The following is a 72,089-nucleotide window of genomic DNA, read 5'->3' on the forward strand; positions in this document are numbered from 1 at the left end:
ACTTCTGGCTGCCAAAAACCTGTCAAAGCCCTTCTGCTGACACAAACAGGGAAGATGGTTCACGACTCCTGGAAGTTCCCACCATGAATAACTGTGGTTGTAGGACCTTGTTGTTCAGCCATTTTCAGTTGTGCTGTACTGATGGTATTATTATGACAGTTAAAAATGCTGGTTTTTAACTAAATATGTATTATTAAAACATTGTCCATGTGTGTGAAGAGATGATATACAGGTTAGTGAAAGGGATAGAATAGAATTTTTACTAGAGACAGATCAGTGCAATTTTCTTAGTAGTTGTTTTACCATCCTGTAGAATGTGGATATTTGTTCTCAGAAACATTATTTGTTGATGACAGCTAGCAGACCTGCTAACATTCTAGGTTTCAAAGCAAGCATTTACCTACAAGAACAGCTTCCTAATCAGATGAGTATTGCCATAAAGTATGAGTATTGCCAAAAAAACCACATTGCCATGAAATAAGCATGGCAATCTTGAACCCTAAAATCCTCATGTCAATTTCAAAGTTAAGCCAGAGAATATCTTGAAAATGTATATCCCAGCAGCTAGTTTACAGATTCACAGCTGACTAGAAAATATATTGTTTTTAAACTTGAGCAGAATGACTTCTTATCAGACAGGAATATAAGAGGATGTTTTTATTCTTACCAACTACTATATCATGTTATCAAGTACAACAGTTCATCTATTCCTTTAAAATTAGCTTACTTTAAAAGAAATAGTGCAGGATTATGTCTGGTTTCAATTTTGGTCCTGTGAGGGTTAGGGGCTGAACACACAGTTGAGAGCATTTAGTGTTCCAGAGACTGGAGCACAGAGAATGTAGACAACAGAAAAATTTTGCAATCTCATAATAAAAATTAGCACATTTATTATTTTAATTTGTTTTTCTTAGACATAAAAGCCATAATTCCTTGAGAGAGGAACATTTAGTTCAACATGTATGCCTATACATCATATTAGAGCTGCAAAAAATGTTACATTTTTCTTACAGAAAATTCTGAATATGGCAAAATGTATCCTGTGAGAGTGCAGCAAGGTTAAACACATGTATATACCAGTCAAGTTTAATAATGTTTTTTCTTCCAAAACATTTCGCTTTTGCTATATCCCTGAGGCAGTCCCTTCCTCTGAGTCTCTGTTGCTGGTATCTTCATCTTACCTTGATTTCTGGCTGTATTTTAAGAGTAAATTTTTTTCTTTGCAGTCTTCAGATCTGATGCAAGGTATTATGATGAAATATGTATTATAGCAGGTCAGACTAAGTGATCAGGTTGTGTCCTTTGATCTCACTCTCCAAAATGCTGTGAAGGACAGCAAGATGTCATGAATTCCACCCTTGGCTGGGCCATAGTTGCATATGGTTTGGGTGCATAGGTGGAAAGTTTGGGGAGGCAAGATGGTGTTAATTCAACTCTGAGTTGACCGAGTGGTCTACTGTACAAACAAAAGACTGTTCTGTCTGAAGATTTCTGTCTATTCACCCTACGTGCCTCCATCTTATGCTGAGCTGGATATTTAAATCTTCTGTGACAGCTTCACAGTTATGGAGATTTCAGTCTTGGTTAGAAGAACCAGCTGCCTCTCGAGAGCAGCTATCTTTCCAGTATAGAGTAAGTGTGTCTAGAACCACTATTTCAATCCTGTTTGAATTTGAATCCAGGTAGACAATCTCTTCATTTCATTTTTATTTGAGACTCTCTGCTATAGGTGACTTGTAAGCTGCACATTTGAAGTCTATCATACTAGGAAATAAAAAGGGGTAAGACAAACAGAAACATCACATTCTGTTAAGTCTCTCTCTAGTGAATGAGACAGTCCTAGAACTGTCAACTGAGAATATGACAAAATCAATGTCATCAGTTTATCTTTCTCTAAACATGTACAGTATTATTAGACTTCTATTATTAGCACCATTCTCCATTGCCATAATTTATTTGCTGTGCTTTGGCTACTTACTCTTAATCCTTGCTGCTGCAGGAGATTTTTTTTTTCAAATTTTATTCTTATTCCATTTTAAGAAGTTCCCAGTATTTTAGATGGAATGTAATTTCTAGATCAAAAGCATCTGTTATTTAACTCTGAACATACTGATACCTGTGATCTAAGATGTTGCCATTGGCTTCAACACAAATTTTTAATTTGTGGGAGGTTCTGAAAGTGGAAATACTTAAGCAGCATTATTGTGATGCCCCTTCAGTTTAGCAAAGAATAAGTTATTTCATTTTATTTGTTTGAATGGCTTGGTTTCAACTGTTACACAGTGGTTGAATCATGAAGCCAGTTCCTGAGAAACAGAAAATTAAACAGTTACTTCCATTATGTAACTGAGGACTTTACTAAGGTCATCTTAGTGGCTGGACCAATGATCACTGAATATTTTTATGAAAACCTGCTAATTTCTACTGAGTCCTATTGAAGCAGCCAAGATCAGCCACTCAGAGACTGAAAAATGCAGTTGTGTGCAGCATCTGATCTTAAGAAACTAGCAGAATGATAACAACAGCGGGATGTAAGGGTGTTAAAGGTGTCACTTTTGGAAATGTCCGTGCAAATCCGACCATGATCAGCATCCAGACTAGTCTCTGTTACTTAAGTATATAATTTCTCAGTATTGTAAATCCAAGCAGCTTAAAAACTGTTTTAACACTTGAAATTCTACTAATAAAGCAGCACAACACACAACACATGTGAAAATATACAGACCTGGGCCACACTTTCCTATGGTGGAACCTAATAACATAATAGATGTTGCAATAAACCCTTAAGTTTCCTGTAATAATTATTTTGAATTATTCCAGAAGGCTTAACAGCTCTAAGGCAGCAAAGTTAAGGTGAGAGCTTGCAGGGAAGAGAAAATCAGCTACACAGGGTGACAACTTGTCCTTCAGGGAGTTCAGGTTCTGCATTTTGTTGTGTCCCTCGCTCATAGATTTGAGGCACTCAGGTCTCAGTAGAAATCACACTGTGTGGGTCCAAAGTCTTCTCTAGGCCTTCTTGTCCACCTTTTAAAATTTTAAGAACTTTACTCCTATGTTTTTTTTTCTTGCTCATCATTATCTATTTTCACAGTTAGCTGATGTATTAGTGCTTATTTGTCAGACCATTGAGGCACTGTTTAATAGCAGTAGCATTATTTATTTTCAGAAAGTTAGCTGCTATCTTCTGAATCAGAATCTAACCCTAGGAAGCTAAGATACCATTCATTATCCTAGGAAGCAGCAGATTACCTCTTCAAGCCTCCATCTCATGATGCAAACTTGAGATTTTCACATAGCATTCCTTTTTTTCTCAAAAGGAATTTTGCCTGGACCCGAGATAACTATAACGTTACTTTCCCCTCTCTCCCTGTAAATATAACTATGTTAAATATGGGAACTATCCCAGCAAAAACCTATAGAAACCTTCCAAACCATAGAGAAATTAAACTGGATTTTTAAATATTCACACATTCTCTCTTCACAGCAAATTGTGTGATGAATATGACCTACATTCTCTGTTTATAGTTGTGATTGATCTCACTTTCACTTCAAGGGCATTTACTCCTTGAAATGTTGTGATATGAACACTGTTCTAGTTTGGGTTGGTTTTGCTCTTTGCTCTTTGAGACTTTCTTCTTTACAAAGGGCCACAATAAAGTCTAAGTGATGTGTATGTTTATATAATTTATGTTGATATACCAAAAACACCTATGCTGAATACTTTAGACTCACAAAAGTCTCCCAGGCTGATGCTGCTTATGTAAAGGATTGAAGTAAATAATTGTAAAGATTTTTTTTTTTTACTTTTGCCACTAGGACAGAAACAGGAAGAAGGGAAGAACTGTAATGCTCTTAACAATTGGGTACCAAGACCTTCCTGTAGTATCCTAAATTAGGATTAATATTGGCAATAAACTACTACTTTTACTTTGTCCACATGAGAACACAAGTTCATCCATGTGAAATTTCAACAGGAATTCTAAAATCACTTCTCCTCAATGGATGATATTTTATTTTCCAGTAATTTGTTAGGATATGTGCTGGTTATAACAGCAAGTTTTTATGTGCTCTGTACAGAAGGGGTTTGCTAAAGTTCTAAGATTCCAGCCCTTAGCAGAGAGGACAGATAGCAGTGTTCAAATAGATTGCAAATATATTCTAACACACACAACTCCATGAGTATCTTTCATAGCAATTTTGCTACCTGCTGGCAAGATTACCTTTTCTAAGTATTTTTCAGAGCATGGAGTAAAGAATATGGGAAAGCCATAGATTTTCGGTTTTGATATCAAAAATAGGGAAATTATCTTGGCTAACATGAAGTTTAAAATGCTATACCATGTCCACTCTAAATATATCTTAAGAGCTAAGGTCACTTTTACATAATTACTGAGGTATTTTGAGAGCTTCCTATAGCTCTCATTTATTCTATCCTGTGCAAAGAGATTGGGATGTCTGGCAGCATCTCTTTGCCATATCTATCTTTTCTTCATCTGTCTTCTAAGGTTAAAGGGCAATCGCTGAAAATCTCCTTCCTATTTGCATTATGCAGTGATTTGATAAAGAGGCAATTAAATGCTAAAAAACAATACCAGATCTTTTCAGCACCTTGTACTTTTTTAAAGTTGCCTTTAAAGGACTCTTCTTTCTTAGAAACCTGAAAGCCTCTTATTTTCTGTGGATTTTGGCACCAGACATTTGTTTAAACTCAGGCAGAGGTGGTCCTCTTTAGAAAAAAGGTATGAATGAGTAACAACATGAATAGCAGGCAGCTATTTCATGTACACATAATATTATTATGTCAAAACATTTGTATTTATTTGCTAGCATAACTAATGGTGACTACACAACACTTGGAAAGTATAAATGGGAAGACAGATAATGTAACATATCTTGATTAAGTTTTTCCCATCAAAGATATTTTTATTCATATGCTGACTTTTTATTCAGATATCTGATTCACTACTTGGACATCACAGTGAAAAAACCCTATACTGCAAGATTATAAAATGCAAACTAATACAATTCTGAAGGTCTGCATTCAAAACCTTTGAAGACTGGCCCACTTAAATGTCTTTTATAAATCATTAATCCTTCCTTGTTAATTGAGTTTCTTCGTAATATATATAATTGTCACAATTTTTTTATTATTTAACCCTCTTTCCATATATAATTTTACTTCATACCCTTTTAAGAACTCTATGTAAGAGGTTACTAGCTGCACTCGTCTTTCAAACTCTTCTTTTCAAAAGTGACCAGTTATCTCACTCTTCAGTTTGATATCTGCATATAAGATATGCTTGAAAAATTATTACTCTTTAATTATTACAATACAATGTGCCTGAAAAGCTGGTTTTTAGGTGCATTGACTTTCACTGCCTTTAATTATAGCTTTTCTGTTTCTGCTGCCTTCCTGTATTCCCCATAGCACTTTTAAAAATTGCTTGGAAATTTCAGGTCAAAGTCTAGAAAGAGAATAAAAAGACCAAAACTATGGAAATGTTGAGTTCAAACCAAAATAGACCATTGTGACACAGTAAGAGGAAATATTCTGATCCTTTTTGGGTCATTGTTACAGGAACAGTAGGAACTCTTGTACCCATTTAACATCCTACCCATTAGCCTAAAATGTCTAGAAAAATTTCTAAAGTAGTACCTGGATAAAATTCTAAGACTTACAGAAGAATGAACTTGCAGAGTCTCTTAATTTTAATGATGGGAAAATAAGCTAGAAGAATATCACAGTGAAGTTTTAGAGTTATTTAAATTAGTCAGCTGTTATGAAGTTGTTAGTTAGAAGTAAAGCTAATACATTTCCAATATTGACTACGTACTTTAAGTTTGCAAATGGATATATGTTTTCTCAGTATCTTGGCAGTGTTTCCTGCCTAGTATGAAACTTCAGACTCAGAGATATAGGGAAGATCAGCATAATATTTCTTCTGGCAGTAATGTCAGAGCACCTGCACAGACATCTGGGAGGAAAGCCTGCACTGCTGTGTAAGCAATGTAGTCTACATGACTCAGGCACTTGAATTTTTCTGATACCTCACTGTGAAAAGCTTCCCTAGTAGCTTCTGTGAGAAAACCTTGGATTTCTGGAAAGGCTCTCCTGTTTAAGAGAAACTCACCCACTGTTCTCTTTGCAGAGAGTTTTTTGCAAGGTGCTAGTTTTGACTCCAGTTGTAAATCTGCCCCACCAAATTTTAAATGTATAAGTCTGACTCATTCCTGTTTTCTGCATAAATTAACCAAGGAAGAAAACCCCTCAGTTCTAAACAGGTATGTCAGTTGACTGCAATATTTGAATACACCAAAGGATGCAAGTAATAGAGCTCTACAAGCAATCCTCTGTGGCAGAAATTCTAAATGGGTGAATTTATTCAAGTGACAAGGTTGCACATTTAGCCGGTTTAAACAGTAGCATAAATGTAAACCTTCAGGTAAGGAATAGAAGCCTGGATAATGAAAGGAGGTGGTAAATTGTTACAGTAATCCATCACAGGCTCTTTTAATTATGTTCCAAGAGTCTCATGAATTTTTAAATTTCTACAGTAATAAATTATCTTCTCCTAAACACTGTTTAAAACACATATTGCCTTTGCTCAAGCAGTGAAATGATTTTGCTGATCTCTACATGAGTTCATTTTTCTTCAGCAAACATGCCCCAGGAAGATGAAAAAGGACCAGAAATTGTCCGCTACCAGAAGTTAAATAGTTTCTGAAATTGTGCACTTCTGCATAGTATGTTGTGCTTTTTTTTGATTCATGGACTAAGACAATGTAATTGAGGAAAGATTAGCACACTAGCTCCACAAAAGGCCTTAACATGTTTTACAGTATGCTGGATGAGTTTGAGCTTGAGGAGAGCATATAAGCAGGCCACTGCAGTCTCTGCCTGCAGGTCCTGAGAATGCTCTGGGCTGAATACAGAGTCAGTCTCCTCCCAAAACCCTTCTCCCTTTAAGGAGCATCTCTAGGTAGTATAAGCTGAGTGCATCCTTCAAAATACGAGAATGGCAAGACCAACAGTCTTCTCATTCCATGAGCTTGACATATGCATTCTTGAGAACTTTAAATGATGAATGTCATTACAGAGTCAAACTGTCTTAAATTTTAATGATAAAATCATTTTAGATAGTACTGGTAAAGATTCTGTCATTCATGGTAGGAATACCCTTGTCTGGCTTCAGGCTCTAGTTTACTCATCACCCATCTTTTTTAAAGTAAAGAGGAACAAACAGGAAGAAATGCTCAGTTTTAAATAATGAGAGACAAACAGGAAGAAATGCTCAGTTCTGTGAATTGAAAGTGGGGTAGGCTATGAATCGCTGTTCAAGTCATTAGCATAAGGAGTGAAACCTATAAGCAGCATGTTTATATTCTGAGTAGGGATTAGGTATTTTGAGAATTCAGGACATGGTTTGAAAGGTTTGCAGAGTCAATATCCTTTTAAAACCATGAGAAAGAAAAATCAGTCACTTCATATGTTTTTTCCTTAGAATTATTAGAAAATATCATGGCACTCACCAAAGAGGTGTCTGAAGTTAACACCAAGTATACTTGATATAGTATTACAAGATTATGCTTTTTGAAGTCTTGCATGAAAATAAATTTTAATTTTTTTGGTTTCCAAACAGCTTGAAGTGGCTGTATTACATCCCTTTCTCCACTTCACCATCCCCATGCAAATCTCATTAGCAAAACCAAGCAACTGGTGGAAGTCCTGACCTTGAATTCTTGTAAAGCTTAGAAATTCACAAATTTAACTTTATTTCCTGGAGAAATCAAGTACAATTTATTTTCTTAGGTATAATATCTCTTTTCAAGTGCTCACAGAAACCAGAAATCTGAAAATTTCTCTGGGTGAATTAAGCTCCTGTATCACAAGTCAGAGTGTAGACTTGCTGAGGCAAAGTTTGCTGACGTCTTCCCCTCTCTCCAGCATTTGCTAGTCTGCTCTAGCTTGTGTGAGTTTTTATTAATTCACATGTAATGATGTTGTGAGAACCTCAGGTAGTTCCTGAGCACATCTGAATATCATCCTGAGAAAAATGTTTTAATGGTCATGTATGTGTTGTGTATGCTAAGCCAATAAATTCAGATGCTTCTTTTGTCTGTAAACAATTACAATTAGTAATGCCCAAATATTCTGCATTATGATGGCACTAGCAATATGTGGCAGCTTGGATTTAAGTTAATAATAAAGAAAACCCATCAGCTGTATTCATTTAGTCAAAGTAGGATTCCAAAACTTCGGGTTCTGACTTATGCTTGCTCAGTCCTGAGGGGAACACTTCTCACAGTCTTGTGTGTTCAGTGTCTTACAGTTGTCTTATAAACATGCACCTAAAGAGTATGCATGAGAAAAGAAGTGTTGCCCTGAATAAATGCACACTTACTAAATCACTCACAGTATTATTGGATCTGCTAGGACTTGGGAGACAGTGGCAAAAATAAAATTACTCATTGCTTTACTTTCCTATCATGGAAAACGGGTCAATTTCAGTATGTTCAGTAGAATAGGGTGTTTAGGACTTAGACAAGAGAGAACCTTTTCAAATGCTGGTCATTACAAAGCTTGAAATTGTACTTAGCTTTTAAATATTGCAAAGCATATTGCTGAAGTTGTTCTCAGCTTTTTTCATTGTCTTTTTCTTGACATCTTTGCTCCATCCATCTTTACAAAACTGCAGATGAAGCAGATTCTATTCTTCTTGTCTTCCCCACAAATGTCCAGGTGTTTATTTAGTTCCTTCCAAAATCCATTTCAAATACTCTTCTGCATGGTTCTACATTTGACATTAATTGTACAGGGGTAAAAAGCATCCAGTCTTTTTGGTTCCAAAAGTATTTTATGAGTTGTTCCATAGGTGATAGAAGTGACATTGGTTACTCTCATGGTAGATAATATAAAGCCCTGCAAATTTGGCGTGTATGGAGCATTGAGAAAGACATAGCAGAATTGTGGGTTATGCATTTTGTGGGGAAAGGGAGGTTTGGTAGCAGTGAGTATCAATGCTGGGACCCAGATTTTCCTTCCTTCTGATGCCATTCAGGCCATCTCTGCTGTCAGGGCAGCTGCAGTAGTACCATGAGTGGGTTTAGGTGCGTAGCTTAATGTGCATCTACGCAGCTTCTTTCTGCCATTGCTCTCCTTGAAGGGTTACTCCACAGGGCTGATTCTCTATTCTGCTAACTCATGGGCACCCAAAAACTGTCCTTGTCCATTTTTTGTCATTTGGCAAGCTTTGTTTTACTGGTCTTCTTTTTGTTTCATGATCCATCAGGTACAAAAATTCACTTCTGTGCACAGCAGTGGAGCTGTTTGCGGAAATAGCTTGACTTACGTAGATTCAATGCTCATTACAAAAACTTAAATCATACAGCAAAGAGAATCTGATAATTCTTATGCCCACTGAAAACAGAATTGCATTTAAGGGAAGGAAAAAATGAGTTTGTGGTACCATAAACATATATATGGTATGTCTCTGTATAAAGTATTCTAAGTGAAAGTAGAAAGATTAAATAAGTTTTCTCATGTAAGAGCCCTAATAAATTTAATTGTAGCATTAGAAATGAAAGACATTTCAAACTTATCTATTATTTACAAACAATCAGGAAGGAATAAGAAGGTGAGGTGGCGTTTGCTTGTTGTGGTCATTGAGTGGCTCTGCTCATCGAGTTCTTTTTACTTAGAAACATTCTACCCTTTAAAAATTATCTTATTGGCCACAGACTTCTAAGTCTCAGACAAAATGTCCATCAGATTGTATTTCAGAGGTAAATATTTGTATCTTATCTGGTTAGAAATGTAGTTAAGCAGTATCAAGAAAAATATTTTATAGCTGAAACTGAAGTGATCTAATGCTCTATTCATCTGCATGCACTGCTAGTGAAACTCTTTATAAATTAATTTTCTTCACTGCAGTTTTCTATTGATCAAAAGGAAATTTTGAAGCAGTGCTTTGATGGAGTGAAAAGTTTCCATGTCTTTTTTCTTTAGATTAAACAGCTGTGAAGTTTGAACAGATTAAACTATATGAAGTTTGTTTTCTTCTGGATAATATAGCTGGAATCAGGGATTTATTTTACTAAGGCTCTTGTTCCTTATATTAGCTTTAGGTGAATGAGAATATAAGTTAGCTGCAATGCAAAATTGTATTTTTATTCATATATTATTTGCTATACTAGCAAATTTACACAGTATTGTTCATTAAACACATAATTTCAATACACAGATTTTTTTCTAATTATATTAGAACAATGTGAACAGTAAATATATATTTAGATACTTGTCATTCTTTGTTGACTTAATTAATTTTTTAAAATATAAATTTTCCCTCATTTGTTTATCATTTTCCCCACTATATTTCCTACATTCTTCATAAATTAATCTCCTTATCTTCTAAATTTTCAAAGTAACCACCTGTCTCTGGACTGTCTGCCAATCATTTTTTCAGAACTAGTGGTTTTGGTTTACTTGTCAGGAAAGTAAATATGAAAGAGTGTCAGGTGTTCCTGGAGATAAGGTTATCAGATGTAAAATGTCCAAGACTGACAAAAATAATTATAGCTCTAAAAGGAAGTTTAGAATTGATTTTAGTATATCTTATTTTAGTTGCTTTCCACGATGTACTTATTTTCTTTCTTCTAAATTATTTTGTGAGTCATGCAGAGATTTTAATCACAGAGATGAGGGCTAGAGCAGCATTCACAAAAAACAGCCTTCTGCTGCGTTCCTCAGAAATGTCTTAGATGTTGAAAACATTCAATTTGAGATTTGTGGATGAGAGAAATTATCAACATAAAAGAGATTAATAAAGAATAATCTAAGCACTAAGTTTTTGTGGTGACTCTTTAGTGCTTTAAAGAGTGAATAATTCCACTGGAAAGGGATAAGATCAAATTTTGTATTGATATGATAAATAAATATTGTTTCTTAAAAAAAAATCAAAGCCAGAATCGGTGACATTGAATCAGTGGATTCAATCAATACATAGAATCAGTGGATTTCTATGCTGTGGGACCCCGAGTCTGCACTATGTTCTAATTTTTCTTGGTCCATATGCCTGCCTTCTTTCTATGCTGTAATTTTTCTATGCAGTATGCCTGCTTTCATTCACTAATTCAGATCTTCAGGAATATGGAAGGTATAAATACATTTACATTCAGATATTAGCAGGTGAGCTAGAATTCAAATAACTTTCATGTTGCTTTTTTCTTTTCATGCACTCTTTTGTTACATTTTTCTTTATTCTGTGTTCTCACTCAGTGAGTCCCAGCTCCAGATCTGTATTCTGCAAACACTCATATGTTTTATTGTCTGCTCTGTGAATACTCATGCCTTTATTGTCTACTATGAACTTAATGAGACCATTCATATTTGCTAAAATTGACATGGTATGTAGCCGTTTCTTATGCTTATTTCTCCTTTTGTTTTCTATTTCAAAATCACTGTAGTTCAGATTTAACCAGTACTGCTTTTTTAGTGTCACGGTGTAACGCCAACTGGCAACTAAGCCCCTCTCATCCACTTGTCACTCAACAACTGATGCCCAGCCAGTTCTGAAGCAGCAGCCCTGCCCAGCCTGCTCCCCAGTTTATATAATGAGCATTATGTCATACGATATGGAATGTCCCTCTGACCAGTCTGAGTCAGCTGTTTGGGCTGTGTCCCCTCCCAGCTTCTTGTGCCACTCCAGCTTTCTCGCTGGCGAGGCATGAGAGGCTGAAAGGTCCTTGACTTATGGCAAGCACTGCTTAGCAACAACTAAAACATCAGGGTGTTATCAACATTATTCTCATGCTAAATCCAGAACACAGGACTGTGCCAGCTACTAGGAAGTAAATTAACTCCGTCCCAGTTGAAACCAGGACAATACACATGTGATTCCTCCCCAGTTACAGACAGAATCTTCTTATGACTGTTTTTAGTGTACTTGCTTTTTAGTCAGGAACCCAGTGGCAGAAAATCTGGGCTCTGTGTGTCCTTATAGATAGACGAATTACCTACTCTGTGAAGCATGTAACCTCCTTATTTTACTGTGAAGTTTATCAGTGGTGGAGAACCCAATATTTGCTGCAGGAAGAAGGAGGCGTTATTCTCCAAAGCCTATTTTGATCTAAATTTGACAGGACCTCTGAAGATATTCTTACAGTTCAGGATTTGAAAACTGTGTATTATGGTACAGTCCTTTAGCCATGTTTGAATGAAGAATCAAAGAGTTAAGATAGATGATATTTGAAAAAGTGTTTCCATAGCACAATATAAGGGGGAAAAAAATTTGTATTTCAACTTTAAAACCTTTTATACCCTAGGTCTTCTGTGCTTTTTGGTTGGTTGTTTTTTTTTTTGGTTTTTTTTTGGTTGTTTTTTTTTTTTTCCAGTTTTAATGGGAGAATAGAAAATTGCTGTAAGTACTGCACACTGCTGTATATACATATTTTGGCTTTCTTGCCATAGTGGGGTGCACCTGATGGGGGAAAAACACTGTGACTGGCTTTGAAAGCAGTGTTTTATTACTATCAGATTGTTAAATGTTCTCAACACAGACAAGGAGAGAATACTTAATGGGTGGAGAATGCCTGACTACTGTGAGTTTTTGAGGCTTTTAAGAAAAAGAGGGGGTGTAGGATTTGATGCATTACCTTGGCAGAAAACTCCTTTTTCATATAAGCAGAAATATGGGAACCTGCAGGATGAAGGTATTTTGGTGATTTCCATTCTTAAATATCTGTGAGTATTTAATTTATTAGTACAGTTGAGTTCTTAGCATTGTATCAGTATGTTTTTGTCTATGTGCATTTTCCTCTGAACAGGAGTTCCTTTCATTGTGCTTCATGTAGAGTTATTCCATAAATTCTCTTATTATCTCTGTGTAATATTGCAATGATTGGCTCTCTAATCTGAAGCCCATCGATTTTGTTGATCATTGTTTCTCCTAGTGATTTTTATTAAGTTGTAATTTTACTAGTGTTTCTTGCTGCTTTTGGTTGTAATTTGAAACATTCAGGCTTGTTGTCTCATTGCATAGTTTGTCCAAGTCTGCTGGGAGGTAAACTATATATCTGCAAACGCTATTAAGAACAATAAAGACAAAAACCAAGAACATTCACAGAATCTTTCTTCAAATGTCATTAGTATACAAGTAACAATCTAATGCTTGATAATTTAATCATTCTTAGAGTTTGGGAAGGAAACTTGCATCTATTTTAGAAATAGAAGATTTAAAAAATCAAACATATCATGGAACCATTTGTAACAATGATTAGACTGAGTGGAGTTTCTAAATTCAAACAGCAGCTTTTCTCATTTTTCTACTCAATTTTTCCTACATCAGATGGAGATCTATTACACCTACTTAGCTGTTGTATAGTATTGTATCTTCCTCTCCTTTTTCCCATAGAAGGCAGAAAATCCTATGTGTCTCTGAGGCTTTAGGAAATAAATTATGCAGTTCTAACTAGCCCATTACAGAACATTCACAGTAATAAGAGACTAATTCCATGCAGTAAATAGAAAGAGAATATCATTCAACATAAAAGCATTAAACACAGGCTGTGCTCTTTTTCAACTGCTACACTTTCAAGAGTCTTCCTTTTATAAGATCATTAATTTGTTTCTTAATTCTGCTATCTTTAGTGAGGGGGATTTTACTTCTGTTTGAAGTCAATAATCTCTTTCTCATTGCTGTTACTTGATTGTATATATCTGTGAAAGCATGTTTTGTGTACAATCCCATTTATTTGACTGATTATGTTATGCAGTATGTGGAACTCAACATGTCTGTGTTGAAGCACAAGATAGCATGATTAATCACTACTCTACTTATTGATATAAGCTCCTGCTTATGAGCTTTTAAGGAGCTTTGTGGGAAATCAACTTCAACTGTTAAGACTGGAAGGGAAGGTAGCCATGTCTTTCTTTTCCATCTGTGTTTGCACCTTTCTGTGTCTTACGAGTTTAACTATTGCTTGATGTGTTACTGCTGTTTCATTTTGAGTGCAGTGCTGCTTGTTTGCTGCCCTTACTTAGGATTTATCCCAATTATAGAGTCTTCTGGATGGTATTGTTGTATGTATTCTACAGCTTTGTCTTTGCTAGAATATTTTAAGATGCTATTCTTTATGCACTTGCAAACATAAGTGAGGGTTAGATTCAGTAAAGTTCTGGTTACGCTGCCCCTGACTGAGTGAAGAAGTTAATGTTCTGAACTATTTTGCCTCAAGTCTCAGCAAAACCTGTATATGTGTGAATTTCTATGATGTTCAAGCATGGATTGATGAAGAGACAAGAGCTAAGAGGCCTTTTCTCCCTTGGACAGGCTTGTGCTTGCTAAGCAGTGGAAGGTAAGTGTGCTTGCTAAGCACATACTGGAAGGTAACTGCCCTGTCTTGAAGTAGCACTTTTGTGGCTCTGAGCAGTTTTATAAACAGCCCAGGCACTGGGGCAGGTTGTAACTGCACTGCTACCCTTGGACCAGACGCTGAGTATTATTCCTCTGCTTAGACACAGCTTTTGTTTTTCACAATGCTGATTTATATTCCAGCTAGTGTATTGTGGGGCAGGGAACACATGCACCAGCCTGCCCAATAATATACATGAAGTAATGTATTATGGTAGTTGATGTTAACCAGGTCTAACAGCTAAGCTGACTGCAATGCCCCAGTGTTGACATTCTTACAGAAACCGGCTTTGATAATTCTGGGGTGTAAATGGCAAATGATGTCAGGAAGTATTTCCACTCATTGTTTATCTATCTACCTATCTGTCTGTTCAGTTAGCTCGTTTTTTGTATCTTAAACTCTTTGCATTTCAAAACTCTTGACTTTTCTGTAAATAACAGTTTGAAATTGGTATAATAGAAGTGGGGCTGTTGAGCAGGGAGCTAAACAGAAAAGTAAGTGGACATTTTTTCATTTGATTTGGTTCTTGGCTGCATTCAAGTGGGGTTTTTTATAGTCTTATAATTACATGCATGTTACCTGTGAAGCTGCAATCTTGTAAGTGTGAGATGAAGTTCTGGAAGATATGGTAGTTTCACAGCAGATTTTGTTTTTCTATTTTGCAATCATTTGACAGTATTTGAGGAAGACCTGAATATTCCTTCCATCTTTTCCATCTTCCTGCCTATATACATTTTTATTAATGAACTATATGTCTAACTTATACAACTCCTACCTCTTTCCTTATATCTTTATGTATTAATGATAGTAACAGAGCTTATAGTAGAAAGATAATTATATTCCTGGAAATCACATGAACTGTAATCCCTTCATGCAAGAGGAAAATCTGTTCTTAATATCTTTGTTACATCCTCCACTTTCTGATTATAATACCAATCAGATATCTTGTAAGAGCTTAGGTAAATGTTAAAGCTTTAAGTCAGCAAGAAGCTTTTATAACAAATTACCTTGTGCTTTCTGACCTGTTCACACACATAAGTACTTGTTTTGGACTGTTATCTCCAGTAACTGTGGTCACAAGTAAGCTTTATATCAACACTGCCTGTCCTTATGAATTGTTATATATTTAATTTTTATAATACATCTTAAACTAACATGGTTTTTATTTGTTTTGAGGTTTCTTTAGCTTTATGAAGGAGCTGTCCACTACAGATCCTGCACAGATTAAAGTCAGGAAAAAAATGTGTAAATGCTCACATTTTTTCTTGGCTTTGGCTTCTTTGAAAGATTATGATTTTGACTTTTCTTCAGGTAGAAACCCGAGTTTTGTACTGTAGTGTACTCTAGAGCTTATTACAAAATGTGTGACAGGGATCTTATTAGAAAATGTGTGACAGGGCTTTTTCTTTCTGGTCAGAAATATGCAAATTAAATAGAGAAAGTTCTATTTCCAAACAGTTCTGATTATAAATATTGCTGCAATATCTTTTCTGTTTCCTTTTATTTGTTTCTTTATTATTTTTATTGCTCTTCATTCTGGTTACACTCCTTAAAATATGTTCCAATCAGCTCTGAAGTGTCCTTTCTTCCTTGTTTCATTCTCTTTCAGAATTTTCATATTTTCATTGCAGAGTTTTAAAGCTTTCATCTTCCTATCTGTGAGCTTTCCTCAGTACACACAAGAAAATAAACATAGATGCCACCTCCGTGGCATTCTTAAAATCCCCTGAAGACACTGTGCCTGCCAACTGAGTGCCAAACCACACAGAAGAAATACAAGTTATCTTTCAAGACTGAGGCACTGAAAAAACATTTGGAAAACAACTTGCCATTTTTTTCCCCTGATGTTTTACTTTTCCTCTATTTCCCAATTAAAGGTCTAGATGCACCTTTCCCTTAGCTTTCTTTAGAGATACACTTTTGACTAAAGGACTTTATGATTTCTTTTTTTGTCTTTGGGGTAAAATTCCAGGGTGATCCTTCTTGCATCTTGGCTAGAGATATTCCCTTTACTAACTGTGGTGTTTTGGGCCTGCTATGATTTAAAATGCAACAGAGTTTCTCTCCATGTGTCTAGACCTCAGAACATTTCTCTGTGGCAAGGCTAGATAAATTTTTGGCAGTTCCGATGTAGTCTTGTGTACACAATGAAATATAAACCACTCCTTGCACACCAGAAGTTTTGTCTGTTTGCAAAATAAGAATGGATCATAATGTGAATACAACAGCCCTGAAGAGCTTTAAAATACATATACCCATCTAGAGAACATGCTTCTTCAGCATAGGTTTGCTCTTCTCACAGGAAAAGCTTCTTGCTTGCTCAGGAAACCCTCAGTTTGTGTTCTGCTTCTGATCAGCTATTGCTTCCCCTTCACTTTTTATGTCTGCTCTAGACACAGGTAGAGGAAGTTGCAAATCTTGACAAAGAGAAGTGTTGATGTGTCAATGTGAACATTGTCAGTTAAGCACTAACAAGTGAAGCTTACCAATTACCACTGGTAGTTGTCCTGGGAATGCTGGAGAGCCAGAACCCATGGAAAAAGAACTGAATGAAAAGCACTGCCACAACAGTCATAGTAATAGTACAGGTATACCCGCAAAACTCCTGCAAAAGGCAAAAACTAAAGGAACGAGTGGTCTTGGTGTTATTGAGATACAGATTCAGAGGCATCACTTAGAAAAATTTAGAATATTAAAGGTTTCTTCTTGTTTCTAAAGCTTTGCTACTGAAATTTATTTCTCTTACAGTCTTTAAATTAAACTTACTTGTAGAAATAGCTTGAATAGGAAAACAAGTTTTATGTGCTGAATTTTTAAATTTAACTCATGTTTCTCAGTAAGAATTTACTTCTTAATGAATGAAAATCTCAAAGTTTTCAGGACATGTTACTTTAAATTTTGTTTGCACACTTCCTTTCCCAGAGAGATCAATAGAGTATATAGCACTCATTTGGCCTTTCCTTTTCTCCTTCTGTCCTTCTTGTTTAAAGAAATAAAAATTCATCAATGTCAGTCAGGACCCAACGCAGTAGTTGTAAAGAGTGTTGTATGTATAGGAGGTAAAGCAAGTGGTAAAAGCTGGATGTCCTGGGTTTTAAATAGATTGGACACTATTTTGCTAGGAACACTCATAAATTACCATCAAACTGCTTCTAATTTGTGCCACTCTTCTAGTCTTATTTTTGTTGCAAACAATGGCTCATCAGGTATGCTCCCTATTCACTTTTATTCACTGTAAAACTGATGGAAATCAATAGAGAGGGCATGGTATCTTTAGATTTCATACTTCCATTGCATGGACCAATGTCCTGGTCCATGAAATCCTTAAGACTTCACTTTAATCATGCAGTTGTGAAAGACTTCCATGCTTGAAGGAGAAAAAAAATCAGTGCAAACAGAGGACTAAAACCACAGGGAACTGAGGCTGACAAAGTGAAGTCAAGGAGCCTTTAAGCACTGCATTAATTTGTATTATGAAAGATGACTTACAGCTGCATAAAGACACCCTAGGGTAAGTCCCTCAAGGTCTGTCTTTATTAGTATTGTCCTTTAGTTTTACTGTTTTCTTATATTTCTTTGTCTTCAATGAGTGTAGTGAGAGTCCCATCTGTGTGTCAAAGGGCAGCATCTGTTCTTCTGTGTCAGTGGCTACATGGCTGTCTTCTAGAGTTGTGTGCATGATTTCATTTTCTGGAATTGTTCCTGAGAAATGTGTAAAAACATACTTAATGTTTTCCTGAAAGTCATAGTGACACAGTTGCACAGAAAGCAGAACATTTATCTCTCTTCCCTAATCCTTGGCTCCTTTGTGGGCAGGAGGAATCTCCTGAGGTGAATAACCTAAGACTAACATTTGCAGTGGCTATTGTTTAGCAAGATGTATATGTGATTAAATACAATAATAATTAAACAGATTAAAGAGGCCTCTTTTGGCTAGGGACAATGCAAAAAAATTAAAGAAAAAAAAGAACAAATTTACTTACTGTGTAGTTTCTCATTTGCTTTGACAGGAATAATGAGCAGAGCAGTTTAAACTGCATGTGCAATCTGAAGTGAAAAGACACTATATAAAGCAGACTTCAATGCTAATCTTCTAATATTTGTCATCAGGCTAACTGCAGTTTTTGTAAAAAGGGGAAATCATTATTAACTTAATACTTAAGTGCTCCTGCTGTTTGCATGAAGGGTAGGTTTCTTCAGGATGAGAGAGCTGCCTGCTGGTCCTGGTCCTGCCAGGATAGGGTTAATTTTTGCAGTAGCCAGGAGTGGCCATGGCTAGGATCCACCTCATACCATTTTCCGAGGATGGGGGAAAGGGTCTCTTTGGGGTTGGGTAGCATGGCAGCTTTTTGTGTATTACCAGCTCTGCAGGGTGAGCAATAACCTGTGAATAGTTCTTTCTCTGGTAGATTTTGTTATTAGTGTCATTGGTATTCTTATTGCCTTGATGTTTAAAATAAATTGTTCTTATCTCATTCCATAATCTTTACCTTTTGTTCCTCCAATTCTCCTCTCCAGCCACCAACAGGGATAGGAGGAGGGAGGAAGAGGAGAGTAAACAGCGCACGTGTTTCAGTGGGACCACTAAATTGGGGAATAACATTGCTAAACAATAATACTGCTTCAAGTTATTGTCCTTTCATTTTCTGTGAGATAAAGACATGGCTTCGAAATGATACATGGTAGAGATTACACACTGCTCCCAATACAGAGATAGGTGGGAATGTAGAAAAGATAATTTTTAGAGTTCCTCAGAAATAAAGCCAGAGATGTACAAATGCCTTGTAATTAGAAGAAACTAACTTTAAACAAGATTACTCATCTAGTTCTGGGTTGGAAATGTTTTCTGATCTGAAAAAACTTGAGTCACTTACAGTTCCTGCTCTGTTTTGAACGTAGAAGGAACAGGAGAACAAAGGGCTCAGCGTGATGTTTTCATTCAGTCCAGATTAACCAACAATTCAGGAAGAGACAGACTGAGTCCTCCTCTATCTGGGGAACCAACATGCTCCTTGGAGATTCCTGGGTGGATTCCCTTTGCTCTAGGCTGTGGTGCCTCTGTGATCCCACTCATGCTCCCCAGGTTTAATTAGAAATTAATCAGTCACACAGATGTTGCTTATTTCAGGACAGGGAATGTAACATACAGAATGTCCATCTACAAATCATTAGATTTGAAGAGAAATTCCTCTCTAATGCTTCATGTCACATTGATTGGTGACATGTTTTCCAGTCAGTGTCCCAGTTCTTAGCACCTTCTTTGAAAATGTAGCAAATTGCTGTGTAGTCTGTGCCAAAAGTCTTTTTGGTCTAGTTTGAGGTGAGAGTATTTTCCTATTTTGGACTACTCTTTCTGTCTTTTGTTTTGACTTCAGAGCAATGCCAGAGACATTAGCCTTCTGTTCTTTCAACTTAACATGTCTTTTGATGGATAAAGATTGAGTCAGCAATATTTTTATATATATATAAAATATGTATATATATATATATTTATATACATATATAAAATATTATATATATATAAAATATTATATATATAAATATATAATGTGTGCATATCAATCTATCTATAAAGATATAGATAGAATGCATATATAGAGATAAGTGTGTATATGTGTATGTGTATATACATACATATATGTATACACTTATGAACCAATTTTGCAGATAAACTCAGGAAGCTATAGGCCTTTTTTGACAGAAAAAGAACTTTAAAATTATTTGCATAATATTATTATACAAAATACAAGATAAATTACCAATACAAAACATCAGGATATCGTGAATGCAGCCTTTTAAAGGCAAACTTTATGAGCTGTGTACTTCTAACAAATAAAGAAGCTAATGCTGCTAATAATGATTGGTAATAATGACCTGTATCATATGAAAGGATTTTAACTTCAGCTAGTGATGGGTATTTTTCCCAACCGGATTACCAAACCATGTTGTGCTTTAGTTTCTTATCTTTTAAAGATGTTCTAAAAAATGATGAATTTACTATTAGATGAGAAAGAATGTAATAGATGAGAGAGGATGCAATGCATAATGATTAAGAAAAGCATTTATACTGAAAGTTATGCCTAATTAGAATTATTTCTTTTAAACTACAACTTCTGAATGATGAAAAAATATTATTATTAATAATAATTTCTAGCATTGAATCCAGTTACAATTTTCTCTTTCAGTAAAAAAAATCGAATGATGAAAAAAACCTCAAGCAATCCCTGACTAACAAAATTCACATTTTTTCTCAATTAAGATAAAAATTGAAATAGATTTCCCCTCCTTCTTGCATAAACTTCTCCACTATGTACTCTTCCTTTACTGTGGAGTAGGAATATGCATACCCAACAACATTTTTGCCCTTTTGGAATAAATAACTTTCTATTAACAACACTTTGCTAAACTTCAGCCATTTTCTTGATCTTGAGGAAATGACATACATAGATCTCCATAATGACTGTAACATTTCAGAAGTAATGGCAGCAGCTGTATTAAAATGCTTGCCTACTCTGTTATAATGATACTATTTCCTCACAAATCTGTATTGTGTAATTTTCAATTATTCTTAAAAGTGCAATTTGATACACCCTCAAGCAGGATTATGTGCAATGCATATTTAAACACCAACTGGCATAATGTGTTATTATGTTACTTCCCCTTGTACATAAGTGTTAAATAAGAGCAAAAATACAGCTTTCTTACTGCTAATGTCTTTTATCAAGCAATCTTAGTCTTTTACAAAAAGGAAATACAATCTCTCCCTGCCATCATAAAATGAGAAAAAACCTTTCCATTAAAAGAGTCAGATGATTTAGTAGTCCAGTCTCATGGGTTTTATTTAGTGTCCTCTTAATATGATTATCATCTTTTTAGTGGTTTGTGAAGTTTGGTAGGTTTGGAGTTATGTTTGTTTGTTTGTTTTTCAGTTCTGTCTTATAAAAATGGAAATATTTTGGAAACATTGTGTGTTTTTTCCTATAGTTTATCTTGAACATCTAAAGATTTCCATTTTCTGCCATCATGAAATTACAAACTAAATCCATTCTGACCATTGTGGGAAGAGAGGTGAAAAGTCCAGAAATTTAGATCAATTCTAATTTATGACAAGCATACAATATAAAATAGCTGGAGTAAGCCTTCTGTTTTGCTTTTTGCAATATACCTGGCAGGATAGTCTCTCCAAAGGGAATTATCAGCTTCTCAGCCTTGGTGGTAATGCCCAGGTGCCTCCCCTGTGGCAGGAAGTTTCACACTGAATGATGTAGTGCTGTGGATCAGGGGAGACTTTGGGAGTGGGAATGAATACCTTCAGGCCTGTGTGTGGATGTCTGGGTACTTCCCTAGAGGGGAGTTTCACAGGTCAACCACTGGCATAAGGATGACAGCATCATAAAAAGCTCTATCCCCCCTAGAAGGATTTCCCTCTTATCAGTCTCTTCCCTTATTTTGTTCAACACCCATCTGTAGCCTCTGGTGATGTGTGTGTACCTACTCTGCACCCCTGGGTGGCTACTGCAAATGGCCAATTTTTGTAGTCATTAACCACTAATATTCCATTCTCTCACTGTCATGAACAGACATGCCTGTCTTCTGATGAGTATAGGGTTGGTTAATCAGCAGCAATACACTCTTTTGTGCACTGGACATGGGAAGCATGGATTTGGAGCCAATTGTTACAGCCTGGTTATTGCCTACTACACTGACTTTTTGTCAAGAAATAAATCAATATTTTGGGTTGAAGTTCAATGCCATTATAATTCTCTTGATTACAAGATCTTGCAAGGACTCAAGGTTTTCAAGGTTTTAAACTTATTAAACTTAAATAAAAAGTTTTAAACTTTTTGAATACTTCCTGTGTGTGTTCACAAAGTACCAAGTGTATGGTAATTGGTTGTATAACATTGGCTGATGCTGCAGCTACCATTAAAGGTTTTTTTCAAGAACAAATTACCGTAACTGTACTTGGGTATATTTAATGATATAAATCAGACACTTTTAGGAGGAAGCAGTTAGGGTGCACACTGTAAAAGTTCAATTTATCTAGGGGTCCATTATGCATAGTAGGATGCTTTTAATACCAGTGGTTTGGAGTATCTAATCCTAATCTAAGATGTGGTTTTCTGGTTCTTACAGTGGCTATCCAATGCTACACAGACATAAACATTATGAATAGAAATCAACTTATACAACTGGTGATGCTGAATTTCTTGTGGAGTTTAACTTTTCTCAAAATATTTTGGTTTGATAATTGTTTTTCATGATTTTGTATCCATCCTCAGTTTTTCCCCTGATTTTGAAATATTTTGAAGTATTCAAGAGCTGTCCAGGTGCAATGTGCTCTAGGATGACCTGCTTGATCTGGGAAGTTGGACCACTGTGATCCCTTCTGACTTGACACATTCTGTGATTCTGTGATGCTGTGAGGAAATGTGCCTAAAGCAGTTTCTTGGGATTAATTTTTCAGAAAGCTGCTAGTGGTGTTGTATGGCTTGCAGATTTATCAGATTACAAATTTTGAATGGCATATGATAACAAACTCTGATTCTATCTAGGACTTCATCATACTCAAGATCAAATGCAGCAGAAATTGAAATTGGATTGAATATGGATCTTAAAGAGTTACAGATTAATATAACCGAAATTCTTACTGACTTCTCTCCTCCAACCTTTTGAGGTCTAATTGTATGAGTTGGAGGTAGCTGATCCTGTCAGACTCCAGACAGACTCAGTCACAACTTGGGTGTCACACCCAAGCCACAAAAATAAGCTTGACCATTTTGGCAGACAAAGGTGATGAGGAGAAATAGATGAAGAAATTGAAGATATTCCTTGATCCTAAGCCCTGGCTCCTTCTGGTAGCTGATGGAAGATCCATGGTGCTGAGAAAATTAGCAAGTTGGATACCTTGGCTGTATCACCTCCCAGTCACATTGTCACTGCCCAATGAAGGAGTGGATGGATGAAAACCTTTGCATGTTCAATCTCCATTACATTGTGTGGTCTTCCTGCTCTGTGTCTGCAGCTTTCTTCTCAAGATTAAAATTCTGACTCCCCACTTCTGACTTATGTTCCACTTGGCCTAGGCCTAGTGCCTAGTTCTGCAGCAAGATTTCTCCTACAAGTTAAAGCAAAATCTAAAAATGTTTGAAAATAGCTTTCTTTCCCTAAAAAGACTGTCTTTCAAGGTTTGTTAATTTGTTTTTATAAGGTGTCTTTGTAGGTATTTGACAATAAAGGAATTCTGAATTCAATAGTTTATTATAGTGAATGTTTGCAAGTGTGCACAAATTACATATGCTGTTGTGATTGGCACAATGGATATGTTGAGCAGTGTAAACAACTGACATATTTTAATAACCTGAAAGACAAAAAGACCTTGAAGCAGAAGGAAAGAAATTATGTCTACCTTTTGGAATGTTGCATTTTGAAAGTATTAATGAAAAGAATTTCAGAAAGAATTTTAATTTTTACATTAGAGAAACTAATTTTCCACTTTGTTTTTTTATGGCCTCAAAGCTGACTAATGTGGTGCAGATTACAAGACTGCATTAAGTATTTTCTTGAACATATTTCTGACATTTTTGCTGCAGGTGCCCAGCTGAAGACCCAGCCCTAATTTTGTTGTATCTGTGTTGTTCATGACCTGCTGAAAATTTTTAGAACTGGTAGAACTCCAAAAACCTTGCTATGGGTCTGCTTAAAGAAATTGAGTTGGTTACCAGAATGTTATAAGATAGCAGAAACACATACATAATTTGAAAGTTTGTTACAACCACTACTAAAAGCTGCATTTCTTTAAATTGATTTGAAATTATAGTGGAAGAATTCTTCATTTGTATACAGATTACTGAAGCAGAGAGGACTTGGAGGCTCAGATATTGCTCATTCCATTCATTATGTATTGTTCAGCCATAGCTACTGATAGTATGTTATCCTGCTGACATAAAACTTAAAGTAATTGCTGACTGAAAACACTGCTTTTGATAGGTTAGAACACATAACAATATCTTTGACACTAAATGAATTCTCTGAAGACAGACATCCAAATCAGAAAAAGTCTCTCTCAGTGAATGCCTCTCTGCCAAAGTCTTTTTATTAGCTGCTCTGTAAAGGCCACAAAATTTTCTGGACATGGCCTGTAAAGAAAATATTTGGACAGATACAAGGCTTCTCTTCTAATGATATTCTACACAGAGGAGATGTGTAGGCTGGAAAATCTCGGGGTTTCTCAGTGGTCAGAGTGACCCCGAGAAAAGTTAGAAAGTCTCTTTTCCCAGCCTGGCAGTCGAAGAAGGAGTCAGAGCTCTTCAGTTCTCGGTCTCAAGGTTGTTTATTGTATCTTATCTATAAAATATTTTCTCCTGTCCTGCCGAGGTCTGCTCAGCAAGACAGTCAGAGGCACTCTGCCAGCCCCCAGGGTGGTGTTATGTCTTTATACTAAAAACTACATGTACAATGTTTACAATCACTTCCCAATACTTATCACCTACGTTAGACAATGAGCTTCTACTCTAAACCAATCTAAAAGTGCCAACATCACAGCAGAAGATGGAGGCCAAGAAGAAGGAGAAAGGTTTGACACACCCAGATTGCTCCATCTTGCCCCCTGAACCCCCATTCTAAAAACCCCAAAAGTTACTTTTTCACCGTGTGATAAATTCACTGTCATTCTACTTAAACTGTCATGGCTTGCAGATCTTCATAAAAGGTTGGAAACTTGCTCCACGGGTCATAATCAAAACCACAGGCCTCTTGGGCTCTGTGACAGGGTCTCTGAGCCCCCTAGCAAGGGTCTTGGCCATTCAGGACAGTCAGAGGAATGTCCTGGGTTCTGACAGGAAAATATCCTAACATAGTTTATTGTAGATTACTAGGAAGACAGCTGCATTCTATTTGCATTTCCCCCTTTTAAGCTTTGTCTATTTACTTGCGGACCTATTCTAAGCTAAATTGAAAAGCATCATGCATAATACAGAGGGATATCAAATTTTCCATCACCCCTTAGGCAATGGTGAAACAATGAGTTGTTTAAAACTTGCTGGTCATAGGAGTAGAGGAGTGGGAATTAGACATTAATGATAGAGGGTTTGAAGGAGAGGCAGTGGAAGCCAACAGGGCATGTGATGTTCCCCATCATCACCTCCCGTGTTCATCTTCTGAGGATGGATGTTATGAAGCATTTCTCTGTGCAACAAGGAGTAACCAAAACAAGACAGAGGTTCTAATGTTTTAGTTCAACATGAGAGGTAAACATGTGTTTCCAGTGTAACTCTTTCTTAATCACAATGGCTTCTCAAGCTGTTTTCTCTAGGGGAAAAGGTCTGTACCTCTGTTGTTGTGGTAGAAACTTCTGCTTGAGCTCCTCATCTTGTTCTGACAAAATTTTCAAAGATCTAATTAATCAGAAATGGCTTTGGCTGGTGGCAAAAAGGCTGTCTTCTTGCTCTAAATATTTCCCTGACTGTCTGGTCAACTGACTACAACTTTGTTTTCCAACTGCTAGCATTTGGAATAAAATTTACAGAAACTTCTGAATTCTCTGTGTTGGCTACATGTTAATAAGCTGGGTGAGGTTAGCAATGGTCACTCTGATGCAACAGTTTCATTTAGGTTTCTGGTTTTTTAAGTGTAGTAAGTATCCCTAGCAGTTATAAAGAAGAATTTCATAGTTTTGAAATACGACAATATTTTTACAGGAAATTATTTTATGGATGAAATTATTCCTTGTTGTCTTGGTTTGAAAAGACAGGTGTCTCCTAAGGCAGGAGCCTCCCTTGAAATAGAAAATGTAAATTTTTTCCAAATTATTATAATTTTGAAATTACGGGGCTCTCAGGCAAAAATATAGGAATAGGAATGACACTTCTTTACTAGGAAAATAAAAATAAAAATAAAAATAAAAATAAAAATAAAAATAAAAATAAAAATAAAAATAAAAATAAAAAGGCAGTAATACAAAAAAACCACTGACAGAGTCAGAATATGACCTGACATGCTGTGGGTCAGGGTGTTGATAGCAGTCCAATTAGATGGTGGCTGCAGCCCTCCTGCAGGGACAGGTGTGGTTCTGTTGGAGCAGTGATCCTGTAGAAGGGTGGAGTTTTCCTTTGAAGGTCCAGTGGTGGTGTAGATGGGCCTGGTCATCCTCAGGGAATCCAGTGGAAAAAGGGTCCCCTGGTGTTCCAAATCTCAGATTATATCCAGGTAGGAATGCTTGGCTCCTTCCCTTGGGCAAAGCATCTCCCAATGGGATGATGTTATTTTATCAGTCATGCAGTGAGACTCAGTGGCCCATTGACAGAAGATATTTTCTGGGGTTATCAGGGATGAGTCATGGAAGAGATAAAGAACACTGCTCCACCTGGTTTTCAACAGGTGGTGATAGAATGCATACTTCTGGTTACATCTTGTATTGCAACCTAGGACACTTTTTCATGTGTTGCACTTTTACTTAACAGATTCTTTCTGTTTTGCTCAAGGTAAGAGTTTACCATAAACTTCTACTTTTCTTCTACAAGAGTGATGGCTAAAGACTGAATAAATGTGCAAAGGGCTAATTATCTCTATTATATTGTATTTTATAACCATAGGCGTTCTTAAATATATGTAATGGATGCTAAAAGTCAGTGTGAGAACCTGCAATTTTTACTACCATAAAGCCATGAATGAGTACTTGGGGACCAGCTGGCACTACTTCTAGATATGGTGAATAATAATTTACTCAGTAACAGAGCACTTTTATCATTTTGGCAGCTTGTTGAGTAGGAAGTCATTTGGCTAAGAAAGGTTATGTGACTTCAGTTCATAAGTCTGTGTGTTCCATACAAGTGTGTTTGTTTTGTTACATTTGCCTATGCATTAAATATAAATTCTAACAATTGATACATTGTCCTCGTTTTCCTGCAATTTAAAAGTGAATTTAGTTAATGGCAGCACTGAATAAATATTATTTATGCTACTACTCATAGAGTTCAGGCTTTAGCCTGGTTTTCATTAAGGGCACTATGCCAATTAGTACAGTCATCTCTGTGTTGTATCTTGCTCTTATGACTAATGAGAAAGAGTTTGTAAGGGGAAAGCTTATGTGCCAGTTTGCAGAAGAAATTGTAGAATTGCACTTAAATTGTACTCTGGGTCCTCTGGGAACTTTGATACATATGGAGCCTTCAATGGCTGTTATCAGATCCAGAGTCTCAATGCACTTGCTAAGTATATTTACCACAATATGCCCATTAGTAGTTTTCTACATGAATTGTGATCTATGAGGGAAGCATAAGAGGGGATTAAGAGTAAGGTTGTAGCTTAGCAATATATATGCTGTCACATATTTGCTCACTGGGACCATGTGGAAGGAAACGCGAAGGTAATTGCACACATTTCCTCAAAAATTAAAAATGTAGTGAACTACTGTTGTGAGCCAGTATATGGTTGGGATGGGTATTTCCTGAGGATGAATATAAATATCACTAATTTAAACTGCAGCATTACTGTGTGATATTTTGAACAAAGATTATGTCTGTCTTGTTCTGAGGTAAAACTGCAAAACTCTGTGTCATGTACAGGTTTTTTTCTATCTTTGCCAATGCCTCCCAGGCAACAATATTTTTGCAGGTGCTCCCTAACCTTAGCTTTGTCCTGAAGGGGACTTCTCTAAGTTTGGCAAAAGAAATGCAACAAAAGCAACAGTCCTTTCTGTCCATTGCTGCACCTATTTTGATGCGGATTTTGGTCTCTGAGATGCTGGTTTTTAAGACAGAAATTTTTAGGCTTAAACTAGAAAAGAATCAGGATCTAACAAAATTCAAGGGTAGTTAGAGGAAGATCCAGAGGTTTCTGAAACAAAGAAGGTTCTTGAATAATGACTTATTTATAAGTGGGAAAAACACTTACTCTTTTTGTGTAAAACTGATCATAAAATGACACAATAAATGGATGCGTAACCAATGATCAAGTGTTTTTCATTCAGTGTCAGTGCAAAAGAGACCTTTTGCTTACACTTGTATGCTTACTTTGCTTTTCAGTGGTATTTTGTAGTACAATTGCACAAAAAGATGGATGATTTTCACTTAAATTGGCTGCATATATCAGTGAAAAGAATAAAAAAGAGGAAAAAAAGGAAAAAACCTGAAGAGAATCAGTAACAAGAAACCACCTTCTTTCTGTCAATAGTTACTTCTGAATACATAGAAATTATGTTTCCTCAAATAGTCCAAAATGATGTTGTCTTTAAATAGCATTGGATTTCTCTATACAAATATGCATATATTTATTTTCTTTAATTTTTCCTGGGAAAATATTCTGTGAGTGTCCTGTTCTATGCTGGTGTCTTAAGTTTGATAATGGCAGTGGGCAGAGTGATGTCTAGGGAAAAAAAAATCCCAAAAGGTTACTCTAAGGTAATTTTGTTTGTAGGGACCGTAATACTCATAGCAGTGCAGACAGCTCCTCCAAGTACCTGTATTCTCCCTCTTCCAGCAGTGCTTGTACAATCAGAAATGCCTCCAATAGCCTTTAAAACAGTCTACAAAACTGTAGATTTTATTAACTGGCATTATTATAAATTTCTAAACTCAGTAGGGTTTCCCAGTAGGTTATAAATTTCTGATCACCTAGGGGATGACTTAAAACAACCTACAACATAGTCTCCTGCTGTTCAATCCAAAGACTCACTATTTTTCACAAGCAAAGCAAATCAAAACAAATTTGATCATGTGTAGTGGCTTTATACACGCTCAACAAATTATAATTTCTTTGTGATTTTTTTTGATTATACATGGCTGAAAAAACTTTACCTAGGTAAAAGTCATAAATACCAAACTACTTGGAGGATGGAAACTCCAGAAACTGCTGCTTTGATCCTGTCTGTTTATTATTCATGCTAAGGAATTCTGAAGAGAGTAGTATTGATTCAGTCCATGTCATTGCAGAGTTAAATGTGTTTTTTATGTCTTGTTTTGTTCACAAATATAGCTGAACTGGTGCACTATGGGATGGGAAAAAGGCTATTAACCATAAACCATACTACTTACCTTCTTACTTAATTCCTCTCCACAGAAGGATTAAAAAAATATTGCGTCTCTACCAAATTAATTAATAGCTTTCTTATACTTTCTCTCCACTAAATAATGCTGTTCTGGATTAATTTTATCATTAACTATATTAATGATAAAATTAACTATATTAACATTAACTATATTAATGAAAACTGCAAGCTTTTGGATATAATTAGTGTCTTACATGCACACTAATATTGTTTAGCTCAGTTGCATGAGTGTTAATCACCCCCTGAAACATCTGTGTGACCAACCCCTAACCTGGCCTAGTCCCTTCCTGATGGCAGAAAAAATATTCATCTATTTACATATTCTTATATATAAATAAGTCAGTTCTATTTTCCTGTGATAGGCTTTTGAAAGGGAAGTTCCTAGAAGCATTGATTCTTTTAACAAAATAGTCTTGTGCTCATTGTGTGGGCAGTCAGGCAGAAGCAAATTCTAAAGAAAATGTGTTTTGTTTGCTTCAGGCACAGATACAGAGAATTTGAACAGCTTTTTTACAAAGCATATGTGCATTTCAGAAAGAATTTATAGGTCTAAAAGCAACTTCTGGAGTCTTATCTCAGGGAAGAAGCTGTACCATAAGAATCAGTGGTCACTGGTGCTTCCTTTGGGGCATCTAGAAGATAAACACAACAACTGTCATAGATTTCTTACTGAGGTAAATGCACAGTTTATCTGTAACAAATAAAAATCAACAAGAAATAGAACTGACCAAATGATAGGCTGAAATTAAACTGATATAATTCCATGCAGTTCTGATAAAGAATGAATTAGGGAAAATACCTTAAAAAGCACATTAAAAACTAAGTGATAAAACCATCCTGTTGCTCTCTTTTTTTTCCTGCACATTTATAAACACAATGTAAATGAATGGGTTATAAATAGTGCTCCCTATTTGTGTAACACCATAAGGTACCACAGAGCATACAAAAAAATCATGCTTAATTAAATTGTAGAAGTTAAAGATCGCTTCATTTTAGAACTTGTTTTTAATAATGGCAAAGTGGGAGGACAAAATTGTAAGATATTTATAACTGCCATACCAGTATGCTGAACAGAACAGAGATATCACTTTAAATAAGACTTATTTTACAAGTGGAGACAATACTTTTTTTATTTCACAAACACTATTTGAACAGCAATTGGTTCAGTCTTCAAGACCTTCCACAGTTCTCTGGCAGAGGAAGAAGAAGAAGATTTCCTAATTTTATGATGTTCTATTTGAAATTATTTAAATATTCTGAGCTTGGTCAATTTACTGGTTTTATTTTTTACAACATTGTGTGCATCTGTGTGTGCCTTGCCAGAATTCCACCTAGTAGAGAGCTTATTTTTTTACTTGGATGAACATAGCACTTGGAATATGAGAAAGATACTTTTAGATTTATCTACAAAATCAAAGCCAATGTCAGTTTTTATAATGTTTTCATAGAAAAAAGAAACTTATAGAAATACACCACAGTTAATTTTTAGTTCCATTAGACTAATCTACACTCTTGCATCGAAATTCCAAGCAATTGATGATTAAAATTTTCTTGTTGGTGGGAGAGACCTGAGTTTTGATTAGCTTGATTCTCTGTGAGGTATTTCAAGTAAAATACACACTGCAAACACTGGATAAAACTGTTAGTATTACTACCAATTTGCAAGAAATTATGGGTCTCAGTCCTACAAAATAAAAGTGTTTTCAGGACATATTTTTGTACAGAGATGGAAATATAGCGAATGGCATGTTGAATCCTAAATCTTTTTAATTTTCTAAAAGCTTTCCAGAATTAGTAAAATGCTAGTCTCATAATTCTTTAGTAATTTTGTGATTTTGTGAAGACATTAGGAATTACTTGATAACAGGAAATATTTACTGGACAGGCACACAGAAATATGTATCCTGACACATTTAATTCAAAACATACAAGAGTCAAGGACAAATTCATAGTGCTACTAGAGTTAAGTTCATAGATGTCCTATATACACCAGGAGATATATGCAGTGGATTGCATAGATTTTTTTTTTTTTTAATTTTGTTATAAAAATGACTGTATCTCTTCCTTTAGCAGCCACCTTTATTCTGCATGAAAGTGAAAATATTTCAGAAAGCATCCTCAGGGGTTCATAGACAGCAAAATGTCACCAATACAGCTCATGAGAAGTTCCAAAATTTCCTGTCTTAAGCTTTCCAAACATGGATCCTCTTTCAGCAGAATATTTGTGATCCTATCCAGTCATACCAGTAAATGAACAAAGGCTTGAACTTACAGTTTTGAGACTGCAAATTTTAAGAGTGTAAGTTCGTAGTCTGAGGCTTGTAGGGGTGATCGGTACTAAAACTGAAATGACTATTTTTTAGGATTGTGAGAATGTTTTGTTATGAAAGATAATGTAGTACATAACGGTTTGCCAGTACAGCATTTTTAAAAAATATCCATTGGTACAGAAATTTACATCTCCAGCTTTTGTTATTTATCTTTACAGGTTAAAATTTAAAATTTACTAGTTTTAAGTGAAATAGAAAGAGGGGGAAAAAACAGAAGGCTTTTGATAGTCTGAAACAAGGCAAATTAAAACAAGGAGCATAAACAACCTCTTTGAAAAGTTTGTTTGATGTCTTACTAATTACAGTTTAAGATCTTCTGATCAGAGTTCTTCAATACCCACTGCATTAATGATTATAAATTAAATTTAGATTAAATATAGATGCTGTAGTTTGGGCTCAGTGTGTTCAGAGATCTTTGTGTAGAAAAAATATTATTGATGTCAAGAACATAATATTTGGTCAATCATTTCTATTTTGGATTTGAGGTATGTTTTATTTCAGGAATGAAAATAGTAAGCTCAAAAGTTCATCTCTGCAGATTGTGCATATAATGATGAACTACCAAATCTTTTCTCTTCTATTTTTGTTCTAAGCAGCTCAGTATATTCCTATTTATTTATATTTTAGATGTTGCCAGTTAATTTAAATACTTTTTTTTTTTAATAATGATCCATTTAGTTGTCTTGCTTGTAAAGACGGAATGGAAAATTGCATTTACTTTTATCAGCCAGTTCAGTTCTTTGTCCTTGATTTTCAGCAATAGCTGTGAATCAGTGACGCAGCATCTTCTGTAAGGTTATTGATATGCTGCAGCTGCAAAACTCCCTGAGGCAAATGTATGGAGGTGGAGCTCAAAAGACCAAAGGAGGAAAGAGAGAAAAGAGGTAGGAAATGAATGCTGGTCAAAGTGAAAGTCTACATGAAGAAATAATACTCCAGCAGCAGGATAAAATAAATCTAAGATCCTAAATACTATTTGTGGGTGAAATATTGGGAATAATACATCAGAAACATAAATGAGGTTTTGGGGTGGGGTGGGGTGCTCAGTTGCATGCGTGCCTAATGCTTCATGCCTTGAAGAGAATCAGCCAGCTGCAAAGCCCAGGACAGTCTGTCCCAGAGCTGCCTGACAGCACACCGTGCTCACAAAACCCCTCAGGTGTGCAGTTCCTCTCCTGCAGACTCACAAATTCTCTCCGGGACCTTTCACAGGAGATTCCTCCTAACATTTTGGTAGTTTTCAAGGAGCTGTGAGAGGACCAAGTCAGCAGGCTGTTTTTGGGAGCTGTAGGCTGTGCTGCCAGAGGTGATGGTGTACCGGGTGCCATGGATCAGCCACTTCCACTCGCCTGCATGGCAGGACATGAGCCAGGTGGTGGAGGAGGGCTCTGCCTATCCCTTGCAATGGGGGACTGTGCTGTGGGGAGGCCTGTTCAGGCACAAAGGGGGCAGTGCTTCACAGCACTACTCATCTGCTTTTGGCCTAAGGCCCATTTATATCCTGCTCTCTTATTTCAGGCATAAAAGGGATTTTTAAAATATAATCCTATTAACGTATTATGCAAAGTCTATGCATTTGTATGTTTCAGTGCTTGTAATATTGGATGCTTGGCTCGTAAACATCCTGAAAGGTGGATGAACAAATATGATTCATTACACAGATAATATAGTTTAATATAACTCTGAAAGGAATATCAAAGTCAAATGGTCTTAAAAATCAGACGATAACATCACTTACTGCTATTCTGACTACAACATGGTGTTGCTGCTCACTGAAGTTCCACTCTACTGATCACTATCTTCCAAGAATAGGAAATCATCAAAATCAATTAGCAGTGGAATTTATTAATATCCACTGAACAAGGAAAAATCAATGGCAATAGAAAACAAATACAAATGCTAATCTACAAAATTCTGCTATGTCAAATATATGTCAGTTAAAATTAATTTAGGGAATATATGCTTGAGACCAAGTAAAGAAACGTGAATAAGTTATTTCTCATTATTTTATATTATAAATTTTATAATTTCTTATTATAAAATATTTATAACAGTGACAAGAAAATTTCTTTAAAAATAGATGCTGGTCATTAATAGTCCACTTCATGCAAACCTCAGGATCGTAAGACATATGAGCTTTTTGATTATTTTAAGTACATATTTTAAAATCTTCTTGAATATCATTATAACAATTATGTGTTTCTTTATTAAAATTTATTTTTAGATTCAGATTCTTCTACCTATATTCAGTTGCATATATGCAATGCATTTCATTATTATCCTAGACAAATGACTGAGAATTATTCCTTAAGTTGTATTTATAGAGTGCCCAAGGGTTGTAAGGCAGAACTTTTGAGCTTTTGTATTTTGAGTTTGGTCAGTATTAAACTTACTACAAAATGATCTGTGGGATGAGTTCTGAGTCCTGCTGAGAGCCAGTGAAAACTAAATGTCAATTCTATTGTTGTGTATTATGCAGGTAGCAAGACAAGGCTAAAAATACTAAGAAAATATACAAAAGAAAAATACAGTCTGTGTTATAAAAATAAGTGATGTTTAAGTTATGCTTAATGATCCAGGGACTTATTAAATCCAGAAAACTTGTTGATGGAGTATGTCAAAGGACAATGATATTCAGGGTATTAATTTATAGCTATGTAATTCTTCAGTTTTAGTAGGGCTCACATACAGGTGTTATGTCTGACCAATCATTTTTCTGCTCTGAGAAATCCAATAGAATTATTAACTCTCACTGCTGCCTCCAGCTCATCAGAGTTCTAGTTCTTAGACTACTCCATAAGTCTAAGGCACTACAGTAAAAGTACGTGTTTTATTCCTCTTTTCTCATGATATCTCCTACTTTGTCACTTCATGCTCCTGTTTTTTTCATAATTTTTAACACTTTGAATAACTTTTGTATTTTTTGTGCTTTTTCTGTTAAACACTAGCAACACAAAGACTTCCTAGAGGAGAAAAACAGGCAAAGAAATTGATTCATTTGAATCAATCTCAAGATTATTTCTTCTAAGACTATTTAAGTTTTTGCAGACCAAACTTATTTATAATTTTAATTTGAAATTTGCTTTTTGGGTTTTTTGGAGCTCGGGGTTTTTTTTTTTGCTTAGCTTTTTTCAGATCAGAGAAATTTTAGAGAGGTCTGTATGGCTATAACATGCCCATGGAGAAGACCACAAGAAAAAATATTCAATAGAAAACCCTCATGAGATTAGTGCTTATCAGTGATCTTCAACTTGAAGATCACTAAAATGTTTTCCATGGAACTGCTTCATATAGCAAACTCAAGTCTGTGAACAATCATCTTTCTTTTCATAACTTTCTCCTACCCTCCAAAAGTTGTCCACGTGGCTTCTCCCTGACTGTCATGCCAGACATGAATGTACCAGCAGCCTCTCCTGCTGCTGAAGGTTCAGCACCGGGCGTAGGATCCATCTCACACAACGATTGTGCAGCTGTGAGAAGCACTGTCCAGGCACTTCACCTTTTCTTCTAACAGGATCTGCTTCTGCCTTGCCCTTGGTCTCTGCCCGAGTTCCATTACAGGGATGCTGTGTCTATCCTCGTACTGCCTTGACTCTGGCTGACTTGGCTGCCTGTATTTATCCTGGACCTGCTTCATGGCCAGGACTGGTGAGGCAGACACAAGTCCCTCACTCACCCCTGTCACTATCCCAGCCCCACACTGGTGTCCTCCTTTGGATTTGGGCTGTCCTCCATGGTCTGCTGCCTCTGCCACCCCTGGGATGTCAGCAATGGCTCTCCTTCCCTGAAGGCAGAACAGCCTGCCCTTACTGCTTCCTGGCACATGTGTAGAAAATTGGCAACAGGAGCAATTTAGTCTAAAGCAGTCAACATTTTCTAGGAGAAGCAGAAGTGCTTTCTGATGTGCTCTGCCCAAGCACATAATCAGGAAAACAAAAGGTAGAAGTGTTTTATTATTTTTCCGGTTGTGCTCTGTTGGCACCTGGCAAGTAAAGCCAGAGTTAAATTTCACTTCTGATATTTTTCATCATATCAGAATTGTTTAGGTTTTTGCGTCATAAAGATAATTCAGTCACCCAGGAATTTTATGAAAAAAGTGAACATTTTTTTCTTTAAATATTATGGTTTTCCTCATCTGAAGTTTCTAGAGGATAAAGACAAGATATATGCCAACGGAAATGTCATCCTTCATTTGAATTTAATCTTTGACATTTCCCATGAAAGAGGCTGTGCTAGGATATTAACATATGTTGGCAGAGGCCTGAGGTAATTAATATGTACAAGAGAAGCTGCTAACAAAACAAAAAAGGGAATAGCTTGTAAATATTATACTCAAAAAGGTCTTTGATACAACTGTTGTTGACAACATCTGCTTTTAGACAGGAAAACAGCATAAACACCATTGAAGGAAAGAGTGGGACTAGATTTGTCCTGACTCCTAATTCAGATGTTCTTAAAATATAAGGACATTTGAATTCTACAGGTGCTAAATCTTGAGTTTGCTGATAAAAATTGGTGCCTACAAGTGTCAAGTGTGAAGGCATAGGAAACTTAGGTTGTTTTGCACATGGATAAGACTTCACTTTACCACAACACAATATTGTGTTTAGTGTATCCTCCTGGACTCCAAAATGAGGGATAAGAATCATGTGAACAAAATAAGGTATGCCTTATAGGCACATAGTCCACTAAACTTGGAGTTCTTTCCTTGATTCTCAGTGGCTCTAGATTTTAATGCTAATTTGCATCTGGTTTAGATTTGAGAAACAAATTGAGAAAGTGGGGCAAAGTACTGAGATGGGTACTGACACTGTTGTAAAGAACTACATGTGACAGCTGAGGGTGTCATAGCTGAAGCGTTGAAGTTTTCTGTAGTTCACGTATCTTCAGCAGAGCAATATGGAAAGATTATCTGTTAAAAACAAGTGATCCTCTTCCCCTTTCCACATAGTCTCCTTTCAGCTGAATCTACTTTATTTGATTCTGTAGTCACACCATACTTCTTATGTACAACTCTTATCTTCTTCAGCGGAACTCTGTGAGATAAAATGAGATTTACCCTGTGATTGTGATCCACAGCACACCTGCATGAGATGGCTGCTATTGGAGTGACTGGGGAACAAACCCAGAAGGTCTTTTCTCATGTTCTCTGAATAAAATAAGCTATGAAGTAGATACTAGCGCTATCTGAGTAAAACTGATGTCAGCTGCAACGGATTGGGACTGTTGTGATACTCATGATAACAGTTGTTTTGTTGACTGATTAAATCCTTATTTTAGAGAAAAAGTAATTTTTTACAGTTTTCAAATGCTCTGAAAGCAGATTGCTGATTGACCTTCAAAAAGTTACACAATAATAAAAAAACAGCTATTTAAAATCTTAATAAGTGTTCATGTTATCAGAACTAATTTAAAATTCAGTTCTAAGCCCTTTATCCATTTTGAAATTTTTAATTATTATGCTTGCTTTAAGTTGATAAGGGACTATACTTCTCTGGTTCAGGGTTGTTTTGTACTTCGAAAATTTCTCCAATGTACATCTCCTTCCTAATGGGAATAGAAATATAACTAGCACATTCATGAATGGATTAAAGTCTCACTGATCAGCTTAACTAGTCCAGTGAGAATCAAGCAAACAGCAGGCACAGGCTGAGCAGGAAAACTCTTAGGTACCCTCATCTATTCTGAAATGACTGACACCAATGGGGAGACTATTAGAGATGCTTAGAAGGTCACAATCTGTGTTAGGTATAGTTGTAAGGAGGAAACATGAGCAGTGTTGACCTCCTTAAAAAGAAGTCTGGATATTTACGCATGTAGACCTCCTCACCGCTCAACACAAAAAATGTGCATTCAATCCTGAGCTCCGACATGCAATTTCATTAACTGGCATCCTCACCTATGGCATGGGGGATTGGCACTAAAGTCTTTCAAGTCCCTTACAACCCAAATAATTGTATGATTCTGTTTTATTATGTCTGGAATCATTTGGCTTGCAACTGAACTTTATTAACTAAACTGAATGTTGGTATTCACCTGAAGGAAACTTTCTATCATGGTAGCTTTCTATCTACTTTCTATCATAGTAGCTACTATCAGTGTTTTAGGGAAAATTTCCAGAGATTACTCAATGGGTAATTACTGGAGTAATAATTTTCCTTGAAAAATAGCAAGTTCAAATTTGTTTGGTTTTTTTTCGTTAACATATGTATGTTCTCATTAGCTACATTGTAAAGCCTTTCTGAGTCTCACCAAGTCTACGGGGTTTTGTTTTTATTTTTTTCTTAATTTGTTTGATGTTTGTGTCTGTCTTGTGGCTTCTTGTCCCAGATGTCTATCAAATTGTAAGAAATAATTTATTTTTATCTGGTTTGTGATACACATGACTTTGTCTTGTCCCAGTCATTTACTGCCATTACATACATTCTTGCTCCTTTCTTAATTTAAATGGTCCAAATTTATTCCAATTATTCTCACTATGTCTGTCTCTCAATAAGTCTTTGCCCTCAGTTAGATGAAGGTAGTTGGGCCTCCTTTGACCTGTAGCTTAACTGTGCTTTTGTCTCTTTGTGTCCCCTTGCAGAGGTATTTATGAGATTTGGACATTAGATTGCTTCTTATCTGACTTTAGAGGATTGTATTTTCAGAATTGTACCTTTTTTTTTTTTTTTTTAAGTGAATGAGAGGCTTTCTCCTTGACTTTATTTCTTTTTACCACTAAACAGAGGTGTTTTTGTTTGTCAATAAACCTTCACTGTTTATCCTCATATGTAAATTTAGAACACAGCAATATATTGAGAACTTGTTATCTTCATCTAAAATAAATATATTTCTGCATTGTCATAATCTGCTTTCCTGGATTTATTACAAGGTTTTGAGCTAGGCTGCTACTTGCTTACAGTTTCCAGGAGCTTCTTTACAAACCCCCCCGATACGTAACACACTGACAGCCATGGTGTTCTCCATGTCCTTGGCTGGATGCTGCAGCTGGTAAAGCCAGAGGCAAACAGAGCAGCAGCTGCCTCACAGAGTGCAAAGGAGGATAGGAGGCATGGGATCCACATGCAAGCCAAAGCAGGCAAGCAGCAGAGCAGCACAGGATCAGAGGTGAAGATCCTTCCCTAGCACCTATGCAGAAGGCATGAGATTTGTCCACTGTAACTTGCTGAGCAGAAGGCTGAAGAAGAAAATTCATGGCTCATCAGTGTGGTCTCTTCTGTTTACTGTCCTCTATGTTTGTGTAGTTAAACATAAATGATGATGAGTTTATTTCCTCTTTTTAAGGTTTTAATATACTGTCTAAGGTTTAATGGCTATGATAACTCAGATGAACAAACAATTCCATTGTATAATCATATAAATATATTATCTATTAACAGTAAAATACCTACTATCAACAAAAATTGCAATCCTCCAGCATTTTTTTGCTGCTCAATTATGGCAAAAGAAGGCCACTACCTGTGGAAGATCTATTCTTTTATGTCATTGATTATGTAACTAAGATTAGTTACCTAGTCAGTTTCATGAAAACCATGACATGGTATTTTTCTTTTAGGAGAGATGAACTAGAAAAGTATTGGCTGATCAGCCTAACTCTGATCCTTGGAAAGATCTGTAATAAAGATAATGCAATTTTTTAAAACCTGAAGTGCAAATCTTGTGATAAATAAATTCAATCAGCCAATTAAAAAAATTAACAGAATGAATAATTCAGCAGGAATATTTTTAAGATCTGATAGTCGGTTTAATATTATTTTCTTCTTTGTCAAAGAAGCTGGCTTACTGAGGAAGAGGGTGAAGCAAGATTTGGCTTGTGTTGACTTCATACCAAGACTTAGAGTACTCTGCAAGACACTCTTTACAGTTACTTAAAACATAATGACCTAGAAATCAGTCATTCTCTGATTGTCACATTTTGAAGTGCTTTTGGTGGTCTCTCCCAGACATTGGGTAAACAGGTATTGCCATTAGTGATTTCAGTCACTGATCAGAAAATGTTTAAAAGGCAGTCAAGCATTCAAAAAATACTATGAATTACAGCCTTAAAAAGACAAACATTCTTTTCTGGTATTTTACTGGTGAGGTTATAAAGAATAGAGGAAACACAGTGGTGTTTTTTGAGGAGCTCCCCACTTTACTGGAGGATGTGCTCCTTTTTGAAGAAAGAAAGAAGGAACAGTGCAGAGAGTCACAAGGAGAGAAACAAGGAGAATGTACTTGGATGATGCTGCCCCAAGCACAAAATGTATCTTATGAGGGAACAGTGATGATTTCTTAAGTTCTCTACAGAGAAGGATGGGAAGAGATCAACACATTCTGCAAAGAATCAATTATATTTTATAGCAGGAGACACTTTATAATTTTAGGTGCTTTTGACTCTGTACAGGGGCTGGTTAGACAAACTGCTCTCTGAAAATGTATGCTAGTGTGGATTTTGCATGGAGGACCAAGTTGTTGAAGCTGTCTTTCTCTGCCCATTTCTCAGTCTCTTCATTAAATTCCCTTTACTACAGTAGTTATTCCTTCAAGCATACCACTTTTTTCAATTTCTTTTCAGTTCTTCTATGCATCACTCACCATATAAAAAGAATAAGCAGAATGGTATTAATAATTATTTCAAAATTAAGCTTTTTGCCTAAAAAATTGTGAACTGAGACACATTTACAAGAAATGTGGCATATTATTTGGCAACATAATTTCAAGGGAGTATTGCATGTATTGCATTCTCTTTAAAATAATATGGAATTCTTCTGTAGATGCTTGCACATCATAATTCTTATGTTGGTGTCCTGGTTTCAGCTGGGATAGAGTTAATTTCCTTCTTAGTAGCTGGCATAGCTCAGTGTTTGGGATTTAGTATGAGAATAACATTGCTAACACAGTGATGTTTCAGTGGTTGCTGAGCAGTGCTTACAGTAAATCAGTGACTTTTCAGTTCCTCCTGCTCTGCCAGCAGGGAGCCTAGATGTGCCCAAGAATCTGTGAAAGAAACACAGCTGTGACAGCTGACCCCAGCTGGCCAAAGGGATATTCCACACCATATGACATAATGCTGGATAGTCCTACTTTCTTTACCTCCCCCAATTCTCCCCCTATGAGCAAACATTTGTATGGTGCTTATCACCCTGCCACGTCAAACCACAGCTCTGACTAACATTTTTATATTACCTTCAGTCCTGGCAGAAGTAAGGGTCCTGGACTAAAATACCAAGCTGTTTTTTGTTAATATTTGTTAATATTTGTACCTGAAGAACTCTGTGCTCCAGATGTCTTTTCCAAAGTATCTTTGCAAAATAATACATAATACTTTAAACTACACTTTAAGGCACAGACCACAATATTAATTCCTAATTTGCATGTGCAGATTCCATGACCATCTGTGATGCTCATCTCCAAATTGTGTTCAGCATAACAGTGGCAGGCCACCATCCCACTTGATAATGAAGATGTGTGATGAGACATGAAACTGAGATGTGTTCTGAATATCCACTACTCTTTCAAATGACAGTAACACCAGGCAATTAAGAAAAAAGCAAAGCTACATGAAAAGTTAGAATTATTTTCTCATGCTGGAAAAACTGTATCCACAGTGATGAAAAAAATATGTTTTTCTAAAAAATTACAGAAAATTGTCTGGAGTCATGGAGAAATGCATTTGTGAATTACTGTGAGAAGTAAAACCTATAATCATTAAAAGTAGAAAAACAAGCCTGCATGACTTATTGAAATAATGTCTTTAAGCACTGTTATGTTAACAGTTTTTCCATCACGAAGTTGTCTGTGTCTCCTTTGAAAGGTAATGGTGCTCCACCTTGCTCAATACTGACAGGATTTGACTTCATGCCAAGCACGTTTAAGTGAAGAGAGAAATCACAAAACTCAGTGAAATCCAGAATAAAATTAACAAAAGGTTTACTTGTTGAGATAGTCAAGAACTAACTGACTTTTTTGAGACAAAAAAGTTAATTTATTTCACTTGTCAATCTCAATTACTTTTTTGCTAAAGCTGATTGTTTCTGCTTGATTAGCTCAATTTGGGATGAATGGCACACTGGCCTCTGGACCTCAAACCAACACTTAGCTTTAAATAACTGCTCACTGCCAGGTTCTGCATAGCTCACACTCCCTGCCCACTAAATGAATTTCCATTCATTAAGAATCTCCACTAAAATCATTGAGGACACTTGACATAAGAAGGGTGCTAAAAAGGAAAAAAACTGCCTCTTACAATATAGTGTTGATATTCAGTGTCACAACGCCTTTCTGACTGACCTTTCTTCAGTGAAAGGACAGAAATGCAGAATTACCAAAAGGCAAGTTAAAGTTTTATTCCAAAGAAAAAGGAAAAGTTTTGTAATTAAATTATCTGTTCTGTTGTAAATCTGAAATTATTAAAAACTTTGTATGCTTTTGACATTTAAAATACAAAATTAATCTGCAAATACAGAAAAAGGGAATGTAAAAATTTATTCCTGAAGCGCTTCTTTGTTGTAGTTGGGTTAAAAGACAAATAGACATCATCTCTTGGGGACATAAAGGCAACAAGCTGTACATTATTTTTCCATCCAGGTGTGCAGAAGAAAGAAAAGGAATCAAAATGAAAATGGCACTCCAGGCTGTCTGTCATGCAAATTTTTCTATAGCCAATCTCTTCAATAAGCTGTTTTCCTATCAGATATCCCTCCTGTAAGCACCAAATTTCCTCTCTGTTTTTTTCCCAATTCCTCTTAGTAGCAAGAGTTGACTGACGCTACAAGTGGTTGCTTTATGCCTTGGAAGATTGTATGAATATTTCCTCTTATGCTCTCAGCCTTGCGCACAAATGATTATTTTCTTCTTCATCTTCTGCTTTACTGACTTTAGATCCGCGCAACTGGAAGGGACAGGACAGTGACTCAACTGGAAATGGAGAATGAGTGAGTGAGTGAGTGAGTGAGTGAGTGTGAGTGAGTGAAATAGACTCACAGGTCTTGTGCCTCTCACACTCCCTCCCACTCTCACAGTGACACAAGCACAGGGAAGAAGATCGTGAATGGTACAGAAGGTCACAGTGTGTGGTTAGTCACTACCATCACAGGAGCAAGAAGTTCCCTTTGAGGGCAGCCTTGCTGATCCCAACAGCTGAAAGAGAAGCTACTAAAAAAGGACTTTGTGACCTGATAAAGCATCATGCAACAGGTAAGCTGTGAAATTACTTTGTGCTTAGGGAAACAGGCTTTGGCAGTTTGATGCATTCAACAGCCGGAATAATTTTTGAGGCAAAAGCTTCAAACAAGAGAGACCAGATTATACAACACTATTTAATCTCTTTCTTTACCCCTTTTTAATATTGATCAATTGATTTTTCTTTAAGCTTTTCCAAATCCTCAGATAGCTGATGTTTATTTCATTTGAGCATGCTTTCACTGAGGACACAAAACTTTCCTTTTCCAAATATGTGTTTCTACTCCATACTGAGGTAAGCAGGGATAGCTGGGTTGTGGGGTGCTTATCAATGCAAGTAAGACCACTGCTCTACAGCTTTACTGGATCACCAGCATCTCTCAAACCTAGATACTGCTTAGCTTTCAAATAATGACCAGAGGGTTTTTATATTATAGCTGTATTTGGGGATAGAATTACATCTGAATTCACAGTATAATTTGATAGAACAGAAGTGACAGATTGAAAAACTTGTCCTTGTTCCACCATGCAATTTATATTTTACTCAAAAGAACAAAACCAGAAATTTTGAAAGCTTACCCCCTCCCCCTCTTTTTCACCTGTGAATAGGAAGGTGAAAACTCACCTTGTAGGAACTTCTATGAAATCTATGAATGAAATAGAAAGGAGCAACTTCTTCTTTTTTTTTTTTTTTTTTTTTTTGCTAGGGGTGTTTGGGCAATTTATATTGTTTTGTTTAAATTCAAGATCAGATGACATTATCATAATTGGATTACTTGCAAGGTTCAGTTTTGATGGCTCTCCTTACGTTTTTACTGTAAAAGCTTCATCACTATTTAATTTAGACCTTTTTCAACACATTAGCATGTACTCCAACATTATTCTCTTATCTAAGTCTTGGCTATGCACTCTCTTTTGTAAACTCAGCACAAGCTCATCATAGCCAAATTTCTTTTGATTTTGTTTCCACTTTTCTATGGCCTCTTCTAATTCACAGCTCTTATATCGAGGTACAAAATCAAAGCCTATAGCCTGAGGATTCTAACAAGATCAAAGCTTTAAGATTACATTTGTTATTAATCTGCTGAGAATGCATCTTAAAATATTTAAATTGTGAGAGAGATCATTTGTCCTGATTGCATATCCCAGTACACACCTACAGAAATACTCTAATATCTTTTAAGTTTCTGCTGATGTTTCCTCACAGTATGAGGGAGACCACAGCATATCATTGCTTGTAATAACCTTGCACTGCAGGTGCCTGTTACATAAACACTTGTCTAAAAAATTAAGTAGTTGTTTTTATTTGGGGAAAAGAAAGTGCAAAATTTCTATTTTTCTTACGTGTTACTTTCATTGCAACCCTTGATCACTTTGGCTTTTTGTACATAAATGTGTAATTTTAATAGAAAATTGTATTTTTTTAATATTATTGTCTGCTGTGGGATAAGTTGGTACCACCTGTGCAGCATGGAAAGATGTTTAAGCATTTGTGCCCTAAGAGTAGGGCATAAGATGCTAAAACAAACAGATCCTGAAATTATGTGGCAATCATAAAAAGTGACTGACAACTTGCTTAGCAGAGTAAGTGGTTTTGTCTCTGCTTGCAGAGAAATGTGAAAAAAATTAGACAATTGATGTGATTGTTGACCATTTGCAGCTGAGTGCCATGGTAGATTCATGCTTGTTTTGTCCTTGTGTGTCACTTTTACAGATCAAAAAAGCCAAAAGATTACCTTAGACAGGAAGACCTGTCCATGCCATTGTGATATTTACAAGCTCCTTTGGAAGCCCTGTGTGTATCCATATAGACAGATGGTGATAGGGTATTTTGTGGAGGTTGTTGACAATGTATTGAATCAGAGCAGACACAACTATCGTGACTAATGGCTAGAGAGGAGGAAAAAAACCCCCTGTGTTTTCTTCTAGTATGACTGCAACATTTTCAATATAAATTGGAATTGTTCCAAAATCCAGTATAAATATGAGGGTTTCTGCCACAGAAATACTTTCTGTAGGTATATTGGTGAAATTCCATTAGAGTAACTCTAAATATATCTAAATATCTCTATATAAATTTGTTTGTGAACATATTTTGTGGTTAGTTTTCTGTCTCTTCTGATTCAGACTGAATATACTTTTCAGCTTTTTGTCATAAAAATTGAAAATTTCCGTATCTTAAGTCAGAGAATGGCAATGGTTTAGAAGGCATGTGAAAATTTTAATAGAAAAAAAGAATTTTTCCCTACTCTGTTGTGTAAGGTTTGCTTTCTACAACAACTGGGTGTTTACAGCAAACTGCAGACAACAAATCTGAGTGTAAAAATAATGTAATATGATACTGACATGCCTTGACACTGCAGATGCTATTTGCATGAAGTGTTACTGGTGTGGCCAGAGCCAAAATACTTACTGAAATAACTGCGAGGTCTCTTAAGCCCCAGTGGTACTATGCCAATACAATTCTTCCTTTGAAGTCAGGGATTAGTCACAGCCTCAGTGCTCTCCTTGGCTACTCCCCATGTACCTTGTCGCTATTTCCTGTGGAACTCTGTATGAGCTGAGCTGTTCTCCTGCAGCTATGAGGGAGGCTGGAGACCTGGCTGACAGTAACATAAACTGGGCTGGGAAACCAGAGAGACAGTTTTTGTTCTTGGCTTTGCTTCTGTGAATTGTTGTGTGACCTTCAGTGAGTCACCGTGGTGGGTTAGCCACTCACCATGGTGAGTGCAGCCACACCACTCTCTCACTGCCTCACCATGGCATGGGGAGAATAGAGAGTGGGAAAGGTCAGGAACCAAGTACTGGCTCGATCCAAATATTTTGGACGTGCAGTAAATTAATTTAATTCATTGCCAATTAAAGTTAGGGTGAGATGGTGGGATACAAAGACAAAAATTAAAACAACCTCTTTCCCCAACCCCTTCACCAGGCTCAGCTTCACTCCTCTACCTCTTTTCCCCAGTGCAGGGCACTGAAGTAGCATTTCACTTTCACCAGAGATATTCTTGCTGCTGCTGGTTCAGAAAAATGCAATAGTCTGATCTCTGCTCCAACAATGTAATTTCATTACTGTAAAAACAGGCACTCTCGAGAGGAACTCCAGGCCTACAGGCATCAAACTTCAGATCCTTCTGATCTCTGTGTCAAAACTTGCACTAACATCAAGGACTCCAAGGTGCCCTTGTTAGAACTTATTGAATGTACTACAAATCTCTCTTTGGAGGAATTATTCCCTGAGCTTCTTGTCCAGTGAGTGAGCATCATGATCTGGTTATTTCTTGTTTCCCACCTTTCACATCTGGCAGCTGAATTTCAAACCACTTATATATCCTTCTTTTCCTCTGTCTTAGTCAGCTAATTATTTTCCAGATCTCCTTTAAACACAAAATTCTGCTTCTATTGTAACCATGATTTCCTCTTTTTATTTTGCTCAGTCTTGACAAAGCTTTCCCATAGGTTCAGAGGGTTATTTTATCTAGTGTGTTGGCTAAATTGTTGCATCAGTTTTGGCACAAAAGTTGAAAAATTTCATTTAATGTTGAGGTGTAGGTGAGGTGCAGTTGGAAGGGAAACAATCTGAAATAGTGCAAAATACAATGTAGGAGAAAGTAACAGTACCTTGACTGAGGTACTTGGCAGACCTTTTGACTTTAGGTTTTGGCATGTATAGGGGGCACCACATGTATAGGGGGCATCACAGCTCTGATTAAATATTTGTATTATTTTATACTGCCATCTTTGAAAGAAACCTAGATAAAAATATGTATTGTCACTAATGGACATTGCATGAAGCAACCATTAGTGCAGCTGACAAGTGCTTTTCAGAAAGAAGTATCTGCAGCAATTTTCTGATTTCTCTCTGCCTCTCCATAGGGAGTATTTTTAATATCAGTTTTAGACACTCATCAGATCACCAGGCTATTGGTTTCAGTAAGTCCTCTGCAGCAGTTTCCATAACTCCAGCACCCTGTGCCTAGTATTTGTAATGATAACAGAGATTATTTCATAAAAGTCTCTTTAGCAGAAAAGGAGGAAGGAAAAAATCTCTCTCTCTGTCCTTAAACTTGAAAAGTTTTCTTTGAGAGAATGTCAGTGGAGATCTAAGCAGTAACTATGAATGGTTAAATTAAAAGTCAGTCTGAAATTATTTTTATAGTCTCCTTAATAGTGATGAATCTTAGCATAACTAGGAAGTCTATCTCTTCATAAAACTGTGGTCTTCAGACACCTGGTGTCAAAAATGAAATAAAGTGTTTATAAATACAATTTTTTGTTATTGTGGGTATTGAGGCTTTTTCTCTGGATAGACAAAGGATTGCCTCTGTGGCAACTCTAAACAGTGCAAGCCTCTCATAATAGAATCTGTGGGCATCTTGAAACCAAAGTCACTTGGTATTTTTCTGGATTTGTACTGAGAGATAAGATAAAATTTCCACTGATTTTTTGTTTGCATCTTATCTTCTCACTTTATTTCCAGGTGCAAATGATAAATATGGCCCCAGTCTGTGACCTGGCTTCAATTAAATGGATGGTGTCATTAGCAGATGTTTGTGCTGGATTTGCTAAATCTCAAGAGACATCTTTTCTCCCTTCTCATTTTGATGGCTCAAATGGCTCATTGAGCCATTTCTCATTTTGTTTCTGTTTGCAATGAGTGTGCATGTTTGCCAGTAAGAAAGTTTCAGTTAAAGTGCCTTGTGTCTAAATATGAAGCCTGAAAAGCATTTCTACAAATGACTTTTTACTTTTCATCACATTCATATAGTGCTAACAAGTTTTTAATTTTTTTTAAAGAATATTTCCCTTCTTGAAAATAGAAGAGAGATGTATTTGAGGCATTTAAAACAAAACAAACTTGTACTTCAGGATGAATCCAAGTACAAATAATTTTCATGACCAGAGTTTACAGGACAAAGATTACAGAATGTACAAGATGATTTCAAATGTATTTTGTTCAGAAGCTTCTGTCCTGCTGTGCAAACCTTTTCCCAGTGATGATAAGTTTGCAGCCTTCTGTTTTTTGTTATTTAAGGATGGTCCACCTGCCCCACTTCTCCTGTCTGACATGACCCGGAATTGTTTCCTGTGGAGCACTAGCCAAGTTGAATGCCTGACATTGCTGAAGAAAGACCTGTGATAAAGGATTGGTGGTGAGTAATCAGAGAGAGTTTTAGATGAACTAAAAAGGAATCAACTGCAGGGAAGTAAAGTATGTGGAAAGCTGTCTACTTGAGGATAACAGTGAGGTTTCTGATGTCATCAGTTTGTTCTGTGACTTTGGACAGGACAGTGTTGGGCCTGGCCATACCCTAAGGAAATGATACTCCCATCTCCAGAGTAGGACATTATTAATTCTGCAATAAGAGTGACGGAGCATGATTCTCTCACTTGTCTGTACATTTCAAATAAGAAAATAGTGTAGGCTTTCCCTTTTGTGAAACATTTCTCAGCCCTTTGAATAGAGTCGGAAATTCTGAATTTCAAACAGCTACATCTATCATTGTAAGCCCTCACTATCAGCAGATTAGCACATTTCTGGCTGCTTGCACAGCAGTGGTGTTTGCCATATTAAATAGAAGAGTTTTTATGTAAAAATTAGTATCTTATTATATTAAGATTAATAACCATGTATTCTAAAATACCATGATTTTGGTTGCCAATCTTCCATAAAAACTAGAAATGCTTTTAACATAAGCATCTATTGTTGTATTGACAGGTGTTGAAAAGAGCTACATAAGAAACAGTGGGACCCATAAGCTTGCTTAGACTGTCTTGTCCTTCCTTCCCAGGCCTCAAAGGAGTCTTTGATGAGCAGGAATTGTGCTGATTCTCACCTATTGAGGCAGTGATAATAAAGGATCCAGGTGGGAACAAAGCTTTTTCCTTCATGATATTCACAGTGCATCCATCTAACCCACAGTGCATGTCTCTCAGACGAGCTTAGGAGAAAATAAGAGTTAAAAAGTCTTACTGGAACATATAGTCCAATTTGCTGCATTTGCAGACAGTTATTTCTATAATCCCTTTAAAAACATGATCAAGCTCCACATTTGAACTGGCTAGAAATTGTGATAAAAGCAACTTCTGGGATGCTTTCAGTTTCTGACTCCTTTTTGAGTTACATATCTTTTTCATATTTACAATCTAAATATATTCACAGTCAATTTATTCTGCTCTTCTTCCCTCTCCCCTTGCCTTGTGGTTCAGACAAAACAGTGCTCTTGAGCTGTTCACTGATAATTTCCTGCAATCTTTCCATCTTTCACTGTTACTGATAATCGTGTAACTGTGAGGAGAACTATACCTTCTGTAAGGAAACTGTTAATGAATTTGGTTTTAAAAGTTTTGAGTACTTCCCAGAGGAATAGAAAAACTGCTTAAGTCAAGGGAAACATTCCGAGTGCTGTATTTATGCTATCAGAGCTGCAGTTGTTTGTGGTCCTAAGCTAAGTGTGACACTAAGCAGAGTGTCTTAGAAGCTAACAAGGTTGTTGCCATGGTGCTGGTGTTGGCACGCTGACATTTTTTGGAGGTGGTGGTGAAGTTGTCTCAAAGCAGCACTAGTCTCATCCTCTGACCTGAATGTCTACTAGGGGCCCTCTACTGGAAGGCACCAGGTCATTCTGTGGAAAGCATTAACTTCCCAGCATCATCCAGAAGGAATAAAGCTGTTCTGGTCTGAGCCTGCTCCTTGGCATCAACCAATGTATGTGAAAGCAATTGGTAAATTCTTTTCAGAAACACAGTCTCCATCTGGCCTACAATGCTAATACATCTGTTCTCATTCCTCCTCACTGTGGAAGACTGATAGAGATTTTCCTAAGACTGGAACTCCTGTGCTGCAGGTTTGAGGTGATGGCGTAGTATTTCTGCAAGTGAAACACTCAGGGGTGCAAGGTTTTAATATAATAAGTCTAGGGACATATTAGAATTTCTTTCAGCATAAAATGGAAACTGTGAAGCTGTGCCTGCTGGTTTCTCTCTCAACCTTGAGTTTGTATTTGATTTTTTTTAATGGGACTATTGATAAAATGAGTTCTCTGCAGATTTTTCCTTATTCATTTTGATTTTGGTTGGTTTTTTGTTTGGGTTTTTTTTTTTAGGGGGGGAGGGGCATTCCCCTCAGGCTGTGTTATGACCTACTGAGTTTATAATTAGAGGCAAACTGAAATAGCACCACCAGAGAGTGCAGCAATGATCTCATTAAAAAGTCAACATTTGCTAATAGAGAAAAACTGATGTTGAAAATGCCTTTAGGTGGAAATTCTTAACAAGCTGGCTTCACTATAATGATCACTTACACACCTATTAAGGTTGCATTTCTTTTTGAGAATTCATCAATTTATTGTAGAAATGCTGAATAAAGATGCCATTTATTTTCTAATGTGTCATTTAAAAGTGGGCTAAGATGCCATTGTCTGCCATGGAAGCAGCAAAATAAAAGGCTTATAAGTTCTGAACTCTTTTTGATACCACAATTAGTACTGCTGCAGTTTAACCATCAATTAAGAAGCCATCATTTGCTACTGAAATAGAAAAGTGAAGGGTTTGTAAGCCATGAGTGTTTCTTTATACCACAACCACTATTGCTGCAGATTAACTGTCTAATACCTATTTCAGGTTGGTTATTTGGCACACTGTTTTAAATAAATGAAAAAAAAATCACTTAAAACAGGGAGGTGAGAAGGTTTAATGCAGACTTACTTCATTCAGAGTATTTACAAAAAAGGAGAAAAGAGTTTTTCTTGGCTTCATGTTGGGCTGCAGATTTGAAGGCACCTGAAAGCCTTTCCGTGAGAATGACAAGTTGTAATATCCAGCCTCCTTAGGTAGCTGGTTCAAACCATTGCTCTTAGATATAAGTCTGTAATGAGCAGAATGGTTGATGAAGTAACTTTAAAACCATCTCAGAGTTTCAGATTAGGTTTACTAAAAGTGAAGAAACTCCTCTGAGCTGATTGTAGTTTCCATGAAAGATGGGTATAGGTCTTTATGGGACAGATTGTGTCTGCCAAACCCAGAAATGTACGCTCACTTTGAGCATATAAGCAGTGTATATATTCATAGAGGCTGAATTACACAGTATTTATCATGCTCCAGGCTGGATATCTGGATTGAGAACTTTGTAGGACAGAGACTTATTGGATCAGGGGAGAAGTATGGCACATGGTCAAGATTACCAGGAAAAGGCAGTGAACTAAGGGCTGGAATGAAAGATCAATAAAAGGACAGGATTGCAGAGAAGAAATAACATCTAAGACAGCCTTGGAATTAAAGATCATTGGAGGAGACACAAGAAGACTGGAAGCACCAGGGGAGAGAAGGTATGCACTACAGAGAAAAACAATGTGAAAGGAGATACACAAATCTGGCTCTTACCTCCCTGATTCCTCATGCAGACTGCTCTCTGTAGGAAAATATTCTATTGTATGATTCAAGTCTGTCAGGAAGTTATAGAATCACAGGACAGGTTGGCTTGGAAGGTACCATTAAAGGTCATCTCATCCAAACATTCTGCCATGGGCAGGAACACCTACCACTAGACCAGGTTGCTCCACGGCCTGTCCAACTTGGTCTTGAACACTTCCAGGGATGGACATTCACACATTGCTCTCTGTGCAACCTGTTTCAGTGCCTAAGCATTCTCATAATAAAAAATATATCCATATATCCAATCTCAATCTACCCTCTTTCAGCTGAACATCATTACTCATTTTCCTGTCTCTACAGGCATCAGTATAAGGTTTATTTTCACTGTAATTTAAGTCCTCTTTATATACTGAAAGGCAGACACAGAAGGTTTCCCCAGAGCCTTTTCTTGTCTAGGGTGAACAACTCCAACACTCTTAGCTTTGTAAGGGGGTTTCACCCTTTGATCATTTTAATGGACCTCCTCTGGACCTGAACACACAGGTCTACCTATTTTTTGTGTTTCCTAAACGGATGTCCTCTAGGTATCAAGAGTGAGGCAAGATTTGCCTTGTGGGAAAGAGATTGCCAAAACCTCCAGTTACAACAATATTGTGCCTGAGTGAGTGGAACAAAGCTAGGTGAACTTACAGAAAATAAAACCAAATTTCTGTAACAGAAATTCTGTGAAAGTATCTGTCATATCACAGTAGAAAAAAGCAAGGAAAAAATCAGGTAAAATTTGTTTATCCAAAATGGGTTTATTTATTCTTTATGTTGCAGAATAACGTCTATAATTGATTACATAGGAATAATAGAAATTCTAGGCTTTTCTTTCTAATTAACAAAATCTTTGTGGTATAGTGCATAAATGACTCAAATATATGGGAAGACAGTTATAAGAATATGAAAAGAGAGGTTTAGGTGATTAAAGTGACATACTGACATGCAGATATGAAAAATACTTCCTTTTTTTAATGAGTGTACACTAAATTCTCCATCTTGAAACTTTCATGGACTCAGAAGCTCAGCATGGATGCAATCATCACTCTTTTTTAAAAATATAGAATCGACATTTAGTCAGAATTTGTCTTAGAAATGTTTGTTTAATGTGTAATACTTTTCCCAGTCATTTCAAATTATTTGAAGTGTCAGGTACATGTAGTACCTATTCCAAAAGTCTCAATTTTGGCAGATTTTTTTTTTGTGTTAATTTTTGTTGCTTTTTTCTTCATTTTTTGCTTACTGTGGGTGATATGTGGAAGACTGGGGAGTTTCTGTACTACTTCCATCTTGTTTTCTGTAGCCACTGACTAGTAGTAGTACCTTCCTCTAAGCAGGAGACAGAAGAGGATTATCTTACATGTTAAGCACTTGGTTACGTATTCCTTTGATTGAAGGAACCTTGAGGTAAATGCACGAAGTGTACCAGAATTTCCTCATTTTAGGGTGGAAATGAATCTGTTTAATCTGCTTCCTGCAGATTCAAACTAGAGAGTTCAGCACTAGAAATGCACAATACAGTAGTTTGGGTAAGAAAAAAAGGATTTTTAGAAGGGTACTGCAGTAAATGTTCACCATGTCCCTTGTATCTGTTGTGCTTCTAGACCACAGCAGATTTCATTGAGAAATTTCCAAGCTGTAGATTTTTGCAATAATATGGTTTTAGAGGGGTTGTTTTAGCAGATCAATAGAAATTGCTGAAGAAGTTATTTCTGTCACTGAAAACCCCATGTCCGTTGTGGACCAAATCAGCTCTACTCTCATAGGAAAAGGTAGTTCTCTCTCTGTCCACTTTCTTTTCCTTCTCTGTCTTCATATCACCCTAACTAGTCCCCTTCCCATACTGTAGGATCTCTCTGTAAGGCAGGGATCCAGCTCTGAGAGTGCTGCACTTCACAGTGTCTTGTCCAGACCATGGTCTGGGAGCCTGCTGTGCACCTGATTCTGCTGTGACCTCTTCTCCCACTTTATCACTGTTACAGCCTGCCCAAACCAAGCTATTTCTCTGTCTGCTATTACTGCCACCAAACCTTACAAATTAACTAGCTGATGTCTGTTTATCATATGTAGGCTCTTCCCTCTCTTTCCAAAGGTGTTAAATATGAAAACAGTGTCAGTTTCAGTGCCTCTGAAAAGCCCAGGCATGCTGACTCTCAGTATTGCAAAACTTACTGTCCACTCTGAAGGCACCTAAAGGGTGCAATCCCAGAAGCTTGGTTGGAGGACAACTCAGTTAACGCTTGCTCCTTAGGTAATTGAAAGGTTCCTCTTTTCCTGCTTGTATATATTTCTGAGATAAAACTCCTCCAAAGCTGACTGCAAGGGCTGAAGTAGATGAGAGAAAGGGACATCACCTGAGTCTTGACTTCACCATAAATGAGTTGGGGCTCTGCATCAGCGTTATTGTGACAGGGTTTTTGACAAGTAGCTCGCTGCACAGAAGGCTTGTCCTGCATAGCAGGACACCTGAGCACCTTGGCTGGGACAGCAGAATGGTGCTGGGTGGTCCACGGGACCTCCAACTGCTCCCACCAACCCTCCAGCCTACACCAAGTTGTGATGTTACTGCTCAGTCTCACCCAGATCTGATTTTGTTGTAACACAGTTGGAGAATTGCACGGGGGTAGTTGGAAGAACGTATAAAAATTGTCTAGGCAAACACCAAAAATGCACACAATCCCAAAGACAGAAGTAACACTGTGCGACTAAACAATGCATATAAATAAAATGACAAACATCTAAAATTTTCAATAACCTGGAAATCAATACTGACTTTTTGCTATTAGGATTTCATCTCTTGCTATCATTGTAAGACACTTTAATAACAAAAACAGGTCATACTGGTAACATTTGATATGAACGGTGGTTTATTGCAAAGATCGACATTCATCTGAAAAGAAAACAGTTTCTTGCAAGACATTTCTTCCTTCATTTCCCACTTAAACCACTTTAATTTATATCTGAAACCCTGCAGTGCTAGCATAATCTGAAATCCCCAAAAATTTAGAGGAACTTTAGAAAGCTTGTTTTACTGCTTAGAATGCTTAAAAATCAAAGTATGGTTATGTTAGGTTTTTTTACTCTTTACTGTAGAAGCCATTCCTCTCTATTACCTACATATTCTTTCAAAGTAATTAATTTTTCATACTGAATAAATTGCCAATTTTTGCATGCACTGAAATAATTGAAAAGTGAAGGGAAGACAAAATCTGTTGGACAGGCTATAGAAATAAAAACCTATTTTAGAGACTTGTGTGCATCAGCATTTCAAAAACCATCTCTATGATGCACCATTACCCACTACAAATCAACAGTTATCACTCATAATCTTTTATTAGGCAATTTACATTTCAAAGGGTTGGTGTTAATTTTTCATCTTCCCCTCATCCCACCCTTATATCCTTCACAGAAAAAAATTAAAGGACATTTATTTTGAAACAAAAGATAATGTGACCCAGTTCTACTTTCAATAAGGCACTTCCATACAAGTAGTCAGATGGATAAAAATTTACTTTACAAGTTAATAAAAAATATCTCTTAATCTTTTTAAAAAGTAGCTCTATTTTCATACTGTTTAGAGTCCTGGAATCAGCTGAATCTTTTGCTCCAGTGTTTTACATAATGTGTCAAAGAATATTAAATCTCCACAAGTATTTCTGGTTGTGGGGCAGATTTTGATCTCATTTATTTTTACACTAGTGCATTCTAATCTTTGTGGAGTTTTCTCCAGCTTAAATTCTGTACCACATACCAGAAGTAAACTCTAAAACCTTCACAAAATCTGATTATATCCTCAGTGATCTCTTTTCTTCACAAAGAGGGCTATGTTTAAAAAAGGATTTATGTTCTTAGCTTTCTTTAGAAGTCTCTAGGCCCAAAATTAGATATTCAAAAGTTTTCTGCTCAGTTTCATCTTAGTCTGCCAGCTCCAAAGCCTTTATCATTCTTCTTCAGCAGCTGAACTTTTCTGCAGACAGCATTCAGCAGCATGTATCCCTCCTTTGGTTAAACACCTTTGGATGCTTCTTACATCAGTCTCTTCAAAAGCAATCATAAAGGAAGCTAGTAGCCTTCTCCCACCAAGCAGCTCAGAGTGAATACTCTTTTGTTTACCCACGAAGTGGTTTGACCCCAGACCTCCTACCATGCTGCTTTGTCTCCTAAATTACAATGTACTCTCTGGTAGGACTGTTGTGGTTCATTCCTATGAAGTTGTTCCCCTCAATCCCCATCTTACAGCAGACGCTCCATCTGCCTTAGAGTACCTTGGAGTGACTGTTGTGACGGCACTTTTGTGTATGTGAGTGCACAGGCATAGACTCATTGGGCTTGGACAGGTGTCTGAGATCCTTCCAAAGGATGTGCTCAAATTTCAACTAATTGCTGATATTCCTGCTTGTACTCTAGTTGATATTCCTTCTGTTTAGATCACAGTTAATTCAGCCTTCCTTTTCTGAGGCTTCACTAGTGACTTCTTCTATTATAGTCTTTGCTAGTTTTCACTTAGCAGAGTTACTTAGCAGTAAGAAGGCCCTTTGCCACTCTTCTTGTTGCTGTCAGACATGTCTTTGAGAAACTGAAGATGAGGTTTTGTTATGCTAGCTCTGAACATTAAAGAGTAAAAATCAAATGTCCCAAAAGACATGGAAAGAGAGACAGATCACAAGTAGAGTTTTTGTGTTGGCTGCTGACAGCTTGGGTAGCTTTTGTGTGGTTTCTCTTGGTTGGATTTACCATCTGGCCTGTCCCTCCTTTTTCATCCTCTGAAGCACTGTGGGTTCTTGTGCACTTACGTCAGGTGGCACCATCTAATCTTGGCTCTGACTGAGTGGGACACCTGTGGTGACTTTCTCTGGCTTACAGCTCTGACTCTTTACTTTGTTCCTCATGGGGCAGCTGTTGCTGCTTTAGCTGCTTCTGTCATTTCTCACCTACCAGACTGCTGTGCTGCTACTGTGAAACATGATACACATTTCTCCTTGACCTTGTTCCTCATAAAGGAGCAAAGTAGCAACACACTACCAGGTCAGATATGTGGATGTGACAATCTCCAGGCTGCAGGGCCAGGGAACTGAAGTATTTTATAGTCCATTCATGGGGTTGTAATATCACAGCAAGTACCTCAGCGGACATAGGACAATTCCATCTGCAGATTCAGCTCGTTTCATTCAGCGATTTCAAAAAAATTTACATTTTAAATAGCAACTTAGAAGTGTTCGTTTTCTTTATTTAGAATGTAAAAATGGAACAGCTGATCTCTATGACAGCAATTATTATGATGGTGTGATGTTGTTGATACACAGATCACACAGCAGAAAATGAGGACCTACAGGTTAAGGTGTCCAGTGGGAGAGTACAGTGCAGATGCTGTTCGAACCTTTCTATTTGGGCAGGTTCATTTGTTTGATTGTTTGTTTGTTTGTTTTATAAGTAAATTACTTGCATTAAGACTAATCAAAAGGAAGCAGCTGTTCTGTGTCTGTGTACCAATTCTTAAATAGTATTGGAAACTAACAGGAAAAGATAGCTGAATGATAAAACAGGCACATTTTAAAAAGTCATTATTTGATTTCTCAGGAAAAATTTGCTCAGAAAAAACTATTTAAACCAGAAAATATGTACTTGTTTCCACAGTTTGGAAGCTGAACTGTGGTGTTATTATTTTCTGTGAGTGAACAAATTCAAATCACAACAGTCTCTAGTCAAAGGCTTGAATTGTACCAGGAAGGTAGCTGGGATGAGTTTCTCTGTTCATTTGAATCTATTTCAGAGCAAGTCACAGCATTTTCACTAGAACAATAGAGAGGCTAGAGAACAATGAGGCTAGAGGACTTCTGAAATCTATTGCCTTACAGAGAATCAGATGCTGAAGCAGATGTATGTGGCCCCTCAGTGCCACTTCTTACTTCTTCTACAGATGGTCAACAGTTTTCATTGCTTTGCCCATGTCCTTTCACTTTTTCTTTCCCTGGGGAAAGCTATGTGGACCATCTTTCAGTCTATTCCTGCTGCTCCTTAGGCACCTTCTCCTGAAATTCATCAAATGAAATGAAGTCTGTCTACTGGGTGTCTTAATTGGGAAAAATTACAGTGGTTAACAAACTTGAAGCTACACCTCAAGTGACTGAAAACATGGCACCAAAAGATAGCTTAGTGTCTAACTTCTGCCTGGCTCAGGGGTGCAGCCACCCAGTGTTTGGCACCAGCCACACATAACACAGACATTTACCCTGTGCTGGAAAATTGCTATAGAATAACCTCAGGAAATGAGCAGATGCAACAAGCAGGAGAAAGGATATAAATCAATAGTGAAATAAAATTGGCTGGTAAAATAAGCAATGGTGAAAGCACACCATCTGCTTTTTTTTTTTTTTTTTTTCAGAGCCTACAAATCACTAAACAATGGCTGGAGTGAGTTTAAAAGCATTTGAGGGAAAAAAAATTATGTTGCTGTGGTTCCTGAGCATATGTAAAAGAATGGATTCCAATTGTATCTGCATCTTTTCCAATAATTCACAGGGTATTACAATTCAAGACTATCTAATTCAAAATTATTTCTATTTCTGAACCAAATTTTTGATGGCCAAAGCAGCAGCTATGTTTACAATTCAGAGGCACTGCTCTGCTGTCAAAGCTCCAGGAAAAGCATCTGTATTGGAAAATCTTCTATAAGGCAATGGCAATTTGATTCTTTTCTGAAGGAGCATAACTCAAAACTGCTGTGAGTTGTGATTTTGCTGTGTTTTCTCAAAACACTTGGAAAATTTGCTACCTTCAAAAAGGTGGTTGTATATTAAATCAAAATGTTTGCTGAGAGCCACATCTTTCAAAATTTATCCCCACAAGAATAATGTGCCTCTGCTTCTTCTGGCAGCTTCACTGAAAGTAGAATTTGGACTGCATAAAGAATCAGTACTCCCCTTTGCTAAAGAAATATTATCTTATTTTCCTATGGCAAGGTATTAGATAATATAAGAGGTACAATGAAGCACATCCCAAATATACTAATGGCCTAGGACTTCAATGCAAAATACAACTCTCTAGTTCCATGTCACATACTTTAGGGAAATTGTCACTCTCTATATTGAGACCTGCCATATTATCAAAAGGATACCAAAATCTACTTCATACAGTTTCTGTTTTATGTAATCCATTCTCTCTGAACTGTGTGCCTAGTGACAGATACAATTCCTCCTCCCAAACCCCACCTTGCCTTGAAGTTTTACATCATGAACATGAGAAAATAGTAGTCTTGCCAAGTTGCTATTGTCACTAAGGACAAAACAATAGTATTGGTCTAATATTTTAAAATAACATTGGTTTTGATTACTAGTAAACTTCTTTCTTTCATCTATTACACTAAGTTACAAACAATAGAAACTAGAACCCAAATTAAGTATGATTTCCTGCTGTTTCCCTCCCGACACTACAGGTACCTCTGAGATTAAGTGATTCTGCTCTTCATCTCCACCACTTGTCTCATACCATCTTTTATGTGTTTCATCAGTTATGTGGGAAAAACCTCACCTTGTTTTCTAATTTTCTAGGTTTTTTGAAATGTAAGATGGTAACAGTCAAAATACTTGAAAGCTAGTATATATCCCATGGTCAGCATTGTAACACAGGGAAGCAGAAATATGCAGAGATGCTAAAGAGTTAGGGATTTCAGCCCTGAAGGCCAAGGCATGTTATTTAAGCTTTGTCAAGCCCTAAATCTTCAGGCCAGATTATACTACATATTGCAGCTGATAACCATCAAAGGACCAGTTCACAATTTGCCCCACCTGCTTTAGCAGTGTATGAACAAATATTTGGGCATCCAGTAATCTCTTGTGGGTTTTTTTCTTCTTTGGTAGGTTTTACTGATGGATTAGGTCTTGAGGGATAGTCTGCTTATCAGTTTCCTAGTAGCTATCAGGTGTAATCTGGACAACCTGCTATTATGGCACAAAGAACCCTGTATTATCATTGTTTCTGATATGGTCAAGTGAGACACAAGAGCCTTACACTGCTGTTACAACTGATCATCATTCATTGTAGAGCATGCAGTTAAAACAAATACATATTTTCTTACACTTCCATATCTCAGGAGGGCCACAGTCCCACGCTTTACTATCACGTTTTATTGCAGCATACCTCAGATGGTGATTTGAGACTTTCAGGGGGCGTAAAAAAAAGGTCATTTATGTGGAAGGTATTGCAGATATTATAAAAATTTTGAGGCCATAAAAAGTGAAAAAAAATTCCAGTGATTTTTTTTCCTCTATGATTCCTAAAATCTAGGACATCTGTGAAGTGTAAACTTTTTCTTGGTTGTCTTGCAGGGAGTCTAGAAGACTGAATTATACATATATATATATATATATATATATATATAATATTATATTTTACTACTATGTTAAATATATATAAATATACATATATTTAGCATATATTTATTTTTGCTAATTTTATGAGTGAGGAGAAAATGTTTGTGAAGGGGAAGGGCTTCTTTGCAATCTTTCTTAATGAATTGGAAAATCAAGGAAAAAAAAAATGTTTGAGTCCTGGCTTTCTTTTTTCCTCCTGAAAATATGTGGGACAATTTGCTCTCTGAGCTCTTTGGACAAAAAAATTATTTGTACATAGAAGTGCGCTTGGACTGAGAAGAAATCAAAGCCTTTAGATCACACTCCCCTGCTTCCACCACAGTTGTCAAGCATAGCTCAACAGGGTAGGTAATGTGAGAGAAAGAAATGACAATAACTAAATACAGCCCTGATTCAAGCACAGTCTCTACCAACTACCATTGAGTTCTGGACAGTTTCCAACATTACAGAAAAATGCAAGAACTTCTTCAGATGAATGTATATGTGATTTAAAAATAATCCTGGATCTACAGGAGTATTCACTGTTGTTTGATGCAATTTGTGACGGATTTTAATTTAACTTACTTTGGAAAGGAAACTGAGAGTTCTTGGTCAGTAAGAAGAGAGAAAGTTCTTTCTATAGGAAATAATTGCCATTGTAAATTTTCCATGTGTTGGCTTGTAAGGCACCAGCCTAAGCACTACAGTTCCTGCAGCCTTGCAGGGGCTGTCACAATTTGCCAATGTAATTGCTCTGCTACTGTTTAAGGCTGCTGGACTTACAATTGCATCCAACTTTCTTCAGAAAATTCTGAAACCTGATTTAATGTATCAATATAGAAAAAAGGAAAGGAATATGAGGATTTATTTAAATGGGATTTTTTTCCCCTCTCTGTCAAGTCATAACTCCCTGTGCTCTCTTAGAATATCTTTTAGCTCCTACTGTGTCACTGCAAGGGATTTACTTGTAAATTTAATCTCTTTTCCTCTCATCTGTTTGACTACCTAAACTTGATGACTTCTAAAACATAAACAAAAATCCAGACATTTGTCTTGCAATTGTCTTGGGAAAAGGCTTATTTCTACAGGTGCCTTCAGGTATCTTTGTGCTTATCTTTGGTTTCTGACATGCTGTCTGGCAAACTGTGGCAGGCTTTGGGCTGCACCACAGCCCTACCATCCTGGAAATAAAACTCAAGGTAACAGAAGCCAACCTGTACAAAATGAATATATAGGAAACCTACCAGGCCTTTTGCATAGACTAGACTAATGTATTATTTGTTGCCAGGTGTTACATTGTCCTGGATTTTTACCTGCTTACAGGAAAAAAAAACAAAGAAAACTCAGCAGACTTTTGCTAGCTGCTGAATAAACATACTGCCATTATTTTTAGTTGTCTAGTGATCACAAGATATTTTTTCATGGCCTGCATTTTTTTCATGACCTTTATGCAATGAAACACCAGCATTTCTCTATTTCCAAGGTTGCAGTTAAACAAACCAGGCATTCAGTGGCCACCACTTATGTTAAATTAGCCATGGTTTAAGTTGTGATGTGACAATGTGGCAGGAGTCAAGTTCCTCCACTTCTAGCTAGACATTTAGGTGTAAGATATGCCCAAAAATGTTCCAGCAAGTGGTCACAGCTCTAGAAGGACATTGGGAAACACCTTATTTGAAGGGTCCATGTACAGTCAGGCACTAATACTGTGGTATGTATACATAGCAATACAGCTCCCTTTCCCCCATTTTTTGTCCTGTCCTGTTAGGATTTTTATTCAAGCCCAGTTCAATTAAGTCAGATACTTAGCAGTAACTATAAATATATACATCTTAGCATTGGTGTCATATTAAGATTTACGATTTGGCTTCCTTGTATACAGTGTAGTCTCCATAAACCTTTGTCACTCTACAGGGTGCTCCTTGGGGCACTAAAGGAATTGGATGTTTTTACACTGTTCTGAGATATCACAAAAGAACCATGAGTAAAGGGGATAAAATCTCCTTGTTCCCAATCTCAGTTACACTGACAGAGAGCAGCATCTGAGAGGTGGGTTTGGCTGCCTGGTTCTCCCTCTTTGTAATGTAAAGAAGCACGGGGCTTCTGGTACTATCTTAGACTAAAATAAATAATGGGATACAAGCTGTGCAGCTCATAGCCATATGCCCCTAGAAAATTTGAAACATCCTCTTTCTCTTTAGAAGCAGGAGAGCAACAACCCCTGTGTGGTTTATTAGGTTCAGGCTGGCATGGACTGCTGGTACTTGTCCAATTGATGTTCAAGTCTAGACCTCTGGCTATCTCAAACCCCCTGTTTCATGTTCACTAAAGAAAGGAGTCTGTATGCTGCAAAGTTTGGACCAGTAAATCTCATTTGTTGTTAGTGCAACATCTTTCAGCATTTGTGCTAAATTAAGCTCTGGTTGAGTTACCAAAGACAAAAGGAACCCATAATGCTGTGTGCACCTGCATTACTTTGCAGCAGTCTGTGAGACAAAAGGAAAAGCAAAAAGATTAGTCTGCAATATTTCACTAGTATGGTGTTAAACTCCCTCTAAGTTGTTGTGTTTTCACAATTAATGTGGTAGGATTAAAACAGTAAAAAGTTTATCAAGTCTCACTTAGATGTTCACTTCAGAAATGTGGTGGATTAAAAAGCTATTTTCCTTGGATTGTTTGCTACAGCTCTTTGCCAGAATTTAAAACAAAGGGATGAAGAGGATCTTTCCAGTGTTCATTATTACCCTTAGGACAGTGAAAACCATATTGACATTACCATGCTGTAGAGGTCACCCTGAAAAGGAGGCTGAGCATGATTCCCAGTGCTTCTGGATTAGGAACTGAACCCTCTTTGGGCAATACGATTTTTACCATTGCACCAATTGACTCAGTAAGCATCTGCCTCTCTTTATCATCTTGCCTTGACAGAAACATGAGAAAAAGCTGAAAGATATTTTCAACTTTTTATTCAGATATCCTTTTTCATAAACTGGTAAATGGCTTGAAGCTTCATTTTTTCTCTGAATGCAATAAGAGCAAACATACAAACAAAAAATTAAATTCATTTTTCTTGGATTTGGGCTGTGCTAGCAATCTAAAAATTTGTGCATTTCCCATATTTCACCTCTGAAATTTTAGAGGGAATTTCCTCTTTGAAGGAAACATGAGCATTTTGTGATCTGATTTGGTACAGGCATTGATTTGAAAACTTCAGTAAGAGGGTGATTTCTTCCTATTTCTGCTTATTCCAGGCTCATTATAAAATCATGGAATGGTTTGGGTTGGAAAGGACTTTAAAGAGCACCTAGTTCCAATCCGCCTGCCAAGGGCAGGGACACCTATCACTAGACCAGGTTGCTCAAAGCTTCATCCAGCCTGGCCTTGAGTACATTCTGGGATGTGGCATCCACGGCCTCTCTGAGAAACCTGTTCCAGTGCTTTGCTACCTTCACATAAAAGGATTTCTTCCTAATAACTAAAATTTCCCTGATGTTTTCTTCTCCATTCTTTTAACATTTTTGAATTAGATGCAGTTGCAGATGCAGGCCAGATTTGAAACAAAAATATGTGTGATATAGAAGTACATTCTTGCTCATAAGATTCAGATTTGGGTTTGATGAAAAAGAAAATTTTCCTCTTTTAAAAGCTATCAGAAGGAAAAAACAAAATAGAGAGTGCCTAAATAAATCCTTTTTCTATAGCTCCTAGAAGCAAATACCTGTCCCTTGACTTTATTCCTAATCTCATTTATTTTTTTACAAGGATCTTTTTTTAATTGCTGTTATTGTCTTCAGTTTGCACTGGCTCTCTTTTGAGCACCTGCAATTCACCATGCTCAGATTACATGTGACCATGACATTGTTCAGGGTTCATGTTTTATATTAAATTGCAAGATGATGGGGAAGTATCATATGACTGCTGCCAATACTGAAGAGATATTGCTTTATAGACAGTTGGATAGAAGGCTAAGCTGGTGCAAACTCTGACATGGATCTGCTCAAATACTCTCCTTACAGTGAACTCCTGTTCAAAGACCAAAAGATTTTTATAATCCAAAAATCCTTGTTTTCATTCAAAACACCAGAAGGGTCATTCTTTTGAAATAAAGAAAGCACCAACCAACAAATTAGGGCAGAACAGAAGTAAAAAGTGTCTTTATAAGATTTGCAGGCCACCTCTGTCTTGTCAGCCAAATGCTTCTGTTGCTGGCACAGCTTACCCCTGAGATGACACAGGAGGTTGAGAAGGTCCAGGTAGAAGAACAAGCCTTTTCTTTTCCCACCTCCAGGGAGCTCTGTCTGCCTTAGTCTTCTTTAAAGAATGTATACATCTAAGTCAAGAGAAAAACAGAAACTCTCTGTGACGTGCATAATGATCACAGGGTTTTCTCGGGCATTGCCTCTAATTTTTGTTATCAAGAGGGGCTTTGGATGGAGATGCTTTTTCCCCAACAGCAGGAAAATACAGAAAATTTCTGTATGTAGCTCTCATATAGAAAATCTGCAAATGCTATTGGTTTTTTTATGGAATTCATTTCATAAGATATGAAGATATATTGGCATTTTATTTTCTACTTTTGTTGCAGGCTGATGCAGGCAACTAATTAATCAAAATATTCTATTTAAAGGAAAAGATCAAGCACTTAGCTCTCATACAGAAAAGCTGCAAATGCTATTTGTTTTTAAATGCAATTCCTTTCATAAGGTATGAAGATATATGGGCATTTTAATTTCTACTTTCTTTGCAGACTGATGCAGGCAAATAATTAATCAAAATATTCTATTTACTGGAATGATAGAATTATAGAATAGTTGGGGTTGGAAGAGATCACAAAGAACATCTTGTTGAAATGATTCTGTTGTGGACAGAGAAACCTTTCTCTAGGCACTTTCTCAAAGCTCCAACCAGCCTAGTCTTGAGCACTTCCAGAGATGGGCCATCTGCAACTTCTCTGGGCTACCGGTTCCAGTCCCTCATAGTAAAGAATTTCTTCCTAATACCTAACCCAAACTACTGTCAACTAGTAGTTGGAAACTAGTCCCCTTTTTCTGTCACTACATGCTCGTATAAAAAGTCTCTATCCATATTTCTTGTCAGCTTCCTTCAGGTACTGTGAGGAATTATGTTCCAAAAGAAGCTACTGCTATTTACAAAGATGAATTATTTCCAAGGCAGCTAAATTGTGACTCAAGGCTGTAGAAAATTAATGAAAAAAAGTTTTGGCAGAAAGATTTCAATTCTTGCTTCAGACTGCTCAAATGAGACATCTGATTTGAGCAGTCTGAAGCAAGAATTGAAACCCCAACTGTGAACAAAATTAATGCTTTACAGCTATGCAAATTTTTAACATGCATAGGAGGATAATAATATGATAGAATAGTTACTCTGCATTGTAATACTGCCAGCGACTCTTGGATCAAAGACAATGAAAAAATTTGATGATGTGTATCACATTGCGATAAGCATCTATTAATTAGCACACACTTTTGCACGCCAATATATTCATAGATTATGCAGCTTGCAAGAGAGTAACAATGGGTCCGGAACAATGGTATCTGTTCAAGATTTGGTTTTGAATTACTGAATAAATGGTGGCCCAGAGTGTTAATCTGCTCTAGAAACTTTCAAAACAATTCTCTCCTAGGCAATACCAACAATTCTCTCCTAGGCAATACCCTAGCAAACTGGAATGACAGGTCAAGTATATCTGGTGGATTGCAAGAAATGTAAATGTTTTCTTCCATGCTTGTACAGAAACCTATGCGAGGGAGAGAGTGCATAGCATACAACTATTTCTTTCCCCCTTATGTTGTTATGGACAGGAGACTTTCTACAGGGAAAATTCTGCAGGATGGCAAGAATGAAATGACATCTCTTAGAAATGCAACCCATGAGGGCCTCAAAGAGATGTACTTTTCTCTCTGCTTCTCACTTGCTTCACTTGTGGGCTTTGCCTCACTCCAGAAGAATGCAGGGGTCTTGATACCAAAAATTGGTGAAGTAAAACTCATTAACATCAATGTAACATTAAGAAGAAGACATTCTTTACTCAGCTAGATTCACAAGGAGATAAAGGCACTGAAATTCTGTACACACTGAGTACAGAAAAGGCTCCTGTTTAAATACTATATTTCACATATATTTTCATTTGTTTTCCTGGAATGAACATGCATATAATAATAATTTCTTCAAAACCTCTGTCTTCATTCCCCTTCGTGCACATGTTCTTCTATCCTGTGCATCTATTTGGTAGTCCCTGGTGCCTGGTGACCCCAAAGCCATACCTGACAACCTGATTAACTGCTTCTTTCAAAGTTAGGAGAAAAGTTGGCATAAGTAGGCTGGTTACTCTCCCATTCTTCTTCTTGGTTAGTGTTTAACCTGCTCCTACAGAATAAGCATTGTGTGGTTCCATGGGCTGGTGGTTTTAGAAGAATAAGCATTGTGTTAACCCACCAACTGTGCAAACTGTTCTTCATCTGGGAACAGTCTTAGAGGACTCCTGGAGACAGATGTGCCTCTGGAGCATGAAAACCTGCAGTGAAAACAAACTAGAGCCTCACAAAGACAAACTGAAACAGGTTTTGACATGTCACATGGTAACTAAACTATTTGTAAATTTTTATTCATTCAGAGATGTGTATGCTTTTCACATAGAAAATTTACCACAGTCCTGGATGAAGAAAATATGTAGCAAGATTGCTGCAGACAAGTTGCTCTTTGGGTAGTTGCAGTGTCTAAGGGAGCTGGAGATAGAAATGAGAAGTTGTCTTGATTTAGTGATCTGTTCATTCATTTTTGGTAATTAAGACAATTTGAGGTGCGTATAAGATCATGATTCACTACGTTTTTAGGTAACCATCCTCTGATTTCTATTATTTCAGACTTTCCTGGCCTCTCCATGCTGAAGGCTCAGATATCTCAACTCATTTTCCTTTATTTTTTTAATGCTTTTTTGAGCATGTAAGATTTTAGATTCAGCAGTAACTAGACAAACTTCTGTTAGTGACTATTGATAAAAAAGTCAGAGAGAATCACAAGCTGGAAATTTGAAAGAAGTTTGCCAGAAGTAAGGAGTGTCATTTCCTCAGCCAAACTATGGATCATTTCTGTAAATGTTATTGTTTCCAACAGGGTTATGCCATACAATGGAGGAGTGGGGGAAAAATATAAACTAAGATAATTTTGTGATGATAGCAGGGAGGGAGGAGAATTTTAGTGGATTTTAATCAGATAGATTACCTATACCATATTTGAAGTATTTTCAGCTTAAAGCTTTTCAGTAGGAATAGAGATGAAAGGGTGAACACACAGCTTTGTTTACCGTGGGTATCAGTCCAAGTCTATTACCAGAACTGACTATAGTTGAAATAAATAAAACAATTTGTTACTCCAAATTAGAAACATCAAAGAGAAAGAAATCCATTGTTCTGAGACATTGATGAATTTGGCTCAAGGGGTCATTGCCATCAGCAGACAAAAGCTGACACATGCTGCATTGTGCTGCACTGCACGTTGTGCTCCAATAGCCATGCAAACACAATGTTGTTCACTTTGCATCATATGCCATTGGTAAAACACCATAGTCCTGAAACACTGACTATGGAGAACTATCTGTCCTTGTGCACCTGTAAGTGGAATTAAAAATTGTGTCACATGTGCCATTAAATGGAACTTTCAATTATGTCACCCCCACAGAACAGCTGATAAAAAAAGACTAAAGCAGAACAGTACTAGACTTTTTTTTTAATAATTCTTAATTAAAAGTGAAACAACTATGAGTATGGAAAAGGAGTCTTCCCTCCAGTAACGTGTCAGGGGAAAAACACAAGGTAGGTCAGGAAACACTGGTTTTTCTAAAAAATCTGCACTGTGCTGGAGAGGCAAGTGAGAGACTGCAGTACTGATGGTGGTAAGAATGACATGCATTGTGTAGATTAGGCCCACAACAGAAAATTAATGATCTAAACTTGTGAGCCACTATGCACATTGGGCCGAGAATATGTCATGAACGTTTCTAAAACTAGTTCAGTACAGGAGATGAATACTTGGCTCTCCTAGACCCAGCAACAAAGAATACAGCTAGAAAGGACCTCTTTAGATTATCTAGTTCATTCCCAACCACAGGAACTCTTCCAGAAATTTTCCTGGCAAAAGGGTTTTTTTCTAGAAGATTCTATATTCTTTCTTGCATAATATGTTCTCTCTGTTAACTGTCCATACCATCATAGACATCCTATCTACATGCAATTGAAGATTATTGCTCTTGTTCTACATCCAGGAGACATATGGAAATACTTACTAATTCTTTCATTGAAATGATGAAATAAATATCCAGTCATTCCTGATGACTCCACACCCTGAAATTTTGTTACCACTTGTTGTTGGTCTTCTCTGAAAGCTTTCCCTTAGTATAATATTTCTTAAACTGTGATGCTTAGAGCAGAGCATTCCCATTAGTAAGGTTTTTACTCATGTTGGTTTTTAGTCAGTTTCACTGCTGGTAGTCCTGCTAATAACTCCAATGATGCCATATTGGAAAAGTATGAGTGGTTAAAGCCTCTTTGATCTATGAGTCATTCTATTCCCATCTCCTTTCCTGCAAAGCTGCTTCACAGATGTTTTTCCAGTTGAACTTTTGCAGTTCATTATTCTCACAGAAACATAGCATTGTGCACAGATTATCTCCTTGACTTGCTGAGATAATTTTGCATTACTTCTTTCTGCCAAAGTGTGTGCAATCTTTTCACACACACACAAATATATTTAGTGCAGTCTACTCAAGGGTTCAAAATGATTAATGTAAAAGCCCATTTGATAAATTTTTACAGTTTGATGGTGAACCAATAAGGACTACTCTGACTATTATTTTTTAATCAATTCTATATTTGGTTCATGGTAGCTCCCACCTGAACTGTATTGCTGCAGTAAAATTCTGGAAAGGTCATCAGAGACAGAGAAAACCTTCCCTAAAGTAAGAGATATTGCATCTACTCTCTTTTGCCTATCTACAAAGCTTTCAAAGACTTTTTTTGCCCTTGAGGAGATTATCTTAGAGGGCAATGTATTTTCCCTCTACTTGTAGCTTTTAGGTTAGAGAAACTGGTGTCAGGAATGCCATAAGGGAATTGCCTAAGAGAATTGAGTATATGATATCTTGAGGTCTATTTCATCCCAATTTCCTGTGATAGAAAGACATTGCTGGCTAGATTGTTCTTTGGCACTCTGCTAGCTTTATATAAGCCTGATGAATGCAGCCTCCAGAGACTTATCACATAAAACTCAATTATATGTTCTCCAAGAAAGATCTGGAACAAAGATATAACGGGTTGTTAGGCAAAAATATATTTTGGGAAGTGGAGACGTTATTCAGGTATACATCTCATCCTTAATTAAGGGTTGAGCCCACAGTAAAATCTCAGTGGAGTCTCTGTTACATATCTTCTTGGTAGTTGTATATTTTGTGCTTCACCAATAAAAATAACTTGCCAGTTTGCACTGGACTCCTCTCTGCTCTGCTGTCATTTCCTACTTGCAAAGCCACCAAGAAGTTTCAAGCACTTTGAGTCTGAACTTTTGAAACCAGTGCAGTTTAAAGCTGAGTCCATGGAGTTGCAGGAACCATTGGCACATCCATGACTCAGACCCAAGCTTGTGTCCACCTGTCTCTTTGCAGAGCAGTGCTGTGATATAACTCTGCACCACCAATTCAGAAGGAACAATGGGAGAAAGGGGAGAATTGTGAACCATACTTTAAAGATAAATGCTTCAAGACACATTGAAAAGAGACATAGTAACTGCTTTTCTCTGTGACTTTCAGGGTAATGAGTATAGAGGGGAAAAAATGTTTTGTTTTCCATTTTAACTGCATAGGATTACTTTTTGTTTATGTCAGAGTTGTTTCCAGCTCCAGTAATGGTTTGTAGCCACCTAGCCTTCTTGTCATTACTACTCTGGCAGTGCAAGAGCTTCGTACTGTTTAATGCACACAGTTTCGAACCTAGACTTTTGTCTTTACCAAAATTCATTTTTTGATCATGTAGTAGTGATATAACAATGCACTTTTTGTTTTAGTCCAGCTCTTGCATTGTACAGGTAGTGAAGTTTGACACCTTGTTTCCATGTTTTCCACTGCACAAACACTTTGAACAAGTGCACATAGAAACTACATGACTGTTACCTTAATACTCCCAGGAGGCTTAGACAGAAAGACTGGATTGCACAAAAGATAGGCAGGAAGAAACTAGTGCAGGGTATACCACTTCTGAAAGCTGAGTATTTTCTAAATCATGTACTTGTCAGCCCTGGTTTCTTCTCTCGGTAAGAAATATAATTTGTCTGTTTCTTCTGGGGGCAAAATGGCAATTTTTATGCCTCAGTAAATGTGAATTGTAGAATATGTTATTTCCTGTTGTAACTAACAAATAACACAGTGAGCCATTTTGTTTTGACTTAGTGGTTATTCTGGACTATCTTAAGAACCTAGGTTTTTTCTGTTGTTGCCAATATTTTTTTAATGATCAAAATGATCTGTTAAGTTTGCTAACTACCTCAATGACTGGTCTTAAGAAAAAGGCTGTGTGTTATACTAAAATAGGTGGAAATTTGATTTGCAAAACAATTTGTAAGTTCTCATCCTTTCTTCTGTACATGCAAAATCATGTACAGAAAATATTTAGGCTAGAGATGTGAGCATTTGAATACTTGGGATTGTCAGCACAAGTACTAGCAAATAAGTTAACTCATTGTGGATAACCTTATACTGATTTTTTATAAAAAGTTGCATATTTCTCCTTTTTTTTTTCTTCTCAAACAAAAGAGTAAGCAAACACACTCTTCCCAAATATAGAAATGTATTAAATTCTTTTTTAACTTAATGAAAATGTTTGTTTATAAGGTAAGGGACAACATGATCTTATTATTATTTTTTTAATAAATGTATTAGGCTTTTCACCAGTCTTGTGCAGACAGTAATTTAATCAGGAGCCACATAGGTTTGTTTCACTGCTGGGAAGATATAAGGCAGTTTACTCCAAAAGTGAGTGATGCCTCTTTTGCTACTACTGAGAGATGTAGGCTGTTATGCTTCTAGTTTGACCTGTACACAAGGAATAACATAACACGTTAAAAATACAAAGGGGTATACCCAAACCTGCAAAAATATTCAGGGTTATACCCAGGCCTGAATCTATTCTCATTTATGGGCTTAATCAAATCATAATATAATATGAAATGCCTATATCCAGCTAACTGAAACTCTTGCTCACTGAAATGTTTTGGCTGTGTTCCAGACTTGAGCTAGAGACACAGACTTTTTTCCAGTCTTTTGCTCAGGGTATTAGAGAATGCCACACACCTTTTGTTCACTGTGTCAAGTCATTGTGAAAGCTAGGATCTGCTGTGAGTTATCACCTCTGAAAAGACTGCATTATCTGCATAAAACTACATCTGTAACTATGGACAAAATGTCCCAGGGCTTCACTTGGTTTCTAAAACTTTTGTCAGATACTGCAAAATTCTTAAAACCGAACAACCATCTCCAGGAATCTTGTGTGACATGAAAACATTTGTCTGTCATTTAACTTATATAGAATAGGCAGTTTCATAGAAGATGATGAAACATTTGAGACTAAATACATCATAGCAGACTCTTTAGCTTACAGTTTTCTGAATTTGAAATCAATCCAGGACTACATCAGATCCATTCTAGAAAATAATGCAAGCCTAAGGATATCAGAACAAGCTTCATGTATTAATCTCTCTCAAGCCTAGTGTCAACTAGAATTATCTTGTTAAAAAGGAGTGTGTGAGTAAGAGGTGTGTATGTAGACATAAATGTTCAGTCTGGATCAATATTAAATGAAAAATCCAATCCACTTCTGTAGTCGTAAGGTGGGAGATGTGACAAGATTCCTCCAGAATCTTACAGTAACAAATGTGTACTGGGTTGCCCTGTCTAGATGAGGGTTTCCAGTATGATGCACTAAGACAAAATTAGCATCTAATAGCTGTGTTTTGGGGGGCTTCTTTGGTTTTCTTTATTTGCTTGTTTTGTTTAGGCTTCTTTCTTTCTTTCTTTCTTTCTTTCTTTCTTTCTTTCTTTCTTTCTTTCTTTCTTTCTTTCTTTCTTTCTTTCTTTCTTTCTTTCTTTCTTTCTTTCTTTCTTTCTTTCTTTCTTTCTTTCTTTCTTTCTTTCTTTCTTTCTTTCTTTCTTTCTTTCTTTCTTTCTTTCTTTCTTTCTTTCTTTCTTTCTTTCTTTCTTTCTTTCTTTCTTTCTTTCTTTCTTTCTTTCTTTCTTTCTTTCTTTCTTTCTTTCTTTCTTTCTTTCTTTCTTTCTTTCTTTCTTTCTTTCTTTCTTTCTTTCTTTCTTTCTTTCTT

This window comes from Agelaius phoeniceus, chromosome Z (assembly GCF_051311805.1).
Source record: "Agelaius phoeniceus isolate bAgePho1 chromosome Z, bAgePho1.hap1, whole genome shotgun sequence".
NCBI classification, from domain to species: domain Eukaryota; kingdom Metazoa; phylum Chordata; class Aves; order Passeriformes; family Icteridae; genus Agelaius; species Agelaius phoeniceus.